The sequence below is a fragment of the Rhea pennata genome, chromosome Z (genome assembly GCF_028389875.1).
Source record: "Rhea pennata isolate bPtePen1 chromosome Z, bPtePen1.pri, whole genome shotgun sequence".
Classification (NCBI taxonomy): domain Eukaryota; kingdom Metazoa; phylum Chordata; class Aves; order Rheiformes; family Rheidae; genus Rhea; species Rhea pennata.
The window spans coordinates 1,294,701-1,366,789 of record NC_084702.1 but is presented as its reverse complement, the minus strand read 5'-3'; the positions used below and the strand labels follow the sequence as shown (position 1 = coordinate 1,366,789).

Here is a 72,089-nt window from a genome sequence, read left to right as displayed (position 1 = left end):
ACCACAAAGCTATGATTCAGATTTGCTCCTTTATGGGACTGCTTGATTGAAATATGTTGCGTGGCTGACATTAAGTTGAAGTCTTCTCATTTTGATCTTTGTTTCCTAAGAAATGTGGCTTATTTAATCAATCTCTGTCCTTTCTTTCCCATCCATTGCACCCTTTTGTCAATCTCCCACAAATTCAATAATTAAGTAATGACCTCAGTCTTTAGTTTTCATAATGTTTGTGATTACAGGTGGCTGAGTAAAGGAGACTTCTCATTACTACTTCCTTCTTGAAGATGAGGCATGGGAGCCAGAGCTTCCCTTCCTCTGTTGCGGTTGGTAGTACCCAGTGAGTACATGGCAGCAGAAGGCAGGTTCCCATCCTGCCTGGTTCATGGCCAGTAGAGGAGAGATTTTAGAGAGACAATTACAGTTTTCCAGAGGAATTAGAGGCATTCTTTCCATTCTTTCCATCATTCTTTCTGATTTTTTTCTCTTTGGTGCTTGCTGTAAATAGTTCTCCTATATCCCAGTCTCCAGTTACAGAACAGGTCAGGTACTGTAGGAGTGAAGGGGACTAAGAGGCTCCAAAACAAATATTTTGCCAATAGAAATTATGCTTAAAAAGTTGTCTTAGTTATAATTTTGGCGCTATACAGAGCAGGACAAGGACTATGTGAATACACAAACTGGCAATTCCTTAGCTAATGGTTTTAAAAGAAATCTGGAAAAGCTCAAGCCAGAAATCCCTGGGATTTTTAGTGACTGGCTTTTAAAAGAAAGCCCACAGCTCTGAAATGGTCTCTTCAAAACTGCATGTATATTCTCATCTTCAGCTACATCTTCACATAGTTCTTTCTAGGAATGTAAATGAGAAGGCAATGCATTGGTCCCAGATTGCAGAGATAATCCAAACCCAGCAGGCCATGTGGCTTTAGGTCATGGCACTGACCTAAGCTGCTGATTTGGCTATGTGACAGAAGGTTTGCCACGTAACCTTCTATGTTCAATCATAGATTGCGAATCAAACAGAGAAAAGGGAACGCACATTCCATTTTTTCTACTCATGCTTTCAAGCTGAATGCACAAAAGAGTGTGTTTGGAGTGCAGGTGCCTGAAAGTGATAAATGGGGAATTAGCATCTATGCATAAGAACTACATTTTTTGTAAAACTTAAAAAACCCCAAACTCATATGCTCTGTCTCCTCCATTTTCTCTCTTCCCTCTTTTTTCCCTCCTACAGGCTTTAAGAACAGTTTGTATTAAATCTTTCCCTTCTTCTGTGCATAATTCCTCTCCAGTTCAATTTTCATTTCTTCTCATTTTCTTCCAATGTCTTCATTTTTCATTTTCTTGTTTTCTTGTCATGAATCTCACAGTGTACATCTCCCACCCTCTCTTCACACATTCTGCACAGTGCATTCCTTTGTTCCTGATTGTTCCTCTTCATTCCTACCAGCCACAGGCCCACCAATCTGTCACTCCTCCACATCACTGCTTCATGAGCATCCCTTATCCATTGCTCCTTCCCCCTTGCCTCCCTTAATCTTTTCTGAATTTTCCCACTTCCTTCTATTTCTTCCCCCATCAATGGCTGAGGCTTCCTGTGTCCTTCTCACATCTCTCTAACTCTCTTCCCTTTTTTCTAGTTAGCAAGTGTTCCTTATCTCCTAGCAGAGATTTCCACATCCAAACTATAGCATTTCTCACTCTCCAGTGAATATTTTCCTTTTCCCAGCTCCTTAAACCTGACTGTCAGCTCTCTGCAATCCTGACTTTTTCTTCACCACAGCTCTGCTTATTACTTCCCTCAGAACTGCTGTCTCCTTTGCCCCAGCACTTTCTGGTAGTTCTCTGCTCGACTGCTGACTTGCCTGGTGGTTGCTCCCATTCTGATACTGCACTGCCATTCTAACCTCTTGGGTATCTCTGTAGTCAGTCTCTGTCTCTCTCAGTTATCTGCCTTCACATCTCCAGGAAGCAGCTGTCTTCTCCTACTGCTTTTACTGATTTCAGCTTCATGTTGGTTTCTGTTTTCTCTTCTTTAGCCCAATAAACTTCCCATACACTGTCTGCTGTGCTTACCTTCCGTTACCTTCCTATGAGCCCATGCTGCAGCTCCTTCAACCTCTGCTCTTGCTTCCTTCCTTTTGCTCCCCGAGATACTGGCTGCCTTGCTGTCCCCTGAGACACTAATAGTTAAGCACAGAGGAAGAAGCATCATAAGAGCTGCTCCTGGCCACTACAGGAGGTCTATGGGGAATTCTGCTTAATGCTGACTGCTCTGTCTGGGGAAAGAAGTTACAGGCAAACTGACACCTCCCTGTGATGACAGTCTCATGCTGATCATGACTGGTCTGGTCTGGATGCTGAGAAATGGATGCTTTGGGAATGGGTGCTGGACTGCTTAGGGAAATGGCTTGTTTTAGGGAATGGGTACCCACCCTCTTCCTTTTCCATACTCTGCATATATTCGGCAGCTCTTTAGCATTAGTGAAGCAGGAGACCTAGCTTTAGCTCAGCCCCTTGGTCAAAGAGTTATCACTGCTCATTCTCACCTGAAATAAGAAAGTAATTCTCATAGGCAAAGAGAAATTTTGCTTGCTCACCCCTGAGAAAGAACTTATTGCTTTGAACTATCATATAGTGCTTATTACAACCATGTTAACTCAGCTAATCCTTTGGGGCTACTGAAGGACTCAGATAAGGTGATGCACTAAGACTGATCCATGGTGCAATGAAATGTTTCAAAAACTGGCTTCACCTCCTGAGAAAAGGGAGGAGTCCTAACAGGATCTTTCTAGACAAAATGATGTTGACCCAGAAACACGGCATGGTCTGTAACAACAGAAAGGGTGACAAGAAGACTTCAAGTCTCTGCTTTGGAGGAAGGCTGGTGCAGTGGAGAATGGGGACTAGTATCTTGTTTCGGGAAGAGGTGACTTGGAGAGATCACTGAGCTCACAGGTGATAGAAAGTTCCTGCCACAGTCTTATGTATTTCATTCAGCAGTTGCCAAGCCCTTCATAAGCAGTTAACTGTGAACCTTTTCCACATCTTTTGGCTGTATGATTCTTTCACCATATTAATGAGGTTGAGTGTCTGTTCTTTGACACATGAGCTTCCTTTCCAGATACGTTTGAGACATAAGCTGGTCTGCTGAGTCTGCCAGTTGCTCATAACCCATTTTAGGGGTTATCCCATTTTAGGATATAAGGTTTCTATTCCTTCCCAGTGCTATGCTTCACTTAGTAGCCAGTTCTTCTCTTCCCTGAACAAGCTCCTCACAGCTGTTGGTGGCAACACTGATACTTGTCGGCATAGTCAATATTAAATGAACTGTCACTGAAGCAGGAAGCCTTGCTGTTGTGGAAGCTTGTGCAGGTTGCTTAAGGTATTCAGTGGATGCTCCAGGCTAAATTTCTTCAGTAGATTGAAGGCATGATATGTGCATTAAACAACACATCTCCTGCTGATCAGCCCTGGGTCTCCGTGCCACTTGTGGAAGCATTTGTGTTCTCCTACATTATATGAAATCTCCAACAGAACTGACAAATTGTATGACTTTGTCTCTCTTGTCATAAGAGACAAAAATCTAACCAGTTCCGAGGGAAGCACATCTGAAGCCTCCAGATAATCGTTTTCTCTCCAAACCCTTTTCTACTTGCAGAACTGCAAAGCCTGTGTCTTGGAGCACATTAATTCAAAAAAATAGAGTCACAGAATCATAGAATCAAATAATGGGTAAGGTTGTAAGGGGCCTCTGGAGATCATCTAGTCCACGCCCCGCCCGGCTCAAGCAGGGTCACCTAGAGCATGATAGACAGCATTGCATCCACGCAGGCTCTGAATATCTCCAGAGAAGGAGACTGCAAAACCTCTCTGGGCAACCTGTTCCAGTGCTCTGTCACTCTCATACAAAAGAAATTCCCCCTCACGTTCAGGTGGAACTTCCTGTGGTTCAGCTTGTCCCGTTGCCTCTTGTCCTGTTGCATGGCTCTACTGCAAAGAGTTTGGCCCAGTCCCCTTGACACCCTCCTTTCAGATACTTATACACATCGATAATATCCCCTCTCAGTCTTTTCTCCAGGTTAAACAATCCCAGCTCTCACGGCCATTCCTCATAGGGCAGATGCTCCAGCCCTCTGATCATCTTTGTAGCCCTACGCTGGACTCTCTCCAGCAGCTCCAGGTCTCTCTTGTCCTGGGGAGCCCACAACTGGACACAGTACTCGAGACGAGGCCTCCCCAGGGTTGAGCAGAGGGGCAGGATCACCTCCCTCGACCTGCTGGTAACACTCTTCCTAATGCACCCCAGGATACCGTTGGCCTTCCTAGCCACAAGAGCACATTGCTGCCTCTTAGTCAACTTGCTGTCCATCGTTAGGTTTTTTTTTGTTTTTTGTTTTTTTTTTTCAGCTTGAAATGCATGTTTTGGAACAGAACTGTCCTTGAAAGACAATGAGGCTTAAAATCTTGTTTAAGTCCAGCTTGTATTCTGGCCTGGAATATCTCAAAAGCATTTTATGTTGAAACAGGTACCTTTTCTAGTATCTGACCTGTGACCTAACATGACTACTGGAAATTGTACCTCCATGCAAGAAGACCAGCAAGAACTGTGCTTAACGACTTTAGAACAGAAGCTGAAGCATCCTTGAGGAGCATATATATTAGATGAACTATTTGTGGTTGCAGTGCGAAGCAGAATTTACTGAATCCTCAGCTGCAACCGAAGAATTAAATAAGCCTAACTTTTCTTGGTGTAGAGACATTGTATGTGTCCTGAAGAAAACACAGTGCATTGTGCAAACTTCCTCTGAATGAGATTTTAAGGCATGTGGAAAATAGAGAAAAAAAGAAAAAGAAAATAGGAAGTCTACCTCAGACATTTCTCTTCTTTACTCCTGGCTCTTCTCTGAGGAAAAGTAAGTGTGGTGTTGGATTTGAGATGTGCATTACCCAGCAAAGTGCTTGGCACAGTTTGTAAAATTGTCTGTGTTCAGGGAACAGCCTGCCCATGAGCTGGGTTTGGATGCTTATTTTTGTTTTAGTATTTTTGCTGCCTTGAGTAATGTATCTCTGCAGAGCTGACATGAGCAAGGAGCCAGCATAGGTGGCTCTGCCTAGTGCAAGATTCTTCAAGTTGTGGCAAACGCGGGTGTTTGGCTGTGGGTATGTTCAAATGAACTGGTGGTGTTCCTTGCCTTCCTGCTCTCTGCTCTGCTTTTCCACTGAAGATGGTTCCCCCCTTAAAAGTGAGAGCTAAAGCCTGGCCTCAGGCTACTGACTGTACTGGCCTGAACTATAGCAGGGACAGTTTAGAGCAGTGAGTTAAGTTTTAACTGCAGTTGCTCAGCATCTGGGCCATTAATGTGTACTGTCCTCACAGGCTGTGAGTAGGAACCTAGGGCTGATACACTTAGAGTTCTTTGTTAGGGAAACAGCAATTTTAAAAATTTGTATATCATTGTGCAAAACATTGACCCAGCCTTTTCTTCTAGATAGGCAGAACTGTTCACAGCCCTGATTTTCTGTTGTATATTTAAATATCTTAAGTAATATTGTTAACCAAAAAAATTAAGCAGGTTTTAAAAAGGAGATAAGGCTCAGTACTGGGTCCCATCCTGTTCAACTTATTCATCAGTGACCTGGATGAGGAGACAGAGAGCCTCCTCAGGAAGTTTGCTGATGATACCAAGCTGGGAGGAGTGGCTGAGACACCACGGGGCTGTGCTGCCATTCAGAGAGACCTGGGGAGGCTGGAGAGCTGGATGGAAAAGAACCTCCTGAGGTTCAACAAGGGCAAGTGCGGAGTCCTGCACCTAAGCAAAAATAACCCTAAGCACCAGTACAGGCTGGGGGCTGACCTTCTGGAGAGCAGCTCTGCAGAGAAGGACCTGGGAGTGGGGGTGGACAATAAGTTGACCATGAGCCAGCAATGTGCCCTTGGGGCCAGGAAGGCCAACGGTCTCCTGGGGTGCCTTGGGAAGAGTGTTGCCATCCGGTCGAGGCAGGTGATCCTGCCCCTCTACTCAACCCTGGGGAGGCCTCATCTCAAGTACTGTGTCCAGTTGTGGGCTCCCCAGGACAAGAGAGACCTGGAGGCTCCTGCAGAGAGTCCAGCGTAGGGCTACAAAGATGATCAGAGGGCTGGAGCATCTGCCCTATGAGGAACGGCTGCGAGAGCTGGGCCTCTTCAGCCTGGGGAAAAGACTGCAGGGGGAACTTATCAATGTGTATAAGTATCTGAAGGGAGGGTGTCAAGGGGACTGGGCCAAACTGTTTGCAGTAGAGCCATGCAACAGGACAAGAGGCAACGGGCACAAGCTGAACCACAGGAAGTTCCACCTGAACGTGAGGGGGAATTTCTTTTGTATGAGAGTGACAGAGCACTGGAACAGGCTGCCCAGAGAGGTTTTGCAGTCTCCTTCTCTGGAGATATTCAGAGCCTGCGTGGATGCAATGCTGTCTATCATGCTCTAGGTGACCCTGCTTGAGCCGGGCGGGGCGTGGACTAGATGATCTCCAGAGGTCCCTTACAACCTAACTGATTCTGTGACTCTGTGATTGTATGATAAGATGGTATCAGCTTGAAAATAAGACTTCTATGTATGATGTGTTTTTAACAGTTTTAAAAGTAGTCTTATTCTCTTTTTTTCCATTACTTTTGTTTAGTTTTCTTGGTGGATTAGACAGTATAATATCTAACATTCCCTTGTTGTAGTCAGCTGTTGTCCCCCCATTCACCAGAAGGAGAAACATTTTCTGAGTTTATTATTTTCTGAGAATATCTGAAGACACTTTTTAGTCTGTGAAATGTTAAGCGGGTGTGGTTTCTACCTCTAGTCTGAGCTCAGAAAAAATTTTGTTCTGATACTGCTGTCAACCATTCTTCCTCTTATAAGGTATTATAATGCTTTGATGGTATTGTTTGAATCCTGATTCCTGCCTACTTGCCCAAAAAATGCGCAAATTCTTAATAGAGGTCATATTCTGTGGCTCATATTTTTAAACATTGCTGAGTCATAAAATACTGTTCAGTACATTCAAAGTTTGTCACTGGGACAAAAATGGCATACTAGAGAGTGATACCAATTTGACCAGCAGGATTCAAGGTGGATGTGTCATATCTGTTTCTTAAACATTAGATACGTTAATCCAGGATCCCCTATACCCCTGTTTCTGCAGTACAGAGCTTCCCAGATTGTGGATCCTAGTAGCATTCTGCAAACCATTGTAGTAGTTTGAGGCCCAAGAGCCTGCAGCCTTATTCCTAATGCTGGTCTATTAGTACCCAAGGAAAGTTTGGACACCATTGATCAGATCAATGTGGTCTCTGCAGAAAGGCAAAATGAAAGATCAGATTCTTCCTGCTCCCAGTCTTTCTGAAAAGTAGAGGTACAGATGAAGTAGTACATCTAGAATGACAGAGGAAATCTGTGGAAATGCTGTAATTTGAATTTAGGCGTACCTCAATTACTGGCCTATTGTTTCTTTTCTTGGGATAGCTTTTTCTCTTCCTGTTGGGTACATCCCACTAGTGCTCCATATGACTCGGCAACCACAGAACCCTAAATATAAGCTCCAACGTGTAACAGCTGTGTCAGCTTTGCAAAAAACACTGCAAATTCTTCCCTGCTTGTGCAGCAGGCAAAGATTTCCCTTTGCTCCCTGCCTTCCCTGCCATGTTCCCAGAGCCCTTAAATTTCTCTGAAGGCAGAAACTCTGCAAGGCCTTATGTTGGAAATATGTACTTGGGATGACTGGAACTTGGCCTTAATTATCTCCCATTTGTCTCTGTTTTCAGGGAATATTTTTCTTAAAAAATGTCAGCAATGCTGCTTCCATCTGTCCCACTATAGCAGATGATGGGGAGTTGGGGCAACGGGGTAGAGGCTAGGTTCTATGGTAATGAAGAGTACAAAAAATGTCAATGTGAATCTACAGGTGATTTATTTTGACTTGAGATGTCTGAGACTGCCTCTGGACAATTCTCCTAGTCAGTCTCAAAGAAATAGCTCATCTGGAGTCTTATCCTAAGCACTCTGCATTACTCTTTATACTCTACATACTCTGGACTCCATCTCTTCCTTCCTCCCAGGCAAAGTAATAAGTATGAGCTATGCCAAGATACACACCACAAAGTCAGGGTGTTTGGTTTCCCTGTGAGATAGGGTCACCAAGGTCAACCAGAAGGAATTTGCCTTGAAATAAAGTGAATGACCTTTTCTTAACTGGGGAAACTGGAATTATATTTTTATCTATAGTTACCGTGAAGTTAAATACAAAAAGTGCCTCCCAGGAGTAGGGGCAAGTCCTGAAAGCCCTGGTCAGGTTACTAACAAGCTTGTTTAAGAAATCCGATTTTCTCCTTCAAAAAAAGAAGGGATCTGAATCCTTCCCAGTCCTGGAAAACTCTGTCCAGAGCTGAATGCCTCACATGCTCTTCTGGAGTTTGGTGACAACTGTGTGGCTTTGTGAGCAATTCCCAGGCTGAGGAAGGCTATAAGAATTACCTTTGCAATGCAGACCCAGCTATTGCATGGGATTGCTCACGCTGCATGCACTGTGGCAACTGGCTATGACTATTCCTTCAGAGAAAGATGGTATTTGTTTCCTGTGCCTGGTGCTGTAAAAATAAGCCAGTCTGAGAAACAGGTACGGTTACAACTTGAACATACATATTTGTGGGGTCTTGATGATGATAGCTCACTTTTCTTGAACTTCCTTTTCTCTCTCAGTCTCTTTCTTAATTCCTAGATCAACAGTACGCTTTACCTCAAAGGCTGCAGCAGCACCTTGAGATACTTGCCTTCTAGTATGTCAGCAGAAACCTTTCTGCTATTGACATTGTTCTGACAAGCTTTAGGAAGCATCATCTGTGTGTCCCCCTATTTCTTTTGCCACAAGAAAGCTGATCCTAAAAGATGTGTTTGTAAATCTTGTAGCCTCCTATACTGCCTACATAGCCAGCCTAGTGTGGATGAGTTATTAGGAAAGTTTAACTACTGGGAGATAGCTTTGAAATAGGCTACCGGGCATTGTGTAGATCTGATTTCCTACCCTCCTTCTTCAAAAGGATCTAGTGAAACTGGAAATGTTTTAGAAAGAAAAGGCCACAGGGACAACTGATAGTCTAGAGCTACTTTTATAAAATCGGAAGTGGCACAATATAGATGGATATGGATCACCTTTTGGCCCTTTCTTCTTATACAATAGCCGATAGGCATCAGATAAAACTGCCAGGCTCAGCACAATGAAAGGAAGTGAATTCTTATGCAACATACAGCTAAGCTGTGGTTGCTAAAAGGTGACATTGATTCAAGGGGAGACTGAACAAGTTCATTGAAACAAATTCAGTATTCAAGATGTATATATTTATTTTCACCTTTTTTCTGCAAAAAAAACAATGCATAATAAATACATGCAAACCACATCTACCTGATGAATGGCCTACGGTACTACGATTGGAAGCCAGGGAGTACTCAGGAAAAGTATGCTTGATCTCATCTTAAATGTTTTTATTGGCATTTGACACTTGCCACGGTCAAATAGGATGCTACAATAGATGGACCTTTTCATAAAAGTCCCTTCCGTGGGAGTATATGTATATTTGTGTACTGTACCTATGTGTGGCTGGAGAAACAGTTACTGGACAAAAAGCAGGCCAAAGACAGAAAAGGTACATACTGCAAAATAGTGTGTGAAAGTCTCCCAAGAACTGATAAACTCTGGAGATTTGTGGCCCCCTTATATCCACAAGAACTGATACCCTTGCAACACTAAAAGTCAGCTAAATGTGTACAGGGCCATCAGTACACACTGGCATAAGCAAGGGGTTGTGTAACTCAGCCCACATCGAAGAGGCTGGAGGCTGCTATATGCAATGATTATTGAATTATAGACCTACTTGATGAAATGTAGGACCCCTTGTGGGACTTTCTGAACACCTTTGGTGTTCAGAAAACCGCTGGTATGAGCCTTCACTTCTCAATCAACAGCTGGGCTTGCCTTCATGACTGCTGCTCCAACTGGGTAATTATGAGTGAGTATGTGTGTGCATATGTGAGTGAACTGTGAGAATAAGTGTATGCACTGTGTGAATAGTTTTTTGCTATTAATAATAACAACTTGATTCTATTAATAAAACAGGTTAATTCGTAAAAGGTCTTGTAATAAATATTGGCTGTGAGCTGTGTCTCTCCCAGTTTGATCACCTATCATGGAAAATGGAATTTACAACATCTTCTGATTGAGAATGCAATGGGCAGATACATAGTTCCTAACCAAATTACTATTTTTTCTTCTGAAAGATCATTTTGAATGCTCTAATTGTACCTGCAAGGCAATTCTATAAATCTTTTGTAAAAATTGTGCAAAATGCTGTAGGGGAACATTAACATGAAACAAAATGCTTAAGAAAAGTCTAAGGAGACTAAGAAAAAGCCAAAAAAGGCCTAGTAAAGGGCCATGGAAAGCCCCAGCCACACTCAAGACTACAGCATGGATTCTTCAAGGAAGGAAGGACATTTCACTTAATCACTGGATAATCAGCAATATAAAATAAATACTCTCTAATTATTGTAGAGAAAATGAGATAAAACTTGAGGATATAGCTCCTGCATTAGTGAGACTATTATGGGAAGCAGCAAAATCATTTTGTGCCATGATTGAGCCAACATAACAACAGAAAATCAGCTGTTTTGATCTGAAATTGTGTTTTAGAAGAGATGATTAAGAAACTTGAAACAAGCTTGTCTTTAGACAAGTATCATCAAAACATGCAGAATGAAGATGTAACTGGTATTAAATAACCAGGTGAATTCAGAAAGAAAGAATAAAAGAACTATAAAATAAAGTAGAAGGATAAACTTTTATAGTGCAGTAATTCACCCTTGAGCGAGAAAGACTTCCAGTGAGACCTGATCAAAATAAATGTGAAACTAACATTACATGCTTTCAAAAGCAATCAGCATGCAAAAATCGAACATAGCTGCTGTATCTGCAAGAAGTGATAGAGAACTTGACTGGGAGCTGTCAGAGATGATCTCTGTGTTTACCTTGAAATGTTTGTGGGCTAACTGGTTTGAACTGTTCGTTCAATTACTCTAGACCCAGAATTGAAGGCATTATCACTGTACAGAATATTGTCTCAGTGACCTGACTGCTAAAATGTTCTTACCTCAGAACTCTAAAGAGAAGCAACTGGTGATTACATCAAGTTCACTTAAGGTGAAGTCCTGATGGCCTGAAGGCTGTTTTGAATTAAGACGTGCTTGTAGGTAGACTACCAGTAGTAAAAAATACATCTGGAAAAAAACTGCAAGAGATCTTTTTTTTTTTTTTTTTTTTTTGGTATACCCAAGGCAAAATCAGCAGGATTTACAGAGATGCTGTGAATCTGCAACTCCTGGCAGACGTTTGTTTATCCTCTTCTTAACCTTCCAGGATAGAGACCTTCTCTGCATCCTCACAGCTGGATTCTGGAAAAATACCCCGAGAATGCGCCAAACTTTTAACTACCTCTGACGTGTTTGAAGATGGTTTTCTTCTCTTCATCCGTCTTGTTTTGACTGAACTAACATGCTCCCAAGTCTTTCTTTTCAGGTTGTATTTTCTAAATCTGTTTATTCTTTCACTTTCTCTCCAAGGGTCTACCTCTCTCTTCTTGTATGGCACTAGATCAACAGCATAAATGATTTCGAAAAACTGTATCATTGACTTACAGACAAAACCCATTTTCTTTAACATGGCATCTCCACTCCCGAGGTAAAATCTTGTTTGTCAGTCACTGCAGTTCTGTGGGTGTCCCTTCTTTCAGCTGTTGGACTGTGGGCTGTTCTTATGGACTGACATAACTGGCACTGGTTTCATTAATTTCACACAGTCTAGACATTCATTTTCTTAATAGACAGTTCCAGAAGCTCGTCAGGCCTGCTCAAGGCAGGCCCAGCCTGAAATGCAGACAGGTTAGTATGACACTTCTGAAGCAGTTACTTCTGTAAACCTGCTCTTTCTTTCTTTCCCACCATTTGCCCCCACCCCTTGTCTTTTAAAATTTTTTTATCAGATATAATTGAACAATCTTTGTCAATGGAAAATATGCATATTCAGCCACTCAGGAATTTCCCAAGTGACCTTCGGGTGGATGTTATGTCACACACTCATACGTGTTTAATTCAGCTGTTCTACCACTGAAGAGTGCTAAGATGTCCTCTAGCGTACATGAGCCTAGTGAAAGGTATTATATACGCTGCATACCTGTTTGTGCTCTACCTGCTCTGTAGGGTGGTTGCTGATTAGGATCCCTGATATTCCTTCCTGTGGAAAAAGTATTCTTAAGGGAAAAAACTGCATGCTATGTATCTGAATGGGCTTCTGGTACCCTTCTTAGGTAACTTGTATCCTTCTTAGGTAACACAATTCTTTTAAGACTTGAATCCTGAGATTTCAGTCAGGATCCTTAAAAATGTTAGTAACGAGTGAACAAGAAGTGATTGGCATCTATACTTCGTCAGAGTGCAGCAAGGACCAGCTGCTCGCTAAGGGACAGACAGCCAAGAGCCATAGGGACTTCCTGATCCAGCAGAGCAGGGCCTTGCAGGCAGGGCCCATCTTACTACACCTCAAGAGAGCAGGGCAGACTGGCGGTCCCCTGCCCTGGGGATCAGGCACCTCCATGGGGATGGGGCTGGGCCAAGGACAGGCAGAGCAGGTGGCCTTGAGATCAGTCAAGATCAAGCCTAATGAAGGTAACCAGGGTCAGACACAACCCCACAATGGCTGGGTAGGGTATGGGGATGGGCTGAGGTCAGGCTAGGCAGTTGCCCATGGCTCAGGGTTGGAATCAGGCCCAATGATGGCAACTAGTGTCAGAGTCAGCCACACAGATGTTGGGGAGGGCCCTCAGGATCCAGAGCAGCAGCGGCTGAGGCCAGCCAGGGCTATGGTGGAGCTAGTCACTGTCACACTATGCCATCGCAGGACAGGACTGACAGCCCCAGGCTGAGCCAAAATGGTGTCCTGAGCCTGGGTAGGGGTGGGTGTGGGTGCAGGAGGGGCTGGTCAGGGCTAGTAAGGCTTCTTAGTACTGTTTAGTAGTGCAGGGCTCTGACAACCTGACTTTAAACAAATATATACTTTATATGGTATAGTTTGTGTAAAGGAGTATTATTCCATCATACTATGCATATGGTGGAAAAAAACCCCAAATCTTAAACATATATGGAGGTGATACACCTGAGCCTGAGGACAAATGAAGTCCCTTTCTTTCACAGATAATCTTAATGAAGAAAATCTACCGATAGATTTTGCCCCGTGGGGGTGAGGGGGGGAGAGGGGAGGAGAGGGAGGGAAGAAGGAAAAAAAAAGCAAATACTGGAAATCAGTAGAACTCTATCAAAATTTGTTTCTGGTCAGTACTGCATAGGCAATACTCAGGTCAGAGCAGCCTCTTTGGAGGAACCATGGCCAGAACTGATCACATATACAAAACTACCTGGAGGAGCAGGCAGACCATGAACTACACATTGGCCTATATCCTCTACTGTAGCTTACAAAATACATGGAGAGCTGAAGCTGGGTATGAGACAACAAAACGACAAACACAATTATTAATAGAGTGAATGCTAAGAGGCTGAGCTGCATCCACTTGGATAAGGCAGTTTCTAAGCTTGTTGGGTTTAGGCATCAGTCTTGCAGCAACCTGTCAGAAAAAAAAGTCAGAAATATTTGTAGTTACCTAAAGAGGTATGAGATAAGTATGCTTTATGTAAAGTCTGCTTCAGTACATCAAAATAGGTAGGCAGCATTCTGCCAAGTTCATTGTGGTATCATCACACCTTCCATCTCAGTGTCACATCAAAACTGCAATTTAGATTAAAAGAAAAAAAAAAAAAAAACACCTCTAGGAAAAGTACACAATGTACTCTATTCTAACAGCCTGGGGGCAATCTGTTTTAGAACCTCACCCCTGCAATTTAGTAGCAGTGTATATAGTTGTGCTGGTAATACAAGAGGAAAACCTTTGGAGTCCTTTTGCCAAATGTCCTTAGATTCCCCCTATAGCCTGCTCCACCTTCCCTTTATTTATTTGTGATCTCTCCATCTCTCCAGTTGAGTTTGTCCAGGTTGGCAGTTAGTGCATCTGAAAACTGAATTGTTGAAATTTAAGTGGTAATGGCTTTTTACCAAAACGGCAATGTAAGATTTTTGATTGCCTATGTATATTAGAAATCTAGTGATCACTAGATTTCTAATATACATAGGCAATCAAAAATCTTACCAGTGATATGTATATGTGTGTTCCGATATGTAAGCAATTAAATGACAACTGATGATCACAGAGTGTAAGCTCTCCTGCTGAATTGCACCAAATCAGGAAAATAATTTCCTCCTTGGATTTAACGCAATATATACAGCTGTGAGTTGAAAGGTTAGCACATTCCCATGAATAATGCAGTAAGCTGCAAATAGCTTTCCTCTTAGTGGAGTACTTAAATTTCTGAGAAGGTAATGTGCCAGATGCAGAACTTTGGGGAACAAGTCAACAGAGTGCTTTTCTTTTTCAGCATAAATATTACCATTTCACAGTAAAGTTATGGCTGGGGCTTTAATGTTAGAAAAACAAATCCTTGAAGGGATCCAGGTCTTGTTTATATAAGTAAGTAACTAGTGATAACAGTTATTTATTTCCCAAGAGATCCTTCTTTTTTTCTTTTTCTCCGTCTATACAACAACTATCTTCTTTGAATTATTCTGAGGTTTTCTCATAAAGAGGAGTATATAACCAGAAGATTATAGTTTCTAGATAACAGCTGCTGACATACTCTGCCAATAGCCTTGGTCTTTCACTTACCAGTGGGAATATTTGTAAGTCTAGGGCTACTTTAAGAGATTAGTATTTGCTAAAATACTGTGTTTCATCTTTTTTTCAGAAGGGTAATGAATAAATTCATCTTGCAGAGTTGAGTGGATTTGACTATAGGACTTAATGAACTTCATTTATTTCAGTTTGACACTAGAGAGAAGATGAGAGATTCTTTTGGAATGGGAAATGGAGGAATACAAAAGTCAGGTAACACAGGATTGCCAAGCTCAGGTGGTTTGGAATGGCCAAAGGCACAGTTAAGTGTCTGTTTCTTGGGTTAAATCTAAGTTTGGTGTTATGCTTCCACTATGAAAAATACTGCAGATCAATATAAGGATAAAACTCTTGAGCTACAGGCTAAGACAGCATGCTTTGTCAATTCTCTATCAGGGGTGACAGGGAAAAAGGTTACAAACGCCAATAAACCAAAGAGTAAAGATTATCTGTAGAAATAGAACATCTCTAACTGCTTTATAGATGAGGGAGGTTGTTAAGTTTAAAAGTTGGTATAGAATATTTTAAAACTGAAGTAAATCCATAAAAAAATGTTGATTAATGCTTCACAATGTGCCAGGTTTTGTGGGAGAATACAGAACACCCCTGGTTTACAGCTCTCCAAGAGATACAAGATTTGCATGATGAACTATACTTCCTTGCTTGCTGCATTCTTTCTGGTACAGCCTGGGTCAGAGTTAGATCTGTGGCAATGAACTGCACCTCTAGGTTTGTATGTATTAGAGCTAAGCATCTAGATGGTGAAACAAAAATGAAAGAAAAGGGATTATTTAGTCAAGGGAAGACTGAGTGAAGGGTTTTCAGTTGTGTCAAAAGTATTTGCAAAGATAAAGGGTGTGAACTGTTTCGTCTACCAAACTTGAAGTGGGTAGAGCAAGGTTAGAAACTGGGGAATACTTTCTAACAATCAGACCAACAATGCAAGGCTGCATTGTCAAACTTGTTCTGAAGATGTTAGAGGATGGGCACTCTACATCTTTACAGGACTTAGCTGCCAGAAGTTTACACTGTGCAGATATAGTTGATCCTCCTTTCATAAACCACATGGCCTTTAACTGTCCTGTCCTGTCCTCCTTTTCACTTGGAAAATAGTTGGGGAAGGGGAAGGAAGTGGACATTTTAAAGTTGGTGTTGCTGTTAAAGCATGGGAAGGAGACTTAGTGGTAGTACCAGAAAGAAGGCCACTTAACAAATAGTTCTTCATACTGAGCTTATTGGACCTATGTGACAGGACATGCACTGACTACCCTTCCATCTGGCAGCCTTTCTAATTCCTGAGCTCTTAAAATTAACTTTAATTAGGAAGATTATTAGGAAGATTACACAGATTTTTCTTTCTTTCTTAACAACGAGGAAGTGCTTAAATAGGTAAAAACATAATTACAGTAGCCAGGGAATCTTAATGAGTAAAACTGCTTGGTTATCAAGGGAAAATTACAGACCACCAAGTAAGATGTGGTGATAAAAGAATTTGTAAAAGGCTGCAGCCACACAATCATATAACAATGTAAGTCGGAAGGAACTCTGAATGTCATCTACTTCAAACCCCTGCTAAAACAAGACAGTCTTTTGTTGCCCAGTCAACCAGTTTCTAGTTGAGCATATTTATTTGAAAACTGCTTCCTGAAGTTCTAAAATTCCTACCTTTCTTTACAATTTTAATATATAAAAGCCATTAGTTTGAAATTCTCATACTAGTGAGATCTTGGATTTCTTTTAGTACTGATTAGATACCAGATTGATTATTAGGAACATCTTCTCAGCCAACGTCCTCATTTGAACGTGCATTAGGTATTGTCTGGATAAAATTATTCCTCTGAACATCTCTGATAACTGTGTATTTGTTGCTTGAAACTGTTGCTTCTCTGAAATACTCTACTTTTAAGAAGATTACAACAGCATCCATTCGCATTAGTTTGCAAGTCTTGCAAACTGGTTTCACTAGTCTATTAAAACCTTTCTGAAAGGTAACACAAGAGGTAACAGGCACAAATTAAATACAAGAAGTTCCATGTAAACAAAAGAAAAAAGCTTACTCAGTTGTAACTCACTACAGTTTTAAGAGTGACCTGGAATAGCTTGTTCAGACAGGTTATGGAGTTATCCTTGAAGGTATTCAAAACCCAGCTGGACACGTCTCTGAGCAACTCGCTGTCTCTGCTTTGAATAGCCTTGTATTGGGCTCACCAGTCTTCATCCAGGTCCCTTCCGGTTAAAACCATTCTGTGATTCTGTGATAAAATGCAGTGCACTCTCTCTTTATTGTTAACAGGTTTCTCCAGTTGTCATCAGGAGAATGGAAGGCTATGGGAATGGATGCATGACAGAGATGGTGAGAAATGCCATTGGTATCTTCCCAAGTTTTAAAAAATTTTGATTCGACCTCAAAAAATTTATAACCAACTTTCTGCTAGAACAGCACTTGCATAGGTCTGGTGCTATTGAAACACTTTGAGTGCAGTGAGATTTTCTACGTTTTTTTTAAAAATCTGTATGACTTACTGTAAAATAAAGCTGGATATTCTTGCAAGTAGAGCTCTTTCTAGGAATGGGGGATTTACACAAAGTATTTGCTAACATGGCAAAATTTGGTAATGGGGAATGTTAGACTCTTCATGTTTCAGAGCAATACAATACAGGCCACTAACATACATGCATTAGAGGGGAAAGCGGTACATTAGTGTGTGCAGATATTCACAGAAGAAACCTAATAATGTAAGAGGAAAATTTGTAGAAGAGGAGATGTCCAAATATGGGATTGGCTTTTTTTAGATACTCTTTCTTCTACAAGCTTAGATTTTGCCGGACTATTTTGGTTTCTGTGCTTGATGATTGCTCTCAGAACTACAGAAACATTCAGGTGGAAAAGGACTTTCAGAGGTCCTTAGTACAACCACTTTCTCAAAGCAGAGCTTTGTCTAGTCTGGTCTTGAGAATCTCCAGTGATGCACAGTGCACAGCCTCTGGGAAACCTCCTTCAGTGCTGAATTACTGTCAGTGATTTCTTCCCTCCTTATGTTCAGTCAGAATATCCCTTGATTCTATCCATGACTGCTGCCTCTGATTCTCCTGCCATTTGCCTCAGTGGAAAGTCTAGCTCTGTTTTCTGAAATAAACATGTTTAAAGTGCTGAAGGTTGCTATTAGGCTCCCTGAAGCCATCTCGTCTTCAGACTGAATAAGCCCTAATCCCTCAGCCTCTTCTCACAAAGCATGTTCTCCAGCTCTTTATTTCAGTGGCATCTACAGGACTTTCTGAAGTTTGTTAACATCTTTCGTGCACTGGTGGGCCCAAAACTAGATGCACTATGTCAGATACATTTTAACAACTGCCAAATAAAGGGGAACAACCACATCCATCAGCGTACAAGCCTGTTAATAAATCCCACGATACTAATAGCTCTCCTCATTGAAGTTCTGGCTCATGCTTAGCCTCCTGTCCTCCAAAACTAGCAAAGCCTTCTCAGCAGAGCTGCTCTACAGTCTGTCAGACCTGAGCCTGTACCTCCGCAGAGAGTTAGTCTGTCCAGGTGCAGGACTTCGTATTTGTTCAATTTTACGAAGTTTCTGCTGATCCATTCCTCCAGCCTTTCTAGGTCCCTCTGAATGAGGGACTTGCTCTCAACATATTGACTGCACCCCCAGTTTGTTTTTGTCTACACCTGATTAGGTACATTATGTCTCCTTGTCCAAATCATTAGTAAGATATTAAACTGGTCCCAGGGTAGGTCCCTAAGAACTTTACCTATCACTGACCTCCAAGCAGACTACAACTGATTAACCAGTACCTTTTGAGACCAATAATCCAGCCCATATTTCACTCATTTAGTATTCCAACCATCCAGGCTTAACATCCTTACTTAGGGCAAGAATATTGTAGAAGACAAAAGCCTTGCTAAGTCAAGGCACACAACATCCACATCCATAAAACCAGTCATTTCATCACAGAATACAATCAGACCCGTCCACCATGATTTATCCTTAGTAAGTCATGTTCTTCTCCTTCATGTTTTCAGAAAGGCACGGATATACCCACTCCATGATTCTCTCAAGGATGGAAGTGAGGCAGAGAGGCACTAGAACTGGTATTAGGCAGAGAAGTTTAAAAAGAGAACAAAGCATGGTCTCAGCTTTTTGAGGGTCAGAATAGTGTTCTTATCACCAGTATTTTAAAGGAAATTAATAGTTTGAGGAGAAATGGCCATGCTATACTGTCCCGCGCTCCATCTTCTAAAAAATACCTATACCAAGAAAAAACAATGAAACTCCCAGGACTCTGGCCTTTGTAGTTTTCCAGATCTGCTGTGTTTGGGTCTAGAAATATTTTAAACAGAAAAAAGTAGTCTATAATTGGTGTCCAGTTAATAAACTCATACGTTTTTTATAGTTTGTTACCTTTGCTTTCAGCTACTTGAACTCCACATCCAGAAAGGACACAGCAGGCCCCAATAACCTCTATCACATACCTCTCTGAAGGTTTCCGCGAAGTCATCTGTGCTTAAACTGAGAAGAGAATTTAAATGTCTGATAAAGAAGATGCGCCCTCTTGGCCAAACTAATCTTGAAGCTAAATAGCGTAAGTTTAGTGCTTCCGTATGGCCTGTCAGCACAGGCATAGCTTGAGAAAACAGCTCCTGGAGCAAGTGCAGACCCCGACTCCTTGATACACGTCTAAGGCTTGGTGGAGTGTTGGACCCCAGACTGGAAAACACAGTCTAGGTTTGTGCCACTAGAAATAGCTGGTTTCTAGTTACCTTCCTAGCCAAAGTGGGAAAGCGTACTTTAGTTCAATCATGTTAGGAGTAGGGAAAGAAAGAAATGTGCAGGTATATAAATACATCACATACAGCGTGCATGTGTGATAGTGAAAATAAAGCTGATTTTGATGCTTTAAATTTTTGTCAAGTTATTTTCTGAGGACTGCTCTTTGCAACTTTGGTGTTTAGTCACACGGAATGAGGTTGAATATAGCATGGGCTTCAGAAACTTTCTTCATACTCTTTGACCTAAACATCTAAGGCATCTGGTCTTCAGGAAGACGAGTCTTCCTACCTTCATCAGGCGGTGTGCATGCCTTGCAGTTTGTCACTGCATTGTGTTTCCTGCCACCAGCACTCCCAGTTCCTACCCCAAGTTTCACTGCTGATTTGTTAGAATGACACCTATGTGCTTCTAAAAAAACCTCGAATTTGTCACACAGCTTCAAGCCCTGCAAGCTCGCAGCATACACCCTGGCCAGAGCATGAGCCAGCTTGGTTACTCCCATTCCCTAATGGGAATTTATTTGCAGTTTATTTTCCAAGCCTGGCGTCCTGGGCACCGTCGCGCTCCCAGGGCCACGGCGGCCGCCAGCCCCGCGGGAGCGGCAGGAGCCGCCGCCGCCGCCGCGGCCACAACGCCCCGCGCACCCGCCCTCACGGCCAACGGCCGCCGGCCAACGGCCGCCGGGCGGGGCGGGGCGGGGCGGGGCGGGGAGGGGGGGGGCCCCCGACGCCAGCGCCGTGCCCGGGTGAGCGGCCGCTGCGCATGCGCCGCAGGCGCGGCGCCCCCGCTCGGCTGCGCTCGGGCGGCGCTCGGCTATTTCCGCCTCTTTGTTTTAAACTCCGGCCCGAGCCTTTTAATTTTACCCCCCCCTCCTTTATTTGTTCCGCGGGGGGGAGGGGAAGAAGAGCCGGCGTTCCCCACCCCTCCCCCCCGCTTGCCTCCCCCCCACCCCCCCTTTTCGGCCCTCCCCGTCGCCGTTGTCCTCGCGGCGGCGGAGGGAGGAGGAGGAGGAGGCTCGGCGGCGGCGGCGGCGGGCAGGACGGGCGCGCGGCGCGGCGCGGCGCCACGCCGGCCGCAGGGGGGAACGGCCCCCGCCCCCCGCCGCAGCGGCCGCGGCGCCGCCCCTCCCGCCGCCGACAGGTCAGCCGGGGCCGGGGGCGCGGGGGGCGGGCGGCGGGGCCGGCCTGGCGCTGCGCGGGGCGCGGGGGCGCCGCTCCCGGCCGCGCTCCAGCCGGGCGGTTGGCGGCGGTTGGCCGGCGGCTCGGCGCGGTGCTTTCCCGCCGCCCGCCCGCCACGCGCGGCGTGGGAGCCTGCGGGCGGCCCGAGGCGTGTGCGTGCGCGGTCTGACGCGGGGGGGGGGGGGGGCGCGGGGCCGCTCTGCGCCCGTGTGTCCGCCCGCTCCGCGTGTGGGGAGAGGGGGCGCGGACGGCCGCGCTCCGCCCGCGGGGGGAGCTTGAGCGCGGCCCCGGCTCGGCGAGCGGTGAGGCGCTCGGGTTCCCCTCTGCCGCCTCGCCGGGGCTTCTCTTTGGAAGTGCCGCGTCGGTTTGGCCGTTTTGCCCTCCGAGTGTGACACGAGGGTGTCAGAGGTGCCGGCATCTGGAAATTCCGTTTGATGACCCCCGTGTGCTTTGGAAGGTTCCTTTGGAAGTGCTTTCCTTGACATCTCTCGGAGTGGTCCTACGGAAAACTGTCCTGTGCACGGAAGAATTAAGACTGTGGATGAAAAGGTTCGAATTAAAAATAATAATAAAAAAAAAAAGTTGGAATGCGCCTTGCACGTAAGCTTCCTCTTGAGTTCTCCATCCCCTGTATGTATCTACTACTCTTGTGAATCGCTTTTCACTGTGAAGCGTGAACAATCAGGCATATGTTAAATGATGTTATTTTAGGTCATCTTACTACTGGATAGGGTGCATGTTCCATTGATTGTTGCTGGGTAGGCTGTTCATGAAGTTTAAATTCCTCTTTTCGTGGCAGGCCAGGTAAGAGTTTGTAGTGTGACGCTTATGTGTGTCTCTAAAGCTGTTCTGCAATTCATAAGACTCCTTGACAGGTGACAAGATAAATAGAAACCTTACACCTTTCCGATAGCTTTATTATTTTGATTTAAGTTCTGCTTGTAGATATTTTGTAATGTATTTGAGAAAATACAGAAGCTAGTCAGAACTTCAGGTAGCTGTAATCATTGTACATACCAAGTTAGAGGAAGAGCCAGCATTTTTTCTGAGAGATGTGTTAGGGTGCTACAGCAGAAAGCATGGAAAGATTTAAAATTTAAAGCATTTTAGTGCCATTATTTGGGGAAAATCTGTTCAGTTTGTTTTCACAGGTTGAGCTAGCTGGTGTAGACTTGTGGCTGTGCTTTCACCATTGGAAAGTCAGTGTTGAACACATGTGAAACATTGTGTTAATTTGCAGTCTACATAGCTTTTATTTATTTATTTTTTTTTAAAACAAAACTAGCGTAATACTAATGCCTAGAATGATAGAAGTTAAATATCTTGCAGTAAAAGATCTCTGCTTGCTACAGTTACCCATACTACTCTTAATTCTTCTGGCTACGTATCTGCTTGAGAGGAGGTTGCCTCTTGGCGTTTTATTTCAGATAGGTGGTCTTTCTTGTTAGGGATAGTTCTACATTTGTTTTAATAACTTCCACCGCCTTTTTTCACGCCCACCCTCCTATGCACACGCCCCATGTTAGTGATCCTTCAGGATCACTGGAATAATTCCAGTTTAAAATACTGAACACTCCAGGAAACTCTGAAAGGAAATACATTAAAATCATTTAGATTGAAATGCTTAAGCTAGGTATGATCTGCAGAATGGAGATAGACATGTTTTGAAAAGCATGCATGTTGACAGCGTTTCACTTTTTCAGCTATGGGCTTGTAAGAAAATGTAATAAGACCTTATAAGAATGTAGAACATTCTTTTTGGTGCACGAATAAACAGTTCTTCCATTACTTTTATTGTTGGAATTCTTGTCCAGGTGATACGCAATCTGAAGTGAAAATACTAATTGGAAGCTGATATCGATGATAGTGTTTGGAGATGCAATATTTTTAAGACTGACAGTGTTCCTGAGTGTTTAGTAATTTAAACTGTATTTCCTTTTTGTCGTTGCTAGTAAAAATGTTTGATAATTGTTATAACCAATCAATTTTGCTAGGTTAGGTACACTCTCCAGTATAAAGGAAACCTAGAGAAAACATATTCAGGACAGTCTCACAGGAGTAAGTTTAAAAGCTAGGAAGATGCTGTACACCTCTGTGATCTCCTGCTCTGCACCAGACTTCTTTTGGAAGCTGTATTTTCAAGTAAACTTACAGTTTCATATTGCTCACATCTACCTTTTTTAAACTCAAGCTTACTATATTTAAATTTGCTTGCTACTACAGAGTAGTAAGTGCAGTGAAAAGGAGGAGAATAAGGGATTGTTCTGAATTTAAAAATAATTCTTAATATTGTAATGTGTATCATTGTGTGTTGTTGCTGATTGCAGAAGTTATAAACAAGTTTGCTCTATTGTGTACTTGCAAGATAAAGGAAAAGTTTACTGTTCCTCATTGCTTTGGATTTTCTCAAGTTAACGTCTATCTTTTAATCAACAGAATGACTATGAGTTGATTGGTAGTACCATTTTCCTTTCTTGCTCCTCTCTCCTCAATTTTTTTTACTAGAAGGAACACTTTAAGCAACAAGTGAATTCCTTCTGAGGAAAGTTTTCAGCTTGAAAGATGTATTACTTAAAATAGTATCCATCCTCATCCTTTTACTAAGAGAAATTAGAATGAGTTGATTTTGGTACTTCAGTCATTCCATTTTGTCCAGAAAACCCAACCAAGTCTTTATTCTTTTATTGTTCCTTGTTTTAAAAAAAAATTCTACAAGAATTGATTCTATTGCTTTTTGCTTTGCAAGTACTGCCATTATTAATCAACTTTGGGAAATCCATCTTCCCACCAGCTTCAGTAAATTTATAGACACTAAAGTGTGTCTACTTGTGTTTGTAGAGCCACTTAACATCTCAGATGTGTTTGTTGCAGAGAGCTTGATTTTTAAAAACTATCTGATACAGTAAGGCTTCATGATTATCAGGAAACTGAACTTCATAGTTGAAGTACTTGACAAATACAGTAGTTTTTCTGGAGGTGATTCTTCTTATTGATGAATGTATTTTCAAGGATGTTATGTCTAGGTGGTTGTTTAGTTGGTAAAGTTAATTTGCTAAGAGCAATTTACTTAGAAATGCTATGTTACCTTTTACAATTGAATAGTTGTCATTTGGGACTTCTTTTCAAAACAGAAAAAGTTGAAAGTTTCCTTTCTCCTGTTCTGGTTTTGATTGATTTGTTTGACCTAGAGACTGCACTTTTCTTTCCTTATCTTTAAGTTTTCTATATTTTTTTTTTAAAAATGGCTGAATAGAGAAGACATCTTAATAAATGTTCAGCTGTTGGACAAAGTACAGTGAGCTCGAGAGTTATGTGTTCCTTCTCCTGAAGGTGACTAGTCAAGCAGTAATGACTGCCTCTTTGTTCAAGTCACAGATAACAGTGATGGAGCTGGAGTAAAGTGTTCATGGCATGTGAGTGAGGACTAGAGATGCTACAGGAGTATGTGTGTTAGCATTATTACAATGCAGGATAAAGTCGTGAGGAGGAGAGATACACAAATGCGAAGTAAACCAGGTTTTTGTAGGTCTACTGCTTATGGAACAGATGATTTAAACTAACACTATCTTTATTTTTTCATCCCTGCAAAGTGATAAGGGGATTTATCATATCCCCATAGACACATATTTGGGTTGCTATTAACAAACTGTTTTGCATGCTGACCTAGTGACAAACAGTAACTTAAAACTTTGACAGCATTACATTTTTTTTTTTTGGTGGCAATAACTATCCTTATTTTATCAAAAGTGAGGATATCTCTGTTTTGTGAATAACAATTTTATTTTGATTAAGGTGAAAAACATTCTTTATATGTCTTGTGTGAGTGGAAATATGCACTGTGCAGTATATGCTTAATTAAAAGAGCAAAGTTACTTCTTCAGGTTGCCAGAATGAATATCATAAAATTGCTGACTTGCAAATGGTTCTTTTGACTTTTTTTTTCAGATTTACTTACAAACTGTTCTTTAACCTTCTGCATAACCAGACAGTCAACGTGTGACACTATCTTCAGCAGATCATACATTTGATGTGGTATTACTGGATATACTGCAAGTCTTATGTGAATTGAGAGTAACATTGTGACTGAATATTTTAAAAGATCTCCAGACCATAGGTTATCTCTGCTATCTTCTCTTACCATGTACATGCAAACTTTAATATTAAACTGTAACCATATATGTAAAAATACGTAAGTATAGACAGTGTGGTGTTGGCTGATTTTCATGTAATGTTGTTTCAGCTGACAAAGAGGGGAAACAAAAAACTGTACAGAACAACACAAGCTGAAAGATATCATACAACTGCTGAACTTAAATATTCTTTGTGAAGAACTGGCTGGCGTATGTGAAACATTTATAAATTTGAAGCGCACAGACTGACATAATGGAAGCTGTGAGTCAGTTGGTTACTTAGTTCAAGTGTATTGCCCAATTTATTATAACTTACTAAGCAAGAGAAATACACTGCAAAAGTGCTTAACTGTATTAAACCAATTTGCTATGTTGTACTTAAGAGTGGCTATTAGTAGCCTTTATCAGAGGAATGAGAATTCTTTAATGTAAAGATGTGGCATACTTAATTTATTCGTAACGATTTTGCACAGAAAACATTTGGGCACGGGGACCTTTTGAAGTCAAGATTGTTTTCTCACAATAACAGGATCGCAGGATGGTTGAGGTTGGAAGGTTCCTCTGAAGATCTAGTCCAGCCTCCCTGCTCAAGCAGATTCATGTGGAGCAGGTTAGGCAGGGTTGTATCCAGGCGGGTTTTGAGTATCTCCAGAGAAGGAGACTCCACAACCTCTCTGGGCAACCTGGTCCAGTGCTCTGTCACTCTCACAGTGAAGAAATTCCCCTTCACGTTCAGGCGGAACTTCCTGTGGTTCAGATTTTGCAGTGGTGCCACATGACAGGACAAGAGGCAACAAGCACAGAGTCTGGCCTCATCCTCTTGACACCTCCGGCCCCCTCCCCCCTCCCCCCCTTCAGGTATTTGTAGACATTGATAAGATCCCCCCTCAGTCTTCTCTTCCCTGGGTTAAACAGGCCCAGCTCTCGCAGCCGTTCCTCATGGGAGAGATGCTCTAGTCCTCTGATCATCTTTGTAGCCCCATGTTGGACTCTCTCCAGTAGCTCCATGTCTCTCTTGTAGTGGGGAGCCCACAACTGGACACAGTACTCAAGATGAAGCCTCCCCAGGGCTGAGTAGAGTGGCGGGATCACCTGCCTCGACCTGCTGGCAACACTCTTCTTAAGGCACATTGCTGGCTCATGGTCAATTTGTCGTCTACCAGCACTCCCAGGTCATTCCGCGTAACTGTTTTCCAGTAGGTCAGCCCCCAGCCTGTACTGCTGCATGGGGTTATTCTTTCTTTGGCAACTGCAGGGTCCAGCACCTTTGTTCAACTTCATGAAGCTCTTTTCCGCCCCATTCTCCAGCCTCTCCAGGTCTCTGAATGGCAGCACATCCTTCTGATATATCAGCCACTCCTCCCAGCTTGGTATCATCAGCAAACTTGCTGAGGAGGCACTCTGTCCCTTCATCCAGGTCATTGATGAATAAGTTGAACAGGATGGGAACCAGTACTGACCCTTGGGGGATACCACTGGCTATGGGCCTCCAACTACTCTCTGCATCACTGATGACAACCCTCTGAGCTCTGCCCTTCAGCCAGTTCTCAGTCCACCTCACAGTCTACTCATCTAGCCTGCACTTTCTGAACTTACCTATGAGGATGTTCTGGGAGACAGTGTTGAAAGCTTTGCTGAAGTCAAGGGAGACAACATCCACTGCTCTCTTCCCATCAATCCAGCCAGTCTTTCCGTCAGAGAAGGCTCTCAGGTTGGATAAGCATGATTTCCGCTTGGTGAATCCATGCTGACTATTCCTGATTACCTTCTTTTCCTCTATATGCTTGAAGATGACATCCAGAATGAGCTGCTCCATCACCTTTCCAGAGATGGAGGTGAGGCTGACTGGCCTGTAGTTGCCTGGGTCCTCCTTCTTGCCCTTCTTGAAGACTGGAGTGATACTGGCTTTCTTCCAGTCCTCAGGCACCTCTCCAGTTCTCCATGACTTTTCAAAGATGATGGAGAGCAGCCTGGCAACAACATCTGCCAACTCCCTCGGCACTCGTGGGTGCATCGCCTCAGAGCCTATGGATTTGTGAATGTCAAATTTGCTCAAAAGATCTCTCTTAAATCTGCAGACTTAATTCCAAATGGACCTTAGCCTTCCTCATCACATCCCTGCATACTCTGACAACATTCTTATGTATCTCCCAGATGGCCTGTCCCCTCTTCCACATTCTATCTACTTTCTTCTTCTGCTTGAGTTTGGCTAGGAGCTCCTTGCTCACCCTTGCAGGTCTCCTTCCCCCTTTGCTGGACTTCTTCCTCCTTGGGATGCACCGCTGTTGAGCTTGGAGGAAGTGATACTTAATATTAATGAGCTCTCTTGCCCCCCCCCCCCCCCCCTTTCTAAGACCTTAACCTGTGGAATTCCTCCAAGCAGGTCCCTGAAGAGGCCGAAGTTTGTTCTCCTGCAGTCCAGGGTTGCAAACCTGCTTATAGTCCTGCTTCTTCCTTGCAGGATCCCGATCTCCACCATCTCATGGTCACTACAGCCAAGGCTGCGCACGAACTTTTTGTCTCCAACCAGTCCTTCTTTGTTAATACAAGATCCAGCAGTACATCTCTCCTCGTTGGCTTCTCCACCACCTGTGTCACAAAGTTATCATCAATGCTCTGCAGGAGCTTCCTGGACTGTTCGTGCCTAACTGTGTTGTCCTTCCAGTAGATACGAGGGTGGTTGAAGTCCCCATGCGAACCAGGGCCTGTGGATGTGAGGCTACTTTCAGCTGTCTGTAGAAGGCCTTATTAAATTCCTCTTCCTAATCAGGGGCCTGTAGTAGACACCCACAACAGTGTCCCCCATGTTAGCCTGCCCTTTAATCTTTACCGATAAGCTCTCGACTCACTCTTCATCCACTCCTAGGCAAAACTCAATTCATTCCTGAATTATGGATTAAGGTCAGAGTGGACTGAGTGCTTGTCTTCTGTCCTGTATTTCAGATCTTCTACAGTATTACCCTGGCAATAGTAACTGATCTTTATTTTGAATATATTTTTTGCCTACAGTGTACTAATACGTGCTCTAGATGCAAGGATCCTTCATTTGAGGATTCCAAAGAGGCAAGATAAAAGGGAATTTTTTGCATGTGCCTGTTGGAGTAGCTAGTCATGCAGACTGTTGAAAATGCATGTGCTCATGGTTTCTAAAACAAATTGGTTTCATTGCAGACTCTTTAACTCTTTCTAAACCCTTAGCTGTTACGTTAGTTAACAAGATTTAATACTTTCTTTTTTTTTACCTTAGGAGAGTGCTAACACGCTATAATCACTTCAATCCTCTTAATCCTTGAAATATTTCTCTTACTCCTTCCACCTCTGAATTACTTGTTCTACATGAAGTGTGGACCCCGGGGCTGCATGCAGTGTTTGCCTGATCAGTTCTGTCTGCATTTATGATCTGTCCCGCGATCCTGCCCCACCAAGTTGCAGCCATTGATTACAGTAGCCTTTAGCAGTGTTAGATGATTGTTTGCTCATCTTTTTCTTTTTTTCTTTTTTTTTTCCTTTCCCCCGTACAGTTTTTCAAGCTTACTTGAATCCTTTTGAGGGCAAAGCAAACATAATACTACCACTTCTTAAATACTTGCCTAGAGTCTTTTTTACTTCCAAGTGCAGTCTGCTTTTTGCTTTGTGGCAAGGTCTTGTGTTTTAGGAAAAGTTCTCTTTTGTGTTAAAGTGGGAAATATGTAGTCAAAAATTATAGTCTAGGAATAAAATTCATCAGGTTTAGAGAGAAATATTTACCCTGTTTTAGAAACAATGTGTGTATTTGTATCATTTGTTGAATGAGGTTACATAACGAAACTGCCTTTTACTGTACCAGTTCATTAAGATTGATTGCAAAGTCACCTTTCTTTTTAAACCATTTTATGCATTAAAAATCTGTTTTTTATATCTGTCTTCTACAATATGAGTTAGAATAAAAAAAGGAAAGAAAAAAAATAAAGAATATGTTTTGATCTATTCTTACACTATTCTCAGCCAGACTGTGAAGAGATGCCCAACATTTTCCCTCCCTTGGCCTGCATAATCTACATAAGCATTTTCTTTCTCATCCCTGTTTTAGTAATGCATTTTGGATTTTCTAAACTGACATTGCTTTGCATGGAATCTACACTTACACTTTTAAATTCTGATGATTATTGCTGCAGTCTCTGTTTATCTGCCAATCTGTCTATGTCTTGTCTACAGTACAATCTAACCCATGTGGAATACTGCTGTAACTGCTTATTTTGCATAAAGTAAAAGTGTTAAAGTATTTAAGTATAGCTGAGCAGGAATAGTTTAACTGAAAGGTGCATTTTATTAGTGTTTATCTTTGTTAATACTGTCATGCCAGGTGGCACCAAATTAAGTTGTTTATGTGGATACCAATATATTAATCTTGTGCTTGTTCTATCTTGACTGTCCAGGATGAGGTAAAAGTCAGTTCTGTAATCAGATTATTGCATAATAATTTCATAGGAATGTGAAGCTTGATTCAAGCTTCTTGTCTCGGCTGTTGTCCGCAAGACTACTAGTCTGGACCCATATAGGTTTATTTCAGAGACAGTGTAAATGATGGCTGACTAGCCAGAAGCCTTTTCATCTGGATGGTGGAGCTTATTTTCTTCAGTTTACCTTCCTATGTGCTAGATTCTCTCGTGACAGGAGTTGTAAGAAGCAGACTGTATGTATTGATTCACGTGGTATTAAATGAAACCTGCAATGTCAAGATGCATTTTATGAATATGTTAGATCACCTTTGAAATACGTGGGTTTGAAAAGTAGTGTATGAGCTGCAAGCACTTTCACATGTAACTTTTTAGGCATTATCTTAAATGCTACCATTAGAAATTGCTTGCAGGAATGTATTTGCTGTAATTTGTAACAGTTATTTACATTCTCTATGGTTGTTGTGCAGAAGTGATAACTTGTGAATGTAGTTATGACTGTTCTGAAATGGCTTACGTTTGGAAGAAGAGCTACAAATTGAGAGAGGATAGTGCCAAATTTCTTTTTTTTTTTTTTTTTTTTTTGATAAAAATATACTGCTTGGTCCATTTTGTGGCTGAAGCTAACAACGTAATGGGAAACAAAGAAGTGTTGGGCTAATTCTATAGTCCTGTTAGGCCTTTTTTGTGATCAGATATGATCCTGCCCCTCTACTCAGCCTTAGTGAGGCCTCGTCTCAAGTACTGTGTCCAGTTGTGGGCTCCCCAGGACAAGAGAGACCTGGAGCTGCTGGAGAGAGTCCAGCATAGGGCTACACAGATGGTCAGAGGGCTGGAGCACCTGCCCTCTGAGGAACGGCTGCGAGAGCTGGGCCTCTTCAGCCTGGGGAAGAGAAGACTCAGGGGGGATCTGATCAATGTCTACAAGTACCTGAAGGGAGGGTGTCAAGGGGATGGGGACAAGCTCTTTTCAGTTGTCACGTGTGACAGGACAAGAGGCAATGGGTAGAAACTGAACCACAGGAAGTTCCACCTGAACGTGAGGGGGAATTTCTTTCCTGTGAGAGTGACAGAGCTCTGGAACAGGTTGCCCAAAGAGGTTGTGGAGTCTCCTTCTCTGGAGATCTTCAAGGCCTGCCTGGATCCAACCCTGTCTAATGTGCTCTAGGTGACCCTGCTTGAGCAGGGGTATTGACTAGATGATCTCCAGAGGTCCCTTCCAACCTTACTGATTCTATGATTCTACAAATGCATTACAGTCTAATGTATTTTCACAACCTCTCTCTGAGAAGTACTTTGGTTTTCACTTTTAGTTGCTCCTTTGTCACTCCATAAAATGAGTCAAGTGACTTGCTTAGTGGACTGAAGCAGACTTCCAACGCCTCTACTCTATTAAATCATGTATTCTCCAGTCGTAAGAGGACGTTAAACTGAAGTGCAAGTTCTGTGCAGCAGTAACAAGTCTGAATTTTTGGTAGTGACTAGAAAATGTCAAGGGAGGTTGATAATCTTTAAAATGTGTATTTGCAGAGTATAAGGATAAAAGTTTTCAGTTTCCTCATCTGTAGTGTCCATTATTAGACCTTATATTATTTTAAGGTACGCTCACTGAAGGAGTAAACACAATGGAAAAATGAAAATTTACTTCTTCCCCAGATTCCTTAGCAATTTAGTACTTCCCATGCTAAGTAACCATTTTTCTGATTAGTCATTTCTTGTGACCAGCAGCAGACATTGTTTTTCTATCTTAAAATTGTCAATTTCCTCAGTTTTCCCCCAGCCTTAACCAAAAAAACCTCCAAAAGTTATTTCGTTCACTTCTTTTCTCTTCTAAAATGACTTTTTCAAATGCTTACAGATATCCACATGTGGCATATCCTGAGAGGAAAAAAGTCTTTCAGCTGCTCAAGATATGCTTTTTAAAGCTTTGCTCTGAGTACACAGTGAGGCAGAGTCCTTTGCTTTGTTGTCAGTCCAAAGTTTAATGTTGCATGTTTTTTCTGAGGTATTTACTAAGTTGTATTCTAAGGAACAGAGGGAGGGAATGTCAGTAAATATGTTGTCTATTTAAACAATTACATTTTTGTTAACTTCTGAAAATTGTTTTTATTTATTTGTTTTCTTATAGCATAGTTCAGTCTCAAGAAGTAATTCTTGGTGGATTGTAGAAGACTGTCATCTTTGACAGCTTGCATTGGAAGACTGTCTCTTCCCTCTGTGCTGTATATGTTCTTCACTTCCATTTAGTGTTTGAAATTTGTAGTAGGGAGCAATGAGGATCTCCTAGAGTGATTTTGATTTTTAAAAATCCTAAGAGAGACTTAAGATATACCTGGTATTAGAGTAAATATTATGCATAAGAAGGGCAGTATTTCTTTATTAATTTATTCATTTATGTCTGTAGTCTTTCCATCAAATGCCTGACTCTATTTAGGCAGAGTTCCATCAGAGGACATTTTTGTCCAATGGTTTTTGAATAGCTGGTGTTAGTATGTGTGGTTATGAAACTTTGATGCAGTCATACTTTGAATGCTAATTAATAATCAATTCTGTAGTAATTCTCTTAAGTTCTCTTACACTTCAATACTATACACCTTCTCATATGAAATTATTATAAATTTGAATGTGATAAACTTTAGATTATTCACGACTTGCTGTCTTCTTAACTTGCTGCTTTTCTTATGTGCTGTTGTGGATTAGAAAAGTTCTGCAGTTTAAGCACAGTCTGTCTATGTGAAATGTTGTTTTCGATGCTTGTTTTTTGACTCCATAACAGCGATTTTGGGATTATTTGTCTACTTTCATACTAGTTTTCCCACATATGGTGTCTTAAAAAAAAAAAAAAAAAAAAAGTTAGTTTCACAATCCATTCCTCTTCTTACCTTGCTTTTCCATCAGTTTGATTCCTTTGCTTCAGCCAGATGTTGAAGGCAGTGTTACCTATCTTACTGTGGAAGCTGAAGTTAGAAAGAGCTACTTGTTTAGCTAGCTCTTTTTCTGTGTCAGCTTCTTCCTCATTTTTTTTTCCACGCACTGCTACCTTATGTATAAAAGCTGACATCTATGCTTTGTTTTAAGGGATTCTGAGGAATTTTGTGGAATGACTTAGGTGCAGAGCATGTCTTCAGTTCATTTATGGACTGAAAGTAAACTGTACCAGAAGCTGTCGAATACCATTACTGTGACTGGGTAAGGAAGAGTGACTTGACTTTCATTCTGTACAGTGTTGTGTTTTCTATACTTCTGACCCTAGAAAGACAGGTTTGAGCATGTGATGAAATGATTATATGCAGAGCTGTGAAGGGAATCTTCAGTTCAGAAGATAGTTAATTATCTTCCTAACTGGAATGCATGAAGCTGGTGTTAGTGGTACAGCTGGTACTGAGTAAGCTGCAGTGAGGGTAACTGGGGTAACTGGTAATTTCTTACTATATCTGAGATTAAGTGGTTGATATTTAGCGTCCTGATTAGTGTTAATATTGCCAAATAAGACAACCATTTTTGGAGTTCTTTTAAGGTATGCCATCAAAGTGTCTGGGGTATAAGAACAGCACTTTGGAATTAGTGGTGACAGTCTTAATTGGTGGTTTAAGCTCTCACATGCCTGGCTTTTTCTTGAAGAATTTTCTCCTGCCCTTCTGCCCCATTCAGCCTGTATTGGAATAAAACTGCATTCTTCAGTGGTTTGTGCTAGTAATCTGTGCTGGTAAAACAAGTACCTGAGGAGTAATGATACGCTAATTTTTTGCCTGATGGTGGTCCTCTCTAGGAAGAGGTTGCAGACAGTAACTTAAACCGCAGGAATGAGACAGTCAAAGACCATACACAAATGAAATCAATTTTGTGCTGATTGCTAAAATTATTTTGTGGCATTGATAGTTTAACTTTTGTTAAAAATTAGCCCCATTGAGGAGCAGACTCTCTCCATTTTTAATAGCAGCAGCAGCAAAAATCAATGATCAGAATAGAGCAAAGAATTCAATTTTTTAAGTGTGAAATCCTCGCATGCTATCATTTTCCATTGGATTTTTCTGTTGGAGTCCACATTCCTTAAATGAATATCATGGTGCAATTTTAAGGCTGACAGACAAGCCGGTGATGTTGTAATGCTATTACTTTTGCTTTTGTAGTTCAGTTTTCATCCTGTTCTAGAATGCATATCAAAGTCATTGTCAAACTAGTGCAAACTATGACCAAAAAGACCAGAGTTTGGAATGAAAAAAAAAAAAAGTTTGATAATTGCAGGCATCTTTTCTGCTTACTGTTGTTACTTTATGGAGGATAGTGAATATTTTCATGTTGATAGGCACTTAAACTTTTTCCTGCCTTCTGCCTCATACATGCAAAACAGTAGACCTAATTATAATGAGGAAATGAAAATAAATTGAAAGTGAGAAGTGTAAAGGTATATCCGTTCTATAGGTACAAGTTTTCAAGCACTGTTATTCTATTAGGAATGTTCTTCCTTTTGAACCTTTCTAAACTGTGAAAGTTGGAGAATTATTCCTAGCTGCTTGATATTGTGGGATGAAAAGGAGTAAATGTTCCAGTACTTAAAACTTAGCTGTTCCTCCCCTTCCTTCCCCCTGCCGGGGAAAAAGGGAAAAAAAGATCTGTGGTCTATTTGCTGGCTACTTTACAATGCTGGATTTCGTAGTCTGAGAGCAAAGTGCAGTAGTTATTTTACAGAAGACACAGACAGAAATTTTAAAGACGCATCAGACTTGTTACTGTTATGATCTAATTAAGCTTGCCAAAAGTAAGAGAAGGAATCATTCCTTTAGGATATGTGACTGATCCCAAATGCAGGCATCGTGAGAAGGGCTTAGAACGTATGACCTACAAAAAGCATGGCTGATGAAATGTAATTCTGAGCATCTTTTGTGTTCCGGTAAAAGACACGTTCTTATTTCTGCGCTGTTCCCTAAAGGTACTTGATATGATTGTTCCACTGCATTGCTTGAGAACTGTAAAGGTGAAAATTTGTTAAGGAAGCTGAGTCAGAATATCGGTAATCCAGAGTTCTTTTTTTATGTTGTTTTAATATGTTTAATCTTTTTTGGTCAGCATGTCAAAAGAGGCAGGAAGCCCAAAAGTAGAACTGCTGTTCTGGAGTGCTTAAGTGCAGGATGTTTTCCTCTCTTTATAATATATTACACTGTAAAAGGAAAAGAGTAAAAAACTTAGTAAGCTAGATTTTTTTTTTTTTTTTTTTTTTTTTTTTTTTTACATTTTCTTTCTTCTAGAAAAGTAATTTTCTTTTCCTCACTCCTTTTCTTGAACTATTTTTGTTCATTTTTCTTTCCAGGACCTGTTCACTGTTGCTGTTTCTTTCCTTACTTCCTCACAACTGTTTGTTCTTCTACTTATGCTTGTGCTTAAGCTATCAGGAGTACTTGTGTTATTCCAATACCAGTCTTCATTTTGGTGCTCTTTATATTCAAACCTCATTTGGTTTGTACATAGATCAGGACAAAAGGGGGTTTCCGTTGAGCAGTTACTTTTCCAAGGTTGTTGGCTCTTATTTGTCCATGGAGGACTGACCTACCTATTCTTTGTCCTTGATTCTGTAGAGGGTAGATTGTCCAGAGGTTTTTTGCCCTGCAGTTGGAAGAGCAGTATTTGCCGAGAGCATAGTAGGATCTTGACAACTCAGCTGCTCTACTGAAGGTGAGTGAAATGGCTTTTCGTCCCTCAGTGTTATGACTGGCTGTCTTTCAAGGAAAATTTATTGTTTGTAATAGATGCAATTTGGGTGAAAGCTTTGATCACAAGAAATGTGTGCTGCATAAAGCCTGTAGAGCTGACAATATATTGAGAAGATCCTACTATAATAGGAGACGGTACTGTTTCGTGGCAAGTGCACTTTGTGTAATAAGTGGTGATTTCCTCATAGTATAGATTTTAGCATGGCTGTCTCTAGTGGAAAGGGAAGAGGAGAGGAAGATAGCAAAAGAGCAGCGGTGTAGCTTATCTTAAAGTTGGGTAATGTGGTTAGGGCTAGAAGTTTCATGGTAGGATCTGAAAAGTTCCATGTTACTGTTGTGATCAAAATAGTGTTTCACAGTGTGTGAGATAAACTGTAAGGCATTCAAACTAAAACATTAAGCAGAAATTTCAACATGAAGTACTATGAAGTTTCTCCCTAAAAGAAGCTGAGGAGATAAACAGGCTACTTACTGCTCTGTCCTACCTACCGTTGTTAGCACACTGAGTAAAAAGCTAATTTTACTTTAAAAGTAGTCATTATGCTTCTACTACAGTTCTGCTCTGCAAAAGTGTGAAAGTGTTTCATCTTGTCTTGTTTCATCTAACCCTTGAAAATTTTGCCCCTCCTCCATTTAGGCTAGAACTAAAAAATGTTGAGAATTTCACTGAACTTAGTCCAAAATAGTTATTGTAGAAAATCAAAAACGTTATTTCACAGTCCTGATAATAAGAGACAGATGTTTCTTGTGTCTTCTGTAGTTAAAGAATTATTTTGTTACTCATTTATTTGAGAGGAAAACAAACAAACAAAGGCCAAGCTTTTTGCAGCTAAAGCAGTATTGAATTCTACTGCATGAAGGTTGATTTGATTGGTGCTGTCAGTTTTATCAATGAGAAGTGAAAATGCCGTGATCTGAGCTTTTATCTAGTTTTTATCTGCTGAGGCTTTTTGGTACAAAGAGCTTTTGGGCAAACATGTTACTGTATTTTAGTGGTCCAATTTTGGACTGAATCACCTCTTTGTATCAGCTTGTTGTGCAGTCAGACCAGTATGTTTGTTTGAAGAATGGGGCAGGGGGACATTCCAGGGCTGAGAAGGAGAACAAAAACATAGCAGGCCAGAAACTGGACTGGCTTAGGCTGTTGCCTGAATTCTTGATTAAGCTGGTGGAACTGAAGGAGCATGTACACTAGACATTAGCAGAACTACTTTGTCACCCTCAGACACTTTGGAATAAACTGAAGTGGGCAGTGTTGGCATTCAAAAGACTATTGAGGACTGGTCAAGCAGAAGGCTTTGTTCTGGAGTGGTTTTTGATATTGCTCAGACTTGAAGGCTAAGGAAAGGGAGAGGAGCTCATCATGGATGATACAGATGAGCTGAGCACCTCTCTGCTGTTGTACTTGTCTCAAAGGTAATTGTAGGAGATTTCAGCATGTGGTGAGACATAGCTGAAGCAGGTGCTTCCTACTGAACTCAGTGACTGCTCTGCCTTGGTATGGCTAGTATGGTCTTTCACAACTTCAAAAGTGGTTGCTATAAATATGGATTCTATAATGTTTGCATTAACGTCTAGTAAAAGCTGTTGGATACCCTCCATAATAAATCCAGAGTTGTCTATTTACAGTATACTCATTATATTTTGTATTTTCTAAACATACAGTTCTTAAGAAAATACTTAGATACAGAATTAGCACAGTGGTGTCTCGATTCAGTACAATGCTTAAAACCCACAAAACTTCCATTTCTAAAATCAGTTGGATTTATCCTAGTGAGGCTAGTATAAACAAGCTGCTTGTCACTGTTAGGTTTCTAATTTCTAGCAGTGTAAACTCTTTTATGTTGAGCAAGGTGAAATGTTCTCAAAGGTAATGAGTAATTGCTTAGATATTTGAGAAATAGGCCATGGTACTCAAGCAGTGAATTTTTAGCTGACGAATCTAGTCCTTTGCAGTATGTACTGACAAAGAAATACAAATTAGTGAACTTAAGAGGTTGTGAATATTTTTTCTGCTAACAGTTACTAACAAGTGTATTTTTATTCCATATTTGTTAAAAATGATTTGTGGATCCCCTTAGCAGGGAAAAGAAAGCTTTTGGTAGTGATCCACATTAAGCTCTGAGGCAATCAAACGACTTGAAGACTCAGAGGACTTGATAGCTTTTGACAGTGGTGGGAGAAGCCTCCTGTGTACTAGTGATTAAAAATTCTACTACATAATTTTAATATTAAATAACAAATGGATTTATCTATGAATGAAGCTAAACACCAGGTTCTATTTTTCATTTGCCAGTCATTTAGAAAGCTAAGTTTGTATCTGAGGTAAGAAAGCTGCAGCAACAGAGGTTCAAAGAAAATTATTTAATTGTCTGTATTTTCTAGTTGCTTTAATCTATCTCTTGAAGATCTAAATGCTAGAACAATAGCAGGAAAAATGAGAGCAGTGTATATATTAAAGCCACACTGAGGTTTCAGGAGCAAAAGAAGAAATAACATTTTACATGGCTTATTTAGTTAGTCAGGCAGCTAACTTTATTCAAGTTATGGATGCACTTGGCTCCAGAAGGAATACAGTACCTGCTGTTAATGTGCAAGGTATAGGGCAATCCTAATAAAATTTACTTATGTTTTATCATAGCGGAGAGAGCCGTCAGATCATTGAACCTGAAACTGTAAATGACTTAATTTTTTTCTAACTAAAGACATAAGTATATAACTTTTCAGATCTTTCACAGTTAAATCTTTAAGTAGCTAGAGTTGATTAATCATAAAATGATGTAATCGGAATTTATTAAACTTCCATTTTGTGTATATTAAAAAAAACAAAGGTTGCAGGTAAAATGAATATTAACTTAAATTACAGAACACCTTTTTATCTTTTTGCCTGTGGGTGCCTCCTGTCTTCTCAGCACAGACTTGTATCTTCACAATTACTGTTTTCTTGGGCTGTCATCGTCTGAGCTAATAGAGGAGTCAGGTGAGTGAATATCTGAATTTTTGAAGTCTTTTTTACTCAACAGAATTGTCTTCTGTTCCTATATTAAGATTATTCTTCATCTTTCCTTTTCCAAAAGTCAGCAGTATCTCTATGAAAAACTTTTGTTTCTGTGCAAGATCAATAACTGCTTCAGAAAACAGTACAAAGATCCCTGCTCTCAGATTACCCTACAGTTATTCTTTAGGGATGCAGTATTCTGTAGTTTTTGTTAATAAGGGATTGTTTTTTCTGATTGTAAAAACATTTATAACATCTTAGTAATTGCATGTTTTCATTGTACCTAGGAGTAAGATTTTTCAAAATATGAAGTTAAAACATATGTATGTAAAGGGAGGGAAGATGGAGAATATCTTTTAAAACGTAATGACCAAACTTAATTTTTTTTTAGGAGTTGATGACTTGGGTCCATACAGTTCTGGGCTTTTCCACGCTAGACTTTCCAAGCCCTTATTATCTTGCATGCAGTCATAGAGCCATCGGTACGAACACACACATATATTTAAGTGACAGCTAAAAGTCATCTGGAATCTTGAGCTGTTCATCTGTTCTGCAGAAGACACTGTAGTGAAGAGTGAGATCTATTCCAGCTGTGATTAGGTTATGAGCTGTGTTCTCTCAGCTATATGAATATTGAACAAATGGATTCAAAGTGGTGTGAGTTCAGATAGTTTGCAACAGAATCTCGTTGAAGGCTTGATTTTTGAAGGGACTTTGTCCTTCATGAGACTGAAGGTTCTTTTTAGCTAACTTTTAATGACTGGAGGCCAAGGATCTCTTCTCTTCATCAAATCCGTGGGATTTGAATTGAAACAGAGTGCCTTTTTAATGACTTGCAATTTCTGGCTCTAAATTCTCAAGAAGGAGGCTAATGCAGTTTGTAGTTTATTCTTCTAATATGTTATAAATACCTTCTGTAACATTTTGTCAAGACTTTACTGGGGTAATACTCAAGAGTAGATTTTTCTTCAAGTCTAGTGCTTCCAACAATGACTTTGGTTTCTGATAATGAGCTAGGTTCTATAGAAGGGTATAGTGGTGTTCATTAAAAGGTGGGGGGAAGTAGCTCCTGAAACAATGCTGTATTTCCATAGTAAGGTTTTGAATGCTGTCATACTTTTAAGATCTCATCCCAGTTTTATTAGTGGTTGTAATACATACTGATCAAAAATGACCTCTCTCCCTCTCAGCTCTAATCAAAGGAAAAGGAGAACTTAAAGAGTAATTTGAATATAGTTAGGCCAGTGATTTGTTGTCAAAAATGGAAAAGCAGGATCAAATCTAGTAAGTCAGTGGTGGGTTTTGTTCAATTAGTCTAGCAGAAAATAATAACCATTTTTGTGTGTCATAGGTATCATTCTGCATCCAGAGGTGTGTTAGGCTGCTTGTTAGAAACATTTCAGGAACTTACCCTGAACAATCTGTGGTGTAAACTACCAAGTTAATTTCAGCTGAAAGAGACAGCTAGAAACAAATCTGAAGAGATTTGCAAATGTTAGCGAAGCAAGTCTGTATTCTATGGTCACTAGTAATAAGTGACTGCAAAAGTTACAGAAGATAATTAGGTGTCCTATATTTATCTATTTCTTCTTGGTACCTTTTCTTTTTTCTTTCTGATACAATGTTGAATCTACAGGATAGGTGAGATCAGGGCATAAAGTTTCATCCTAACTTCTCTGAATGGGTTTAATAGTATTGTAGTAAGCCATATTGTAGTCTAAATCTCTAATTTCAGTGAATCTGAGTGTGAGTAAAGCAACTAAAACCAGTGTAAGATACCATGCTTTTTTAGTGTTTTAACATTTCTGAAGTTTTTTGTTGCTCTTTTTTCCCCTTCCCTTGGCTTTTCAGCTGCTGATTGTTGGTCTGCCCACCATGCTACTTTTCTCAGAAGTCAAGAGAAGGGAATAGTTGGGAAAATTAGGGTTGAAGCTGAGAGCATCGTGTTTACCTTAGCTGCTGGTGATGCAGGCACAATGATACCTACAATTTTCATGCTGCTACAGAAGGGCCACCTGGTAAGTTCTCAGTCTGCAGCTTTCCAGAGCCCTTGCTGCTCATTGCAAATCTCTTGCCAAAACAACCTTATATCCGTAGACTGAGAACTTCAGTATGGTGTCTAAAGTTCACAGTTCTGACTGTTTTTTGGAGTTTGGTGCTATTTTATAGCTATTTAGTATTTTGTGTCTGAAATTTGACGCTATCTAGTTGATGCTAGTGATCAGTGTAGGAAAAGTTGATTAACACTGTCCTTTCTTACTTGACAGAAATTAATGCTGCCTGTATTTTTGTGGTAGTTTGTTCGCTGCCTTGTGAAGTATTCTCTCAAAAAAGAAAGCTTGATCAATGTGTCTTGTTTCTGACATTCATAGGTTGGCTATGCAATTCTAATACACACGAGGACAATTAATTTAGAAACCTTAGTTGTGGTACATTTCCTTTGAGATACGAGATTTATTTTCAGATAAACCACCTATCTTAATGCTCTTTAAGAAAAGAACAGAATTGTATTTTTAGCTGCTCTTAGAGTACTCAGAATTAATCTTTTGTATGCTTTTTGGTTAATCACATGAATGCAAGATTTTTTGTTGCTGCTGCTGCTCTAGAATGAGTTTTTTTATCAGCAGTATGGGCACTAGAGTAGTCTCAGTGGCGTATGGGTATTGATTTTAAGATAACACATTATTATGTAATGAAATCTGTAAACTCACAGTGGATCACTGACTACACAGAGGTTAATTTTTTTAAAGTTAATATTCTAGCTGAAAGATAACCCAATGTGTCTTTAAAAATATTTCTTACATATTCTCTTATATTCTTGATCCTGTTTCCTTTGTGATAGGCAGTGGCTGCTGTTATCTTCTGAAAAACCTTCTATTGCTGAATTATAAGAATATGATCTCTTCTATAGTTATACGTGCTAGTGTGCGTTGGGTGGATGTAATGCATATTTTTCTCTTGCCCAACTCTCTGAATGGTTGAGGCAGTGGAAAGAGTGGAGGAGGAAAGATGCATGGAATAACACACTGGGGCTGACAGTTGTGATAGTAAGTGGGAAGCAGTCAAGTAGGCCAAGTTGTTTTTAGTGTGTATGTATGTTTTGTTTGTTTTAATGATTTGCTGTTATTTCACTTTGTACTTTTCTTACTCTTACTAAACAGAAACTTTTAAAATGCCAGGCTCTGATTTAATATTGATCCATTATGCATATTCATAGGAGGCAATTTTAACCGTCACTGGATCAGGTTTGGAGGCTGTTGGTCTTGCATTTCAGGATATAGAGAGTTGCATTTGCTTTCGTCATCAGAGCTGAGGGTGTTTCATGCCAAGAATCTGCCTTCAGTTTAGTAGGAGCAAGGTGCCTAGTTTCACTGCTCTTCTGAATTCCCTTTTGGGTGTTTTAAATGGATTTTAATTTTCTTTCCTTATTTACAATCCTGCGAGAAAGCTCTATAGTGGGCTTTTGAAAGAAAGATTTAAAGAAACTACAGGTAGATTTTACAAGAGGTGATTAATGGATGCAGTGCAAATGATAAAGTTGAAAGTATGGAAAAGTTTGTGTCTATTGTTTGATCTGTAGCTGGCAACTTTCCTAAGAGGAAAGGTGTGAGCTTACTGTATTGTCATCAGGGATGCAATCTTAGAGGAACAATATAAGCCCAAAATGTTGCCTGAATAATTGAGTCAGTCCTTTGCTAATGACTCTACTACCCCCCACTTTTCCTTGGTAAGTAAACAAGGTTTCCAATTCCCTAAATTTTATACTTAGTTTACTCATTTTTATTTTCTTTGTTTTAGCTTTAAATAACTTTTTGCTCTCTTAAGTAGCAGTCATGCTACCCTCTCAGTTCAAGCTGTGGTAATTGAAGACAGGAAAGACCGAATTCTTTTCATTCAGTCTCTATATTTTCTTAGTTGTGGGGATTCTTCTTTATGCTTAGTCCAATTTCATGCCATCTTTCTTTAATGTGAACTGTAGTTGGATATTATTTCAGATGATACTTCACCAGTGGTTTGTAAAATTTAAATAATACTGAACTTTGACTATTGGAATTGAACCTTGAGGCATTCTGGATTAATAAATATCTGATTAGTTCTTCAATAAATATTGCTAATATTTGTAAATTTGTTATTCTACATTTTCTAGATAGAAAACATTCTCAGTAGGAAACTTTGCAATACTACTTCATGATGATTATGAATTCTGATGTATTGTGAAAGCAATAAAGCAGTTGATGTTTACAGAAAATGACCTGCGAGTTCTAATATAGGGATGATGCCTTTCTTTGTGAAGTTCATTAATGAAATAGGTAAGCAAAGCTGAGGATGAGCTGAATTTAAGTATATTAAGCTTTACTGGTCCTTAGTTTCTTGCTTTTTTAATTGATAAACTGGCCTTTAGTTAATTATATTATTAAGGGAAGAGCTGATAATGATTTACTTCAATTTTGAACCATTTTCCTTATTTTAGATTTGGAATGATTTTGTAAGCTTGCTTTGCAAGCATCTGAAAAGTTAAATATAAGAGCTAACTTCCTACAGTGCTGTAATTTGACTACATGCATAGTACAGGAGTAGTTTACTACCTGTCCTCTTTTTTTCCATTTTTTTTTGTGTTTTTCTTTGCCATCTGGTTCTGTGTGTGTGTGTGTGTTTGTGTGTGTGTGTGTATAGAAGTGTATATAGTGAATGTAAATTTCTGGCCTAAGTGTCTGTGATAGTAATTAATTTTCAGAGACCTTCTAGAAATAGCCCATGGATCTTCTGAGGTCTGCAATTCACTGGCTGAAAACTGAAAAATGCTGGCCTGTCCCAAAGAGGAGAAGAGGTGGATGGGGACCGACCCATAAGCACTAGTTGAATTTTATGTATTAATTGTTTTTGATTTCTGAATAAGCGTGATATAATTAGGTGGGGCTTTCCAAGCTGTGGCTCTAGTACTTGCGTAGCATATATGTTCAGGATTGCTTTAGCTGGAGACCTCAGACACCAAATACATCATCCGTAAATAATGAATGGGCAAATATGTATTAATACCTCTTATTGAGGTAGATTAAATATCTACCTCAATGTAGAGAATAAATAATATTCAGAATAAAACACTGGTTAGCTTTTTTTTTTGCCTTATTTTCAAGTTTGATAATACAGCGTGTTTTAATTGGGATAATCAATATTAAGCTGACTTAACTAAAATTTCGTCTTCACTACTTTAGATCTAAGTGCATACAAGTAAAAGAGGATCACTTAGATAGGTTTCTCTTTACTTCTGAACTGCAGCTGAAGTATATGTCTCTTTGCCTGCAGCTTACTCTGCTTTGGCATTCACGTGCTTCATGAGCATACTGTAGTTGTAAGAGACAAAAGGTGGATAAATATTTGTAAGCTCTTAATGCAATATCGTGGTAAGGTATGGGTTATACAGATTATACTTACTCTGAAGTGTCCTTGGCGTCTTGAGAAATAATTTCTTGGAAGAAATCTTGTTAGTGTGGATCCGTTTTTTGTCTACATACTTTATTTTTATATTACCCTTTGTAAGTTGTCCTTCAGCCCTATCATTCATTATCTTGCTTCTACAAACAATTTTGGAGAGATGTCCTTACATACTCTGCTTCTTACCTCTGCAGCATTCACCAGGGTAGAAATCTATCTTTACTCTGAATTTTTTCATAAGAGGAGAAGAAAGAACCATTGCTGCAAAGGGCTGGAAGAAAAGTGGCTTTGCTTCGAAAAAGTGTTATAATAGAATATGACACATTCCTGCTATTAATTTTAGATCATTTAATATACTCTGTGAGGATCAATTGCATATTGGTTTCAGATAGTATTTTAGTCAGGTGACAGTGAGGCAAGTACCTAGAAAATAGCAACAAGTGGTGGACTAGTTTATAGGTCTTGTGTGCTTTCAAGATTTTTATTTGTTTGTTTATTTTGAGATGGTGAGAAATTAATGCTTAAATTTCCACTGGAACTGGAGGAACCTAACGCATCAGCAAGTTCTTATAGGATCTCTGCAAATTGCTCAGCATGCCCATGAAATAGGCACAGAACTGAAATGCAACATTCCGTGTGTTTAAAAACTAAATTTAAAACAAAGCAAAACAAACAAACAAAAAAACTCCAAACAAAGAGCATCAGAAAGCAAGCCTGCTGCTGTCACTGGTCTGAGTTGGCACTGGTTCACAATAATGTCAGAGTAGTAGATGGCAGGTCATGCTGTTGTATAGTGCATTTGCGCTCCGTAGATCTCTGATTTAGGAGGAGAGAAACAACAGATTGGTAAGCATTTTTCTTCATCCTGAAGTTGAAAATGTGTTACTAACCGAAGCAAACTTGCTTAATGAAGGGGACTTGGTGCCATCTGCTGGTGTTAGTACTTTCTCATAAATGAGTTGTGAAAAATCTACTCAGACATGAGAATTTGAGTTGTTTCCATAATATTTTTAAAATAGCACATTTGATACCTTGCAATACAGTTATGTAGAGGAAGTCACAAAGAAGCTATGTAAATACTACTAGTCATGACTTGGTTTGCTAAAGCAAATGTGAATTTTGAATGATATTTCCTTCTGCTCAGGAAGTTTCTTTTATTGAACAGTGCTTTGCAAACATAGCAGGAAGAATTTCGTTGGCATTTACAATATTTTTAGATTTCTTTTAGACAAAAGAATTTCTATCTATTTTATTCTGCTAATCCCAGCAAAACCCCCTCACGTCTACTATGTTTGAATTTACTGATTTTTTTTTTAAGTGACTGTTGTACTAAGTTTGCTTAAAAAAAATCGAAGCTAGTAAAATCATTTTGGAACAAAAGAATTTGTCTGAGGCCAAAGCAACGACAAATACTCTGTTTTCTTTATTTTCTCATGTCTTAAGTAAATATCCTGTATCTAACTGAGATTATTCAGATGAGATAACACTGTCATTGTTCTCCAGAGTATTGTGTCAGCTTCAGACTATATTCACGTTGTTAGGAACTGAAGTAGCTACTTTATGAGGCACAAATTTTGTGCTTTATTTCTTCATGCATCTGACCTCATGACAGTGCAACACGGCCTCCAGCTGCATTATGCTCAAAATGTGCATAATGTCCTTTTAACTGACTCAATACACTGTGAAAAGCCCTTACATGTGTGTGTATATATATATATACACACATACATACATATATACAATGTATGTATATATATGTATGTATGTATATATTCCATAGTTTAATCCAGCTTGCTGGAAGTTTGCCTACTCAGTTTTGTCTGTGTGCAGCTACTAACAAATACGTTCCAGGCTTGTGTCCTGATATGAAAATTATTTTCTCTATCATAAGTTTGGGGCTTGACTGAAGTTGCATTGTTGTGATATTTTGTAATAGAGCCGTGACTTTCGCTGTAATGCCGCTGTCCTTGTGAAAGGAAGTATACCTACTATTTCTATTATTGTTCTCTTTCTGCTTTTACTGCTCTTCGATCTTAGTATCTTTCAATAATGTATTAAGCAGAGCTACTAGCATTTGCTGCACGTGACTTCTTTTTCTCAGACCCTTTCTGTAAGTATTGTGTGTGCAATATAATCTGTCAAGTCATCAATCGCAACTGGCTTAGCAGTTTGGATAGTTCTTTAACAGAAGTAAAATCCATTTTAAAATACTAACTTTCCATGAGCATTATATAGTGTACAATGACAACCCAATCCCCAACTGATGCCTAAATATAAAAATGAAAATATGAAATGCGTGCCACTAAGAAAGAGAGGGCAGATTACTTTTGAATATAATTTGAAAACTGAGAATAATAAGCACCTAGGTGTGGATCTGCAGTCCAAAGTCTTTTGGTTCTTTAGAGGCCTGTCACCATCTAAATAGTCCCTAGCTTGTGGTTCAAGTTAGCTTTTTCTTCTGTCATATGTGAAAGTAATGAGTTTCTTCATTTTGCCACTATTGTGTTGGTGACAAGACTGCTTAGATTTTTGAGTAATTTTCTTTTCCTTTGGTAAGTGTGTCTTTTCATAGGAGAATATATTACTTGAAGTTCTCCTCTTCCTATGTTGACTGTCTTTTTCCCCCTTTCTTTTTGTTAGTCAGGTATGAATTGTCCCCCCTCCCTCCTTTTTTTTAGTCTTGAATTAATGTAGATATTTTCAAATGAACTTAGTGAGCCAAGTATTTCTGTATGGCGAATGGCTTTTGAGGAGTTTTGGATGTTAACTTTCAGACTATTTTTCTGTCTTTTCAGGTCTCTGGATGGCAGACTCTGAAAAAAAATGCTGTTTTAAGAGGTATGCCTCATGTAGGTCAGAATGTTCTTGATCAGTATGTACACCAATGATAAGGCCATATCTTTAACAAGACTTTTTGCTTGTCTTCTTTCTGTGTGCCTATTTTAATACCAGTTTTCAGTGCTGAAATCTCTCTGAAAGGTGAAAGCTTGTTCAGAAGCATTCTGACTTGTTTTGTTGGTGATGCAGCTTTACTGAATAGGTCTGTGAGGTAATGCTTACCTTTTTGCTTCATAATCTTACAAGGACGTAGCATTAGTAGAGAAAGTATAATATGAAGAGAAAGCTTGACTATCTGACACTTGCCTACCCTTTTGCCACCCTCATCTGATTGTATGTGAAGAGGATTTTTTTTTTATTGGTTGCTGTTTTTTTTTTTAAATTTCTTTTTGAGGGAAGTCCAGATATCTTTGTAATTTTCTGCACTCGCTTTCTCTTGGTATGATACAAAGTTGTCAGGCAGTGAAAGGCTGACAGTGTTCTACTAGAATATGGTAAAAAACATCTGAAAATAAAATGGAAGAATATTAATCTTTATTCAAGTGATTGTTTTTGTATAGTAGATAGATGTTTGAAATGTTCTTGTGTTGCAGGTTGTTTCTTTTTCTTACTTTGTTTTGTTTCTTGTTTGGTTTGGTTTTTGTGTTCCAGCATAAGACCACTCTTCTCTCCATTCTGAATAATTCAGTACTCTACAGCTGCTAGGAAAAGCAGTCTCCTATGAACTGAATTGGTTAGCTTTTCCCTTTATCTATGAGCCATTTCAGGATTCATGAGGAACAGGTTTTAGAAAAATACTTTCTCGTTCTCAAAGAAAGACAGATCATACCTGGTCTTTTCAGTGTTCTTACTTTTTTTTTGTTTTGTTTTTGTTTTGTTTTTGTTTTTTTTTTCCAGAAGAACCTTTCATTCTTTTCAGGATTGATTCTAACATTTCAGAGACCTGAAGGCTTTCTATTTCTTTAAAGCAGTCTCAGTGCTGATTTTTTATTTTTAGCTTTTAGTTTTGTTAGACTAAAAAATAATTCCTAATGTAAAGTATTAACAATTAAAAGTGGCTCTTCACTTGAAGATGAAGAATGCCTTGCCTGAAATACTGATGTGATTGCTTTTTAAGTTGTATTTACAAAGGTCTTATAGTAACTTAAGCTAAGAATAAAGGAAGATCTTATTACTTCTTCCAAAACCATCATGGAAGGTCAAGAAGATGGAGCCAGACTCTTGGAGGTGCAGGCTGGCAGGATGAGAGGCAATGCACACAAGTTGCAACATAGGGAATATTCCCATGAGACTGGAGGAGTAGGGTTTTGTGCCCCTGAGGGTAGCCAAACCCTGGAACAAGTTGCCCAGAGGGGCTGCAGACTCTGTTCTTGTAGGCTAAGTGAAGCAGAACTAAGCCCAGAGCAACTGAATTCAGGTGGAGTTATTTGAGTGTGAGGTTGGATTAGATCCCTTTGGAGGTTCCATCCAACCTGTATTATGCTATAATTGTATGTAACCTGCTTATGGCTGACTTTCTGCATTTTATATTTCGCATGAAGCGGATGAGATTCTGGTTCATTTTAAGAAGTATCTGTATTTAAGAAATCTCTTGTAATTACGAAACTGCAGAGTTAGACAGAAAAATAACTTTCTCCTATTCCAGCAATTCTGTTTATTTAGGATTATCTATTATAACAGGTTATTATTTAAACAGGTAACTCTCTGTTTAGCAGAACTAATGAAGTCCTGTATCCTACAGATCTGTCTTACTTTGTGTCTACTGACTTTTTTAAACTAAGTTGCAAGGTATTTCTGTTCTCTGCTAGTAGCTACAGAGGTTTGATGGCAGTAAAATTTATTGTGTTCAACTGTGGAAAAAAATCTGTCATCAAAATCTGAAAAATTAAGTCACAAATGTTCGGATCCTGATCTGTCCTCCTAGGTTGTTTACTTTTGTATAATATAATAATTTTATTTGAGACTTTCGGCTTCTGAACTTGGCTATAATAGTATGAATGATTCTGAACTCTTGAGCATACATTTTATATTCAGCAAACATTACATGACTGGTAACATTACAAAAAAGGCAACTCAGTGTCTCAGTTTGTGTAGAAGTTTGCTTCTCCTGTCAACTCAAGTGCAGTTAATAAGTGTGTCTTTATCAGTCTAACCAAGAACTCTCATTTAGAGCTACAATTTCTTTTTTATTTATTAAGAATTTGATACAAGAAGACTTCAGCCTAGGTGAGGCTTCAGAAAGGTAAACTTTATTTATGGTTTGCTTTTCAGCTTTAATGCCTTGATATTTTTTATATTTTCTCTCTTTATTTCTATCTTCAGACTGAATCCAGCAGTCTCTACATCAGATGACTTCAGTGTGTATGTGATTACTTGAAAAGTATGTTTATGTTGATTATTGACCATCTTGCGTGATGAAAGTGACTTTAACTTTTGTGGAGTAATAGGTCATGGGAACATGAAAATGGTGAAGCTCCTTCACAAGGGCAGATATATAGTTCAAATAGCCCAATACCCCATCTGAGTCGATAGCTGTTAACATTTGCCATAGAGGAACACAAAAGTCCTTAGTCATCTACTCAAATGGAGAGTTTCTTTCAAAATAGCATGAATGGTTGCTTATCTTCTTATTTTGTTCCTGCAACTGATCATTCTTCTCATGAATACATTAATAATGATGAAAAAGTAGTAGATGGTGAATGTCTGATTCAGTTTACAGTTATATTTTTCACTTTCCTGTGAGTGACAACAGAATAAGTATTTGATGAATCCAGAACAACTTTATGAGTTTAATTTGTTGCTATTCTTAATGATTTTAATTTCTTATATGAGGTGGTAGTTTCAGTCCTTCCATTTCTTCTTTATATTTGCCAGTAGCTTTGTTAAATGATTGTTTTCTCTTTCTTTCTCTAAACAAAATATCTCAGTACAAACAGATTACTGGCTCAGAACTTCCTATTTCAAATACTACTTTAAAGAGAAAGGAATAAACAAACAGTGTCTCAGGTGCTAAACTGGTGTTCATTCTGCACGTTCTTTCTTCCGTAGACACTCAAGACAGGCTCTCCTGCCCTCTCAACCAGTTGGGAAGCAATCCAAGCTGTCTCCTAGGCCTGGGTCTGTAACTATATCTCGTCTAAACAAAGTGATGTTTTTGTAATGTGCCATTTTTCTCTGCTAGCTCCTCACTTCCCTTTTAAGTAGTTATGAATATATCTGATCTTTTTTATTTGTTTGTTTGGTTTGGATTTTTTCTTTTTTGTCTTTTGTAACTCGTTGTGAGGAAGGAACGACCGATAGAGAAGATGTGTTCAGTTACACAAGATGCAGGGTAAAGTGAAATCTGACACGGACAGCTTACCTACAGAGCTTAAAAATTGCATTTCTGCTTGGAGATTGAAGCTGTGTTGACCCCTCAATGTCAAGGCCTCTGTATGTGCAGAGAACAACTTGTTCTCTTGTTTAGGAGCTGCAAATCAGCAGTGTGGGCCAGGCCTTATGGAGAAATCCTTTACTGTAGCTTGTGTCTTCTTTTGACATTGAAGTGGCATATGCCCTGGAAAAACTTGCCTCTATACTGTTTCTTCTTGCTAACATATTACTGTTTGTTTCTAAATATCTAATGAGCTTTTTGGCAGAGTTCTTGAAAGGTGTGTAAAATCTTAACCAGGCTGATTGCCTTGATTAAACCTAATTGTGATTTGCTAGGTATGTATTCTTCTCTTGCCAAAGTAGCATGGATTTTTTGTTTCTCATTCAGTCTGTGGAGTGATTTTCAACATGTGTATATTATCTTCACTATCCTCTGCTTTTCTGGCAAAGTTTACTTTAATCTGACTGCTTTGTAGTCTTTTTACCTTCTTCATTTTATAGTTCATTCATAGCTCTAACAATATCTTCTTCCGAGTTGTTTTTATTTGTTGCAGTTTTTTTTTCCCCAGTGCTGTGTCATGTGATGCTTCATGTGGCAGTGCTTTACTACTGTAGTGGGGAAAAAATTATGAAATGTTTTCTAGAGAAGAAGTGATTTCTGTGCTTCAGTTTTCACTGTGATATCTTTGGCTTTTCGTCCTCCCTAATGCTTGGATTCAGTCCATGGTGATCCTGAATACCTTTTGTTGAATTTCTGTCTAAGCAAGTAATTAGAATTGTATTTGATATTGTCCCTATATGTATGCCTCTTACAGTTTTTTTTTGACTTCATTTCTTTTATCTGCTGTGAATTACGTTTTTCCAGAGGGCTGACTTTCTATTTTACTAGTGGTTTGAAGACATTTCCTGAACATTTATCAAGAAAAGTGGTAAACAGCTTTTCCCTTTTCATAGTAGTTCATGCAGTGGCTTCTTTAACTGGAGGCCTCATAGACTAACTTGAAAATGTTAAATATGTAGCTGTTCTCAAGTGATGAGAAACAAAACTATAAAATTAGGTTTATAAAAATAATCTAATTCGCTAGTGTAGATTCTAACCTATCTTGTGTACTGCACAAACAAGTTGTGCTTTCATTCTTCTTTAACAGCTAGTTACTAGAATAATTACGAAATCTCAAATGCTGTAAAACAGGTTTTTCTCCTCTTACCCCCGAGAACTAGAAGTCTTCAATTACTGTTTTGTGTTGGACAATTCAGATCTTGAAGAGCTTGGTTAGGAAAATGCTTTCCAGTAGGTTATGGTGGAATACAATATACTTTGTTTAGTGTTGGTATCGTTCAGATTAGTTTAAAAATTTACCCTTTTGGTAATTCTCTGCGCTTAGTTTTCCACTTCATTAAACATAGGAAAAGAATAAGACAAATTAAGAATCAAGCTACCCTCTTGGGGTATTTTTATGTGAAATTTGGGAAAAATGTTTTACCATTCAAATTCTGAAATATATTCCAAAACGAATGCATTCAAAACTAGTATTTGTAAGCCAAGCAGAGCCAAATCACCGTAATGGAGAACAATGTGATCTAGTGACAACTGAAACTTGCGAACCAGATGTAATAGATTAGAAGCCAGTTTAGCTTGCTGTTTTAGTTAACTCTAATGCTATCGACTTATGCTAACAGTGCATTTTTTTTCAATATATTTTGAAAAATAAAATATCTATATTTAAAGATAGCTTTTTTTTTTTAAAGGCATTGGTTTTGTAGACTGCATTGTCTGACGGCAGTAGAGGATGCCACAAAAAGGATTAACAAAAGCCATTTAATTTAAAATGTTGTTGTCTTTATTAGTAGTTATGGCACCCTCTGTTCTGAAAAGAAAAAAGCTTCTTAGTTCACATTTCTTAATACAACAAATTATAGCTCTGTGAATGAGATAGTTTTAGTTAGTAATGTTTCCTTTAGTTGACTTGATTTTAAATAAAATGTGCTTCCAAAAAGTTTATTTTTCAGCTTCATTATGCAAATAGAGCTTCAAAATTATGCTTTAATCATAATAGCATCTGACAGACATTTGAAGTGAGGTTAAACATACTATGTCAAATGAGACTAACTTCTTCTGACTTGTCAACTCTTAAATTCCATTAAGGAGCTTTTATTTATTTTTTTTTTTGTTTTATATTTTTTGTATTTTTTCCCAGTATTCCTAGCTCAAGTGATTATTTAGATGAATGGAACAGAGATATTTCACCTTAAATCTAAGTCCCTTGGTCAGTAAGGAAACCGTATTAATAGCATGCTAGGAGGCCTGTCTTCTATGATATTGAAACTCTGACTTGTCAAATAATGTGGATTTCACATTATTTCACCACTCATTTCTTTGAAATCCCTTAAAAGTTACTATAAGAGTATTAAGTTGTTTGAACATATCTTTAAAATGAATTCTGGTTACTCATTTATTCCAAAATGACTTTTACATGGTCACTACAACTGTTTTACTGTATAATATGTTTTTTTTTTTTTCTACAGACACCAAAGATGCTAACGAGAAAGATTAAGCTTTGGGACATTAATGCCCATATAACCTGTCGTCTGTGCAATGGATACCTTATTGATGCTACCACTGTAACAGAATGCTTACATACTTGTAAGTAGGGGTATGATTAAGTTAAAGAAATCTTTTTACTTTATTTGCAACATGATCTAACAGCATTAATTGAAATTCAAAAATCTATAGTGCATCAGCCAAAATAATGCATGCTTTGCTAGACAATATTTTTTAAAAAAAGTGATGTTTTCCTATGAAGCAAGTAAGAAGAACATTGAAGCTATGCTGCAAAAACTCGAAGGTATATTTAATAGATGGTAAAATATATGTATTCAAGAATGCAGTCTGCCTTCCTTCTGAAGGAATGTGGTATCCCTGGTTTTTCTCTTTAGTGACAGTTGATACAGTGCATATTTTTCAGCAGAAGTCTGACAAATGTCTCTTTTCTCCGGTCCCTGTACAGAAAGAGCCATAGCTGATAAAGAATAACTTTAAAGGCATCAGTAAAAAAAGGAAGACTAGGGGAAATGTAAGCCCATTACTGTGTGGGGCAGGGGCCCTGGTGAGAAAGGATAAAGAAAAGATGGAGATACTGAATGACTTCTTTGCTTCAGTCTTTAGTGGTGCTAAGACTGGTGCTCATGAATCCCAGGCCCTGGAGACCAAAGAGAAAGTCTGGAGAAACAAAAACTCCCTGGTGGTGGAGAATTGGGTTAGGGATCACTTCAGCAAACTGAACATCCACAAGTCTATGGCCCCAATGGGATGCACTCATGAGTTCTGAGGGAGCTGGTAGACTTCACTGCTAGGCCACCATCAAGCATCTTGAAACAGACGTGGAGAACAGGAGAGGAGCCTGAGGACTGGAAGAAAGCAGGTGTCATTCCCTTCAGTTTTCAAGAAGGGAGAAGAAGAAGGACCCAGGGAACTCGAGGCCAGTCAGCCTCACATCCATCCCCGAAAAGGTGAAGGCAGCCTGGAGGCCATCTCCAAGCATGTGAGGGATAAGAAGGTGCTCAGGAGTAGTCAGCATGTGTTCCCCAAGGGTAAATCTTGCATAACCAACCTGAGAGCCTCCTGTGATGAGATTACTGGCTGGGTGGAGGAGGGAAGAGCAGTGGATGTTGCCTCCCTTGACTTCAGCCAGGCTTTTGACACTGTCTCCCATAATATCCTCCTAGGCAAGCTCAGGAAGTGTGAGTTAGACGAGTGGACAGTGAGGTGGCTTGGGAACTGTCTGAGAGGCAGAGCTCAAAAGGTTGTGCTCAATGGTGCAAAGTCTAGTTAGACGTCTGTAGCTAGCTGTGTTCCCCAAGGATCAATACTCGGTCCAGCATTGTTCAATTTATTCATCAGTGACCTGGATGAAGGAAGAGAACGCACCCTCAGCAAGTGTGCTGACACTATGAAAGTGGAAGCAGTGTCCGATGCACCAGTGGGCTTAATGGTTTAAGAACAGTTACGTTGTTTGAATAGCTTAATGACCCATACCCTAAGCATTCTTGGAAGGGAGTTATTTGCTATCAAATCTGCAAAAAAGAATGTTAATGCTTCAAGTGACTAACATCTACAGTTTTTTTCAAGGGGGAGATATGGTACTCCTGATTTGCCAGGGTTTGCTTTTTCTATTGTGTTTGATCTGAGTGCTTTTCATCAGCTTAGTCTGCTAAGCTTACTTTCCTCATCACTGTTGTGGCTGTTCTCATGTCTGCTCTGCATGGGTTTCACGTAATTCCCATGGTGTTCTGTATGAAGTGCAGTAAGGTTGAGCTCCACTGAATTTTGCCTCAAATCTTTTACTGCTGCTATTAGCAGTGTATTTTAACAGTATTATTAGTAAGTCACTCATCTGATTTTAGAGCTGAAGAGTCATTTTTCATTATCCTTAAAACAAACAAAGAATGCTTAATTCATATCAGCCACATTATTTCTTCAGCTTGCATATGGAATGAAATTTTAGATTGATCCTCAGGGCTTACTGCAAAAGCCAGGGAACAGTCACTGCCGTCTTCTAATGTTCTGGTTTTGTGACAGGTATCTCCCTTGTTTAGATTGTTTGTATGTTCAGAAAGTGTTACTGTTTCCATGTGTAGAATTACAATGTCTGGAGAAAAGGCACAGTCTTACAGTTTTTAATGAACTTTATACATGTTGACATTGTTTGTATTGTTAATGCTAATAATGTCATCCTTAAAAAGGCATCCCTTAAAAATCTCTCTTGAAAATATCTGGTCTATTGAGATAATTAATTTTGTGATGCATTACAAGACCTTGTAATTCAGCTTCCGTTTCTACTCAGAACTGAGGGATTTTTCTGGTTTGTCCCTATTGGTATAGTTCAATGCCCTTCAGAAATTCAGAGATTCTTCACTTTGTCAGAGTAGTTCTTGAGATCTGGAGTAAGAGTGCTTTGAAGGGATGAGGCTAACTTATTTTGAAAAACAGAGTTCTAGGGAAAACAAGCCTTTCTCATTGCCTTTTTATACTTTGATTCTCCACTATATTTTTAGTTTGCTGCAGACAGGTAGGCCTGTAAGTTAGCAGGCAAAATCAGTAGTAACTGAGTGTCAAGTCTTCTCTAGTTAACGTCTGTTTCTTGATGAGAGTTCTAGGTTATCAGACATATGTAGGTGATATTAAACTTTTACATTTGTGATTTGAGTTGAACTGGTGTGTGTATACGAAAACTGTTTTTGAATGTTATGAAAGGGGAAGCCTAACATGCATTATTCTGAGGGTCATGAAGATGGTGAGAGACCAGCAGGGTTTTTTTGAACTGGATATAGAAATGAAAAAGGTTTAGAGAATGAGGCAGTAAGAAGGAGTTGAGTGAGTGAAGATAGAGTCTGTCTCCTCTTGGGAAGGTTTAAGTGTACTTTGATGTAACCAGAAAAGGCACAAATCAGTTCAAGGCTACGGTCAACAGACTGTTATCAAGCTAAATGGAGATGGGAAACTTGGGGCATCCTAAGTAATGGGAAGGTTGTGTTAATACTATTGTTCAGACCCTGACATGGTTCCCATATTGGTTATTTCCTAGTTGTCCCCCAAGCACTTCCAATTTCAGGAGTGTTTATTAATGCTAGCTTGCCCCTATGAAAAAAAAATATGGAAGACAAATAACATAGTGGCATTTATTTGGTTGCTGTGCTTAGATTGATAAACCTGTCAGAACCTGAGCTGACCTGTGCAGAGTTTGGATTAGGAAGGGTTGGCATCTGCACTAGAAGACCTACTGAAGTGAGTGTGATGCAGGATCTGGGCATACTGGGCAAAAGCTGTGAGGTGTGGTCTAACGACTAACCTCTGTCAGCAAAAGAACTGTTGTCTTAAGTGTGTAAATACAACACAGAATGTAAAGTTATTACACTTACTTCACTGCTTCATAATTTTTTAATGTTAATTGATATTTATTCAAATTACCATCATATTGTTCGAAAGGTAGATGGCACTATGGTTGTGGAAGTTCTCTCATTTTACGCATTAAGGATTTCTGTATTAATAGTAAGATTAAATAAACTGCTACTGTTTAAGAAAAAGATGTTTCACTGATTTTTCGAAGGGAAGATTAATAATATATTTCAGGTAACTACAGCTTTTTCTAATTTTTGAGTTGGACTTTATTTTTAACTTCTAGTCAGAAAATCATGTAATAGAATACTTTGCCCAGTACTTTTTCTCTAAAGAAATTAAATGAAGTAAATAGTTTATTTTCAAGCAGATGCATAGAACTGTGCATATTGACATGAGAACAGTTCCAAAAGAGGGCAGCTCTACACTGTATCACTGCTTTAGCAGCTTTTACGAGATTTCTTTACAAGATCTGTCCTTGTGTTTTTGTTTTTTTCTTGGTGGAAGTTTAACTGTAGTGTACTCTGTGAAAGTTAGAAACAAAATAGCACCTGGATATCCATTTGTTTTCAAAAAAATTCTCTGTTCTTTTGAAAAGCATCCAACTTGAGGAAGAGGGATAACTTATTTGCCCTACGTTCATTTCCAAATAATTTATTTCTTTATACAAGTGTAGCTCAAGCAAATTGTTCTAACCATCAAAGAAAGACTGGTTGGAGATGTGAAGGTTGGGACAGCTTTGGCTGCAGTGACCATGAGATGGTGGAGATCAGGATCCTGCAGGAAAGAAGTAAGGCAATAAGCAGGATCGCATCCCTGGACTTCAGGAGAGCGGACTTTGGGTTCTTCGGGCACCTACTTGGATGAATCTCAGGGGTTAAAGCCCTAGAAGGAAGGGGGGTCCAGGAGAGCATCCTTTCCTCCATGTTCAAGAGCGGTGCATCCCAAGGAAAAAAAGTCCAGCAAAAGCGGCAGGAGACCAGCATGGATGAACAAGGAGCTCCTGGCCAAGCTCAAATAGAAGGAAGGCTGCTTGAGAGGAATATAGAAATGTTGTCAGAGTATGCAGAGATGCGATGAGGAAGGCTAAGGCCCATTTGGAATTAAATCTGGCAAGGGATGTCACAGACAAGAAGCTCTTTTTCAAGTACATCTGCAGTAAGAGGAAAACTAGAGAAATTGTGGGCCTGCTGCTGAATGGGATGGGTGGCCTGGTGACAAGGGATACAGATGAGGCAGAGTTGCTGAATGCCTTCTTTGCTTTAGCCTTCACTGCTAAGACCAGCCCTCAAGAATCCCAGAGCCTGGAGACAAATGAGAAAGTCTGGACATAGGAAGACTTTCCTTTGATTGAGGAGGAGAATAGGATTAGAGATGTTCTGGGTATACTTGGTATCCAAAAATCCGTGTGTCTGGGTGGGATGCACCCACAAGTGCTGAGGGAGCTGGCGGATGTTGTTGCCAGGCTGCTCTCCATCATCTTTGAAAGGTCCTGGAGAACTGGAGAGGTGCCTGAGGACTGGAAGAAAGCCAGTGTCACTACGGTCTTCAGAAAGGACAAGAAGGAGGACCCAGGCAACTCTAGGCCAGTCAGCCTCACCTCCATCCCTGGAGAGGTGATGGGACAGCTTGTTCTAGATGTCATCTTCAAGCATATGGAGGACAAGAAGTTGATCAGGAGTAGGAGTACCAAGGGGAAATTGTGCTTAACCTACCTGAGAGCCTTCTGTGATGGAATGACTGTCTGGGTAGATGAGGGCAGAGCAGTGGACGTTGTGTGCCTTGACTTCAGCAAGGCTTTTGATACATAACATCAGTTACAGTGATACTGTCTCCCATAACATCAGTGGACAGTGAGGTGGATTGAGAACTGGCTGAAAGGCAGAGCTCAGAAGGTCGTCATCAGTGGCATGGAGTCGAGTTGGAAGCCTGTGGCTTGTCCCCCAGGGCTCAGTACTGGGTCCAGTCCTTTTCAACCTCTTCATCAGTGACCTGGATGAGGGGACAGAGTGTCTCCTCAGCAAGTTTGCTGATACTACCAAGCTGGGAGGAGTGGCTGATATATCAGAGGGCTGTGCTGCCATTCAGAGAGCCCTGGACGGGCTGGAGAGTAGAGTGGAGACGAACCCTTTGAGGTTCAAGAAGGGGAAGTGCAGAGTCCTGCACCTAGGGAGGAATAACTCCATGCACCACTACAGGGTGGGGGCTGATGTGCAGGACATCAGCTCTGCAGAGAAGGACCTGGGAGTTAGGGTGGACACCAACTTGACCATGAGCTAGCAATGTGCCCTTGTGGCCAGGAAGTCCAATGGTATCCTTGGGTGCATGAGGAAGAGTGTTGCCAGCAAGTCAAGGGGGGTGATCCTGCCCCTCTACTCAGCCCTGGGGGGGGGGGGGGGGGTGTCATTTGGAGCACTGTGTCCAGTCTCCCTACTACAAGAGAGATATGGAGCTCCTGGAGAGAGTCCAGCATAGGCCTACGAAGATGATAAGAGGACTGGAGCATCTGCCTGTGAGGAATGGCTGTGAGAGCTGGGCCTGTTTAGCCTGAGAAAGTCTTAGAAGACTGAGCAGGGATCTTATCAGTGTGTATAAGTACCTGAAGGGAGGGTGTGAAGGGGATGGGGGCTAAACTCTTTTCAGTTGTCCCATGTGAAAGGGCAAGAGGCAATGGGCAAAAACTGAACCACAAGAAGTTCTGCCTGAATGTGAGGGGGAATTTCTTCCCTGTGAGAGTGATGGAGCACTGGGACAGGTTGCCCAGAGAGGTTGTGGAGTCTCCTTCTGTGGAGATATTCAAAGGCCAGCTGGATGCAACCTTGTCTATCATGCTGTAGGTGCCTCTGCTTGAGCAGGTGTGTTGGACTAGATGATCTCTAGAGGTCCCTTCCAGCCTTACTGATTCTTTGGTTCTATGAAATTGTCTCAGTATCTTAATGGCATACAATGTCTTGTAATAGCCTCTGTGCAAGCTGAATGCTGCAAGCAGTATGATACTGACCTGCTCGTCACTGCCATTGTAATAAATTCCAGAACGAGATTTTGATGTTTGCTTTATTCGGAAGACTGACTACGTGCAGATTTCCTACCTTAATTCTAAGGCAGCACTTCAAGAGCACTCAGGAGAGACATTGTATACTGTTTTCTGAATGATTAGACGTACTTGCATGATACACAAAGTTCAATTTTGTAAGTTTGAAATGTGGTTTTTTTTTGTAGTTGTACAAAACCAAGCTTCTTTGTTTTCCAATATGGTTATATTTCTTTTTAATTACAAATGTTCTTGTTCTCAGTCTGTAGAAGCTGCTTAGTGAAGTATTTGGAGGAAAACAACACCTGTCCAACGTGCAGAATTGTTATACATCAGAGCCATCCATTACAGTATATTGGGTAAGTATGAAAGTAAAAGTACAAGTAGTTTCCCTGTAGATTGTATAAAATTCACTAATACAGTACAACTTTCTCCTGGATTTTCAATATGTTAGGCATTTAAAAATAAGCTTTAATAGAAAATGTGATTTGTGTAAAGGACATAAGGGTTAAACTTGGCTATGAAATGGTAACTCCTTAACATCTTCTACGTTTATCATACTAAGGGCATGCTAGGTATGCACTTAAATTTTAATTTTTGATTGAAGCTTGATGAGATTTAGTCAATTCTTATTTTGTATGCCATGTCCCAAAGATTTTGTATTTGGAACGTTGTATGAATTACACTTTACTAAATAATAAAAACTGTGACTGGCAAGTGAACAGTGATTTTAACTGTCTAACTGGCTTATGAGAAAAAAATCTGTTAGCATTATTGTTTAGTTAAACTTCTGAAGGACTGTTCAGTTCATAGGTGAATGTAAGAACACTAATGGCAAAAAAACTTCAGATCGGTGCCTTTAATCTCTAGAATATAACAATATCAAAGGATTTAGGCTTTTTTGCTATCTTCACCCCTACATGGAGCTTCCTCACTTTGTGATAAAACATAAATTTGGTATTGTCCATCTATTTCCACCTTTTTTTTCTCGATGTTTTTGTTCATTTTGCAAATGTCTTTCTCTAGCACTTTCTGTTCCATTTGCATATTTCTTAAGACATCTGTCTGATGACTATACCACCTGGTTTGGTTGAGTCTGCACTAGTGATCTGAACCACAGAAACTTTTCCTGGTGGAGGAGCACTGTGGCAGTGTTGCACTAGTTGCAACACCCTAGTTGTTGCATATCAAGTAGTCTTTGGCCTGCCTTTATGAAAAGTTTGCTTTTGTTTGTGACATGGCTTTCAGTGTGCATCTCTCAATTCTATTATAACTTTTGCAGCAGTGCTAGTAGAAAATAAGTCTGATTTCTTTTTTTGTTTTCAGTGGGAACTGACAATGTTTTAAAAACAATCTCTGAATTGCTCAATACAGATTCTCATTTGGGAGCCTGAAACTCCTTGCGCTGTCTCTATAGCTTCCAAGAATAGTGATGTACTCTGTTTATACACTGTACAAGTGTATGCTTTGAAAGGAAAAGTAGATGCCAGTAGGAAAAATGAGTAAATGTCCGTTAAAACAGCATCTTTGTTCCTATAAAACTACAGGAATACAACCTTGGCTCTGAAGTTTGAGGCCAAGAAGCAGAGCCTCAAGTTGAGTACAGCAGGGGAATTTGGCAATTATTTGCAGTCACTGAATGCCCATCATCCTTCCTATTCAAAATTGATCCCCTTCATTTAGATCCTCAATTCTCCTTCAAAAAATAAAAATATTCTTCAGAGGAAGAATTTTTCCTGAACTGGTTACAAAATACTGCCTTTCAAGATTGAAATTGCTTTTGTCCAGGCTAATTTTGCAAACTTTTTTTTCTCTTTTTGGAAAAGGGACTTGATAGTAAGGAGTTTTACAATATTTCTTACAACATAGATTTGCACTCCAGTTCATCTCTGTTCATTTGGGGAGTAGGTAGACTGAGGGCATCTCCTATTTCATAATTATGAATGCAGTTCTCACCTGTGATCTTGTATTGATGTCTGGCAGATTCATTTTTCTTGAAATGTTCTTCGAGGTATTTCTGCAGTCGATATGTGATGCTTGAAAAACCCAGCCTGAGCAAATGTGATTGCAATCTCTTGAAATTATATGAATTCTACAATTACTGATACTTTGATCCTTCCTGTAGTGCTACTTAAAAGAGACTAATGATTGGTGGTAAACCTCTAATTTGTCGCTGTTTCTGTGATGGTTCACTGCTCTCCACTGCTGCAAAGTGATCATCTTAGTTGAGGAGGAACCCAAGTACTCTCCTAAACCTATTCTCCTGCTTAGGACTCAAATCCAGTATTTGGTACTGCAAACTCTGTTTGGGTTAATGCCCTCACAGCAGCTGATACTGATGTTTAAATTGTTCTTGAATTTATTTTTGGTTTCGAATTTAAGGTAATGTTTTGTTTCTTCAAGTGACTTATTTTAGACTAATCTAGAAATTGCAACGGTGTAGGCTGAAAACAGTTTTGTCCAGTTGAGCCATGTTACCTCTTTCGGCTTCTGAGCTATGTAATGCTGTTCATGGATAAAATGTTGACTTAAAAGTGAAGTCAAACTTTGTCTTGTATTCTTTTTCTGTGGACTATTTTCTTGCATTTTTTGAAAAACAAACAAAAAAACCGAAACACTAAACCTAGGAATATTAGATACTGATCTAATGGTGTAAGGAAAAGTCTACCCTTAATTGTTTTGTATTAAAGATGCCTTTATGTCAAAATCAACAAGGAATTTCGAGGCTATTCCTTGATGTGGGTGGGATACAATCATATGGATAGTCACGATCATTCTTCCTCACACTTCTATTGGGTTTCTGTCTTAGTCTGGATATTACCTGCATTACTTTGTTGTAACTGTCCTCTCTTGATATAAATATTGATTTGAGAACAGAAATATTCCTGACAAGAATTTAAGAGTTTTGCAGCCAATTTAATACTGGAATATAGTGAATTAATTGAAATGTTTTGATTCTGTTTTTTTCTTGCTAGCCATGACAGAACAATGCAAGACATTGTTTATAAACTTGTGCCAGGCCTCCAAGAAGGTAAGCTGTGGTATGACTTATTTTACCAAGAGCAAATTTATTTTTAAAACATTAAAGAAAGATTGAGGTGATGAAGATGCAAGTATGTGTTGAGGGGAAGGAAGTGGGGAAATTAAGAAAAATACACTGGAAAGCCTGCCTATGTTTGTTCCATTTCTGGTGTTACTTCTCTATTTTTGAGAGAGTAATTTAATTTTAGAACAGTATTAAAAGACTTTTCTGGAGGAAAAAAACAGTGAGAAAATACTGGGAATATTTCAGGGGAAAGTGTTATTACATAAAACAGAATAGCAATTCAGCTTTTACAAGTTGGCATTTTGTACCTTTCATATGTCTTCTTAAACTGTGTGATTACACTTACTATGCCAGCTTTCCAGAAATTATAGAGGTAGATTGTAGTGTAGAACAACTTCTAGTTTCACTGAAGCTTTCTTCTAATACATGAGTCCATTGGTAGTAGATAACTTCTGATTTGTTTTTTCATAATCCTTTTTGAGACTTGATCTGTTTAGTGAAAGAAATAATTTACAGTAACTACTCAGTAACTTTTTTCCCCTATTGTGTTACAGCTTTCATTTAAATAGACTGTTTTAATCTAGTTAAACTGTAAAAGCAGAACATTCTAAGATGTCAGTAAGCAAGCTTAAAAAATGATAGTATTTATAAATTATTTCTAGCATATTGAGAATCAGAATTAGGAATGAAAATTCAAAACCAGTGGTATGATCGAAATATTGGCGGTATGACTTAAAATGTGCATTTAATGCATATTTTAATGTGCATTAAATTTTAATGCATTTAATATCTATTTCACCTGGATTAACAATAATGATGTAACAGTCGCTACACAAATGATTTGGTAGTATGCTAGAATGGTAGAATTATCTCTGGGATGACTTGATACAATAGTAAAAAATGATAATGGTACCTCTTGCTGGCGAACCACTACTTGACAGGGAAGCAATTTGGAATCTCTTCATAAGTATTGCACTAGAATTATTTCAGGGATTAATATTTACAATTTTAAACAGCGGAAATGAAAAAACAGAGAGAGTTCTATCACAAGCTGGGCATGGAAGTACCAGGGGACATCAAAGGGGAGACATGTTCTGCAAAGCAGCATCTGGATTCCCATCGAAATGGTAAATGATCTTTTATATTTTCTGTCTTGCGTGGTGGGTTGCTAGTAGACTGCTGAAAGGATCTCTTAGATGTATCTGTCTACAAACATATATAACAATTGCGCTTGATTTACAGCACTGTGGCATAGTTCAGTGAATGTGGGATTGTTGCTTTGCATCTTATTTGTTCACAGAATCTTTCTTTTTTTTTTTAGCTGTCTGTAGGATGTTACTCCTCGTGAAGGACATCTCTGATCTAGTGCCTACATGGGAACTCTTATTTTACCTAGCTTTTGGATGACTAGTAGTTGATTGTATTGAAGATTGTGCTCGGTAGTTGTTTCTGTCTTTCACGTGTGCAGCTAGTACTGGCTAAGCAGATAACCGCAATTTGGGAAAAGCAAAGGTTATTTTGTATCTCAGTACTGAACTGTGCTGTTTTAATCATATTAACGTTAGGAACTGCTGATGTTGGGTGTTATGGCATGTATCTGCTTTCTTCTATTAGGTGAAACTAAAACAGATGAAAATTCAAACAAAGAAACATCTGAGGAAAAACAGGAAGAAGATAATGACTATCACCGAAGTGATGAGCAGGTGGGCTCATAAGGCATTTTTTAGCTTTATCTTGTATTTTAACTTTTGTCCTGTGACACCTTATTGAAGACAAATAACTGTTCTTTCTTCTCATATAAACAAGATAAAATGTTCCCCCCATGCCTTTGTGTAAACATGATTTTTTTTGTCTTTGAGTTTTGGCAGAATGTTTTGGGGATGTTTTCAAAAAGATTTGGTAGTTCTGTTCTATTGTGTTCCTAAAGTGTTGGCAAAAGTCTCTTGTGGCTTTCAGTTCTCCATAAATTCAAATTATTTTGGGGCCCCTTTCTAAAGGAGTGTGTTCCTGTGCCATTCTGAGACGCTGAATTGAATGTGTATCAATAGTTATGAATAAAAAATATTTGTACTTTTGCTAAATTACTGTCTATTTTATTTTAAACCTCTAATGCTAAGACAGCATTAGCCCTATACCATAAACATAATATCAGAACCAAGAAATCCAGTACGACGCTTTAAATTATGTTTGAAAATAAAATCTACTATTGGGATAAACAGACCATCCTGTTTATATATTCCTGTGTGCAGAGTAAATTAAACTTGGATTAATTTGCCTTTCAGTGATGGTGTAGGTAACTTTCAGGGGGACTGTATGCACTAGATCCGCTTAGTGCCTAAAGTAAACTTTGTCACAAAGAGTTTAAACCAAATAACAAGATAGCTGGATGAGAAAAGAAGTGAGAATTGGGACACAGAAATTGAAAGGCCACTGTTTGCAGCTAATCTTTGAATTTTAAAAATGTGTTACATCATTGCATCTGTTCTGTTCATTTTACATTTTGAAATAGTCTTTTAAACATGAATTAAATATCTAAATACATTATTGGATTTAACACTTGCAGTAAAAGCAAGAGGTTACATTAGAATTAATCATTAAAACTTTGATTTGTTATCACACATCTTGCTCTGCCTTCATAGGCTCCGCCTGAACTAATTGTAACCTATGAAGTTGGATTGGAGCAGTCTTGTTGCAGTATATTGCAGAACTCTTTTCTGAATTTTTGTCCAAAACCTTTTTGAGTGGAATGATGCTTATCACTAAACTGACAAAATTTTAAGTTTTCTTTAGGGGTATTGCATGCATTTTGATTTAAAGGAATTAAAGTCCTCTAGATTTTCAGCTTATTTTGGACTAATAAAAGCTGCATATGGAATACAGAAAATTGTATCAGCCAACCTTGACTGTTTATGTTTCCCTAAAGGTAAGCATCTGCTTGGAATGCAATAGCAGCAAATTGCGTGGACTAAAGCGAAAATGGATTCGCTGCTCAGCACAAGCAACAGTCTTGCATCTAAAGAAGTTCATTGCCAAAAAACTTAACCTTTCTTCTTTTAATGAGGTAATATTTTACTTTTTAAAAATGATTTTGGAAAAATATATCGTTGGGAAACTGTGGTATTTTTCTTCGGCAAAGCAATGTCTTCCAAAATCTGGTTTTATTTTTAAAGATCTTAGCCATACTGTTTTTAAAATTACATAACACCTAGCCATTTTCTTGTCCTTTATAAACTAAATAAAACAAAATTATTGATAATTAATCAAATTATAAATCAATATTGACAATTAAACAAAATGGTTATTTTTTTGCTTCAGATTTATTTTCACTTTTAATTTAGTGTTTCTGGTAGTCTTTAGTTTTCTGTTCTTCTTCCTTATCCTAAATAGTACAATGAAACCGTAATTCTTGTTCATTCTTGGGTTCATTCATTATTTGTTTTAGTTGGCAGTTCATCATTATTTGTTTTAGTTGGCAGTTCATTTTAGTGCATCTTTTCATGTCCAAATGTAAATAATTGCACCAAAAGGCTTTGGCTATGTGTTCCCTACATGCTCAAACTGACTCTAGCAAAGTGTTTTGTTTGACCACTTAATTTCAATTATACCCACCCTTACAGAGGTTACACGCTCCTTGCAGGCCATAGGTAGTAACACTTGAGCAGTGCTGAAACCCAGCTTATAGGAAAGCGGCACAGTTATTGTTCTCTGTGCTTGGGATGAAGCTTAACCTGATGTAGTATCAGCTAATACCTACCACAAGCAGAGGTTTATCAAATATCTACTTCACCTTTCCATTGCAGGGAATACTTAATTAGTTATTTTGTGGGTAGAAATTTTGGTGGAGGAAAGAAAGAAAGGAAATTATGTCCTCTGTGCTTCTCTCATTTCAGGTTCCAAATTAACACTTAATGGCAAACTTGAGAATGGGGCCTGTGCTTAACACCTTGCCTGGGTCTTGATCTCAGGTTTCTTTGCATCTGGTTTGACTCTCAGCCTGCCATCTCCCAACCTCATATCATATCACTGACTTACCAAATTTAATTAAGATTTTTCATTCAAGTCAAGTCACTTTCTTTCCATTCCAAAGTATTAACATCTTCCTGCTCAACCTTTTCAAATGCCAGTTTGCATCATCTAGTTGGTTCTTCCTTCATAGCTTCTCTGAACTGCAAACTGCTCTGTCTTGTGGCTGGAGTACCGCGCAAGCAGAGTCAGTCTTCCTAAGACAAATCTGTAACTCTTCTGTCTTGCCATCATCAGCAGGTGGTTCAGAAGTTGTTAGCTGTAGCCCCAGCAGGCAAAAGGGTACCATACCGATGATCAGTGTTGAAAATGAGGATTTTTTTTTCCTTAAATGGATTAGTCTTATAGACAAAACTTTGCTTTTCTGTTTAAGCACTCTTTTCCGCTGCAGCAGTCTGTGATGTAGTAGCCTACTCGGTTCTTCCGGAATGAACAAACTTAAATTTAAAAAGCACTTGTATGCTTTCAGAGGTACTCTTTCTTCCTTTTCTTCCTACACTAGCTCCCTTTCTTCTTAAAGGGCTCTCAAGCTGTTGTGTGACCAGTGTGTCAGTACCCAGTAACAGTTTATGATAGAAGATTTCAAGCTAATGGGCACTTGATTGGTTGCTATATTCCAGATTTGATTTAATGCCGGCCAGCTAAGCCATGTCAAGGGATTGCATGGACAGTCTAGCCTTCCTGGGTTGTGTGATTAAAATATTATTAGTATGTGCCATCTTGGTGAAACTTAATGTTTTAGTATGTATTACCTGTTCAGCTGGTAAATGGTCATTTGCTCTCACATTCTTATGCATATAGCCTTACTATTTCTAATATCAAGATCTTTAAACACTATGATAGAAAAGTAAAACAACTTGAGTCTCTACAAAAAAAGTGTAAATATAATATGTAAAGGGGGTGGCAGACAGCTTTTAAAAATGTGTCTTTGAAGTAGAAAGTCAACTGCATGAGGTAACAAGAAGATTGCTCACAGCTTGTTAAATGACAAAGCTTTCTTTATATGAGATACATGAATTGCATCTCAGGCCATTTTATTTGTCCTTTTTAAAAGCACGTATGCTTTGGGAAAAAGGCTTTAATACTGCTTGGGAAACTAAGTTTAAGAAGTCCAGTTCATGCGATATTCCCCAGGTAGGTTTAGTTGCAGTCTTTCGTCAATTTATGTTGAGGAAACTCTCTCTTTCTCTGTTTGTTTTGTCTTGTTGTACTATTTTTGTCCACTGAGCAACTATAAAGATGAATGGTTCCAGGGTCTTCAGAGGAGGGGAGAAAAAAAGAAAAGGTCTCTTCCAACATTTATAGTATTGTCTGAAATGTGTTGTTTCATATACTGTGTCCCAGTGAGTTAATTACCTCATCTTTTCTTTTCATCAGCTGGACATATTATGCAATGAAGAGATTCTTGGCAAGGACCACACACTCAAATTTGTAGTTGTTACTAGATGGAGATTTAAGGTATGACACAGTTGTTCCAAGTAAAAAGTAAGCCTTATCCTTTAATCACTATGTTTTAAAGTCGTTTGGGCCTATATGACAGTAAATGTAAACTGAATAATGGGATGTCTTGGTGAAATTTTGACAGATCAGATAACTATTCTGATAGTTTGTTTTAAGCTTTAGTTTATGAGAAAGAAGCTTCGTAAACTAAACAACCTGAAATAAATAAACTGAATAGAATAATTTTGTTTTTACTTCTTAACATGTCTGATGTTTGTCTTGCAGAAAGCACCTCTACTGCTGCATTACAGACCCAAAATGGACTTGCTGTAAGGGAACTTTATTGTCCTTCTGGACGTAGTTTTTTGCAGAGACTATCATCTGGCACCTTCTTAGTGCGTCGCTAGTCACGTGACACAAACCAGCCGAATAATTTTGGAAGACTGTAGTGCTTTCATAGCGAACTGTCCTTCTGAATATTTCTTCTCTGGATGTGTTACCTGGATTGCTAGACAGAAAATATTTATACTTTTTTGTACGAAAAAAAGATCACCACTTAACAAGACACTACCAGCACTAAGTTTACAGATACTGAAAATACTTCATAGTTCCATGTAGCTCAGCCTGATTTCTTTGCAGTTACGCTGAAATAAGTTAGTGTTGTGAGGTGATTTTAAAAAGTTGCTTTTGACACCAGATTGCATTTAGTTATTTTTCACATCTTGAAACTTTTAAGAATCTGATCCACTATATTTTTTCAAGATTTTCCTATCTTAAGTAGTATGACTGATCACATTGGCTTTCATCAAGTTTTTCTGTAGAGCATTGAACATACCTATTGATACAGTGACTGGTGATACTTATTTTTGCTCCATTGAAAAAATCCTGAAAGTCTGGGGATTCAATAACTTCATTAGTTTTACCCAATGATTGATCTTCTATACTTTGTTTTTTAGGAAAGCTTTGATATTTCTTTTGCATGTTGATTCAATAAGATTAATAGAAATAAGTTCAGTTAATTTAATGTGCCCTGATATTTTGCTGTGGTATAAATTGCACCACATCACAACAAATGCACAAAAGTACTAGATGGGTGAACTCTTTTTTTTTTTTTTTTTTTTTTTTTTTTTTTTTTTTTTTAATATGTCTTAAATAGTGGAGGCTTGCAGAAATCAGTTTTTGCTTTCGGGAGAATTTACTCTCACTGGGTATTAAAACTATGACTGTTTGGCAACACTGGGTGATATTGTACAGTTTTCACTTCACTGATTACAAGTTCTTTGTTTGATTGCTGACCAGCTTTATATTTTTATTTTAGCATTTTTATTTTAGCATTTTTCTTGTGAAACCACAACATTTCCTTTAGTGCAATTACTAGCTACATGGGGGCTCAGACTTGCATTATAGTGGCACCTTCTGGCCTTAATTGGTTAATTTGCTTTTATTGGCCCTGATGGAGGCAAGCTAACATACGTACGTGTATTATGTATGGGTGTGTATGTACATATACACACTTAAACCTATATTTGTTACAGAACCAACCCTCAGTAGTGCTTAGCAGGGATTACTGCACTGTTTGAAAGCTTTTTGAAATAGTTTTTTAAAAAACGTAGTTGTTGAAAGTGATTTCTGCAAGCTGTATACTGTGTATCATACATAGTACAGATGTGAGTGTGTTTGTCTGGCACAAGTGTCAAGTCACTGCAAATAGGCTATGCAGTATTAGTGGCAGCTGGAAATTATTAATCTTCTAACTTCTGGAAGGGTTTTCCTGTCAGACGAAAATGCTAGCGTTTATATGTGTTATTTAAACTCTATTTTTGTTTGATAAAAAACAGATAAGAAAATCAGTTTGCCTATTAGCACTGCTCTACTTCTCCAGCTGTGTTCCCTCCCCTCTTCTACAAGAAAGTGTTACATAAAATGTTACTTGACAACAGGAAGCTGATCCTGCAGGAGATTTATCCAAGCATTTTTAAGTCCTCTTGTCTCTTGAGTTTTCAAAGCACCACATTCCTCAGCATGTCTCCCACACTTTCCTTCTCTGGAATCTTCGGTCTTTCTTGCCTAGCTCTGCTGCTGCCAGAGGGATGCTGCAGCTTCTCTTATTTATCTTTGAAGACAGATTCCTCCCTTCTATTTATAATCACAGATATGAATGGGAAGGAAATCACAAGGAATACAAGCAGAGAGAAAAAAAAAAGGAGTTTTCTGAACTACGGGGATGGAATGGAGGCCCCACTAAGGCCAAAAAGGGCTGCTGTCTCTGTAAACGAGGACTTGAGATAGCTACGTTTGAGTGTTTGTGTTTAAGCAAAACTTCTCCACATCAAGATCGCGTGTGCATGTGTATGTGTCTGTGTCTGCACACCTCTGTGTAGGAGCAATGGAATTAGAACTTGGCTCTGATTTTGCCTTACTGTGTAAGCACTCGCTTACATTTGAGCTTTTATCTATAGTCAGCATTAATTGAAGTGGTAGAAGACAGGTGAGATCACAGAAGTCTGTTTTTTCTAATCTTTTCATAGAACAGTAAATATAGACGGTAATGGATGTGTACACAGATTGACCTGATGGGCCTTTCTGGAGCTGTTCATGTGGTTAGCTCTGTCCCAGTATAATTAGGGACAGATTTTAGCCAGTGAGGTCCAAAGAGTGTGATCATGGCTGTAAATGTCCATCCTCTGTGCACCCTGAGTATACAGACACTGACTCTATCTGATGTAGACACAGAATTTAAGCCCACAGACAGCATCTTGATTAAGGTGGCTCAGCTATAGTCTAAGGGTTTAATAAAAGCATAAATACACATATATATGTATGTGTGTGTATGTGTATATATATACACATACATACATATACATGCTCTGTCTACCTCAGGATGTGTAATGCAGAAGCTTTTAAGATCAGACACAGATGCAGTGCTGTTAAAATATGTTTGTTTTTTAGTATTTTCCTGTGGAGCTGCACAACTGAAGTTGGAAATGAACACACAAATTCAGAAGGCCCTTTGCCTTTCAAAACTTAGTCTAGCTGTAACGATCTACAGTACACAATATATATTTATAAATTTGTAACCCTCTTTGGAATCACTTGAATTTGTTTTGGTGCTATCAGTACATGTTAAAAACTTTGATACTTATATATATACATAAATTGAAGCAAGTATTAATACCTATAACTGATTTTTGCTCATAATTGTGTATAACTCTGCTTTGCAATGTGTTTAATCTGATAAAACCTCAGAGGTTTAAAAAAAATAAAACAACCAAAAACAACCCCCCCCCTCCAAAAAAAAAAAAAAAAAAAAAAGCAGTTATGTTTTCTAAATCACATGTTACAACATCTTCACTACAGAAACTCTTTCCATGGGGAAGAATGGGATCATGTCTGCACTGTAAGTTTGTTTTCTCTCACCTTATGAAAAGATTACAATGCAACTGAGTGTAAGTCAAAGTGAGGGCTTTAGGTCAGAGTTCTGTTACACTTGTGTGAAGCTTAAAAGACAGTAGATTTATAATCAATATTATTTTACCCAATATAATCTTGATATGTTCAAGTTGGAAAGAAAGTTTGATTCAGCATAGGTATCTCTTGGTCGTAGTGAGGTCATGTTCAATTTATTTTGGCTTTAGTGAAGACGGCGTTACTGTGAAGTAGTTTTCAAATTTGCTTACGCTGGTAAATAATTGCAGTAAAAAAGTATCTTGTTGCATTATCCTCAGCAGCAATGAGACTAATGAATCACCCAGGCTTAGAGTCTCATTAAATATAGTTTTCATTAAAGATATAGAATTCAGATAGAATATATAATATTGAATTTAAATAAGATTTGGGGTTTTAAAAATTAACTTTATAAAATTATTTATTCTATTTTAAGTCTTCTGTCTTATTTTACCATCCAGGTATTTTTGGTTTCAATGGTCCAGCTTTATTTACGGGCATATAAAATGAAATTGTAAGATGTTTTACAAGCTTCTTCCTTTTATATTGGATTTGAGTAGCTTTTATTTGTGTGTTTTTGTATGGATAAGGAGCATTATTTATGCTTTTGTGCAATAGGTTTGAAACATGCATTTATTAGGCATATGTTTAAATTGTAAATGTAGCATCTATTTACTGCTAAATTTAAAAGGAATGCAGATGGAATTTTTAATTTGTTTGAATGGGATTTTATTTGGGGCTATTTTTGAGGAAGGGATTTTTTTGTTTTTAAGAGTGAAGTTTGGAATTTCAAACTTGTGTAAGTGCAAGAACTAGCTGTCAGCAATATTTTAAAATAAATGATCTGACAAGAAACCTTAATGTGAATTGTGGAAGCAATTGGCAAGACTTGCAGCCTATCTGAAATTGTTTTGTGCCATTGTTATGTCTGGTATCTGTGTGTAACATCTGACCTGGGAGTATTTATTTTTTACTGGTTGTGCAATAGTATACACAACACTATCACCTCTGGGGATATGGGACCATAAAAAATATCAGACTACAGCTATGATGGTGCTATTTTTTTCAATAGGCTATGAGCCTTTGAATCTGGCTCTATTTTCTTTATAACAACATAGTTGGTCCTAAGAGATTCGTTGAGTTTTTTTGTACTGCATGGTAAATGTAACCATACAACTAGCCTGTTTTACGACACTTTGAATCTTACTATTGAGCTAAATATAATAGGAAAAAGCCAATCATTTTTTACATCAGCAGATGAATCTTAGTAAGCTTATACAGTACTTAAGAAATGCATTTCATACAGAAGGCTGGACTGTACAGAAAAAATAAAACTAGTTTCTGTGTTTCCTCAGGTAACCACTTCAGTTTAAATATTTCACTGGAGATGTTAATAAAACCTGCACTTCATTTCTTCCACCCAAAGCTGGTAACAGGAGAAAAAAATATCCTACACACTAAAATCTCTGCATAAGGTATAA

At 39.1% G+C, this 72,089-nt stretch overlaps 1 protein-coding gene across 8 annotated transcripts; it reads left to right on the top strand.

Annotated features, from left to right (window-relative positions):
- Positions 1-20,714: 20,714 nt before the first annotated feature.
- On the top strand, positions 20,715-68,258 carry PCGF3 (polycomb group ring finger 3). Of its 8 annotated transcripts, XM_062599703.1 has the most exons (14): positions 21,233-21,362; positions 34,953-35,049; positions 38,000-38,067; positions 46,314-46,356; positions 48,679-48,736; positions 49,405-49,473; positions 52,255-52,372; positions 58,918-59,014; positions 61,631-61,686; positions 62,718-62,828; positions 63,316-63,404; positions 64,625-64,762; positions 67,102-67,182; positions 67,450-68,258. In XM_062599703.1, exons 7-14 carry the CDS (start codon positions 52,264-52,266, stop codon positions 67,495-67,497), a joined length of 729 nt encoding a protein of 242 aa, XP_062455687.1. In that variant the 5' UTR covers positions 21,233-21,362; positions 34,953-35,049; positions 38,000-38,067; positions 46,314-46,356; positions 48,679-48,736; positions 49,405-49,473; positions 52,255-52,263; the 3' UTR covers positions 67,498-68,258. The 8 variants fall into 8 exon arrangements, with proteins under 8 accessions (XP_062455690.1, XP_062455694.1, XP_062455693.1 ...); XM_062599704.1 differs by lacking the exon at positions 48,679-48,736; XM_062599706.1 differs by lacking the exons at positions 21,233-21,362; positions 38,000-38,067; positions 48,679-48,736 and adding an exon at positions 20,715-20,775.
- Positions 68,259-72,089: the final 3,831 nt, after the last annotated feature.

What these genes read in the sequence shown, in the direction of transcription:
- PCGF3 (XM_062599706.1), top strand. Translation starts at nt 52,264, where the DNA reads ATGCTAACGAGAAAGATTAAGCTTTGGGACATTAATGCCCATATAACC. An exon ending in AACAGAATGCTTACATACTT is followed by an intron (nt 52,373 to 58,917) that starts GTAAGTAGGGGT and finishes TCTTGTTCTCAG; the next exon opens with TCTGTAGAAGCTGCTTAGTG. An exon ending in CATCCATTACAGTATATTGG is followed by an intron (nt 59,015 to 61,630) that starts GTAAGTATGAAA and finishes TTTTCTTGCTAG; the next exon opens with CCATGACAGAACAATGCAAG.